A 64,238-nucleotide genomic window follows, 5' to 3' on the forward strand; every position below is an offset into this window, starting at 1 on the left:
GTAAAATTTAAAAGTATTATAAAACAGCTAAACAAACTCTTGTTGCTCATATATTGAGGTTGCCATAAAAATATTCTATCTAGCTGTGATATACTAGTATGAAGCTATCCTCTTTTGGCCTTTAAATGGCAGACAACTATATTTCTAACCTATTGTTACAATTTTTGAAGGGAACCTGCAGTGGTCTGTCAAACACTTTTGGATATTGTAAATCTTCTTCAAAATTACTGTTAATTGGAAACAAATTTGTTTAATCTAACCACCTGACAGCACACTTCAGCTAAATTTTGAGTCACACATGACTTGTATAGTGTAAAGTAAATCCAAGTAATGTTATCCATATTTGAGAATTTCTAAGTGATACTGCAAACTTTCAGAATAAATAGCATTCCATTACTCTAAAGCCTTTAACTATGTAGGTCTCAGAGACTGATCATTCTTTTAATTAGTTTCTAGTCCTAACAAAGGCTATGTGATCTCTGATTATCATTTAAGCTCTTTAAACAATGACATAATTCTCTAATTACCTATGAAATCAGATAGGCTTTTATCCCGTATTGAAGTGACCTATGAGTACTTATCATCTTTGTACATTTTTACATGTAATGTTACAAAAACTGCAAGGAAAGTTCCCTTACTGCTTTTTTAAAATCTATAAAAAGAGAATTTCAGCCATTTTAGTACTGAAAAAACAGCTTTCTCTAAACATTGTAACTAATCAGGAGGAGAAGATATGCATTAACATCATGCTAGTCCATGCCATTTGGAATATCCAGTGCCTCTAACCTTATGAATCATATACTAAAACCCTCAGAGAGCCAAAAACCCCAAGACACGTGTCCCATAATCCTTAAAAAATGGAGAAGAGAAGGCATTCCACAGGCAGACACTAGTAGTTTTCCCCAAGAGTTACATTGCTCTTCTGTAAGTTTGAGCTGGGAAGGCTGCTGGACTCTGCAGCGGCAGAACACGGACTCATCCACCCCTGCTAGCTTGCTTTCTCTCACAGCCAGCCACAGCACTGCTGCTCTTCCTGTGTCCTACCTAGCATGGGAGGCACATTTGAACTGCATGCAAAACATACATGGCTCAAGAGCCACAGGATCTCTACCCCGTAGCGCTTCCCTTCCTCAAGCCCAGGCCCTGTAAGTATGTTAAGGGCAACCTCCCTGGGGACATGACTAGGTTATGCTGCCTTGCCAAGAAAACAGGAAACCAAGAGAAGCTCTGCTTTGGGATTTCTGACACCAGGGAAAACAAGAAGGGGAAAAACATTTATTCACCATGTTGAAGTTGGAAAACAAGAAGTTGGAAATAATCACAGGCAATCAAGACAAATATACTCTTGCCGTTTCTCAGACAGACATTTATATCAGGCACATTTTTCTTAGCATATTCATTAGGCTACATCCTAAGGGATCATCTCATACAATCCCTAGCATCAGACAGATGAAGGAATGACAAACTGTAGGCTCCAGCACAGCAACCAGGGATAATAGAAAGAAGTGAGAACAAGTTCAGGCAATACCTGATATACACTTCAGATATTATTTTAACAAACTGTGTCTCGTTCTTGATCACATTTTAAGACTGGAGAGCCTACAACTTGTAACTGTAACAAATATAAGATGGAAGGATTCCTAATATTTCTCCAAAATATATTTCTCTTCTCTGAGATTTTCTCCAGGTCATGTATATATCTTACCATGCCAGGCTCTCCATAGCTGTGCATGATATTACACGACTTCCCAAAAACAAATAGGTGACTGCTATTCTTCTAAACTTTTTACTTTTTGTTTCATGAATTCCCATTTTTGTAGGGTCCCATACAGCCTGTTTTTATACTAAATAACACTGTACCAGTGGGAACCCATCCATGCAAATATGCTAAACTATGTAAGACCTCAAGAGAGTCATGTCACGTCTGCTCATAAGCTGCCCACAACACCTACTTCATCTCCAGCCACAGCTTAAATGAAGGTACAGGCAATAAAACTGATTGTAAAAATGGAAAAAAAAAAAACAAACCATGGATCTGAAGGAGGGACCACAAAGATTACAGAGGAGAAAGTCTTGATATGCCACCTTAAAATATGAAACCCTTGCAAGGCCATCTGACTTCTCTAGAACAAATCTATTCTAAATGTCTTTATTTTTACCACTAGAATCTTCTATGACCTCCACTAGGCAAAGCCAGCACAAATGAGGCCATACAACTCAATCTCTTCCCTTTGATAGTCCTTCATTTGTTGCAATGTTTTCCTTTAAAGGAAAAACTATTTCAGTCAGGGCATCATCATCAAACCTTGTGGGACAAGCCCATATTACCCAATTTTTAGTACAGCCAAAATTAATTTGACAAACAGAACATCCACAATCTAGTGAAGTGGCAACTGGCACACGATGGCGGTCTATCAGATGCAGCTATACTCCATCACGCATATTAACAGACCTTCTGATGAACCCATTTTGTGGGCAAATAGATTTGCCTCCAAAGAGGAGTTGCTGCCATTTAGCACAGAAGGTGTTCATAAAACACTGTGAATTTCTCCAGGTTAAGCTACTGTGTGGAGCTTAATCACTAACTAGGGGCTTGTACAAAGCCATTCAGTTGAGAGGCACAGCTGTAACAGCTCACAGAGTATTGTTACAGCCCAGCTGCACATAAATTAAACCCATTATGCTTCAATGCACTCAGCTATCACAAGTGCTTCTTATTTTTGAAGAGAGTTATGGTAAAATCAATCCAACTGAATGAGCCTGAAACTCTAGAGCATTCTACATTCTATACTCCTTGGAAATGCAGTTTTCTATTATCTTTCCAAATGTGACAGGGAGAGAAGAGGGGACATTAATATTATAAAGTGCAGTTCTAGTTTGGAAAATGTAAAAATAGCAACCTTCTATTCTACAGATGTGCTCTCTGCTCTCAGTTTCTGTGCTTGACTTTCACCTGATACAAATGAGCATAAAATTGCGCAACACAGGAGATGATAATCCACAGCAGCTATGGTATGAAAGTATTGGTATACTAACAACTGCTTGTTCCTGTTAAGGGCCACAAACTAACCAGCTTATTCCCACCAGAATAAACTGGATTCTGTTTCGATACGTTCAACAACAGATATGCTTACCTTTTTCCAAACCATGCTGTCAGTGCTGTGGCTCACACCCTTCATAGGGCAGCACATGCTATCACAGGGATGATGCATCAGACAAAGAAACACCACTTTCATCCTGAAGTGGTCAAAAGGAAGTACTTCAGAATATGAAGATACATCATGCTAGTTTAAGTCACTTTAATGGAACCAAAAAATGTTTCCACCACCTATAACTTTTTTGGAACTGGAAGGGGTACTAGTTACCTTCCTCGTGAAGCGTGTCATTTGTGCAAAAGGTAAGTCATGATTCCCAAGATCAATAAAAACACCTGAAGCAGTAACATAGTGGTTAGGGCACTAACTTAGGAAAATTCCAGCCTCTGCCTTAATGACTGTTTTTGTTTCACCTCCAGGCTGTATAATAATCTGCACAGACAGTGCAAAGAGCAGAGAACAGTACTGCTCCCTTTCAGATGGCTGCGCACAGCACTGTGGCATGACATTCCCTCCCCCTTGCACAATGCATCTTGAGGTCCCAGCTATACAGTGGCACGTCTTCTACAGGAAACATCCAGCAAAACTTTTTCTCTAGGGTTTAAGGCAGTCCCTAGAATGAAGAGAAGATTGAACCCATGAGCCCCTCTTACGGAATGACTGCTACGCCAATTGCCATTCAGTAACTGCTGGGCCTTCCCTGTTTTTTCAAAAAGAGTGAGTGAGCTTTACTCTTCCCTCCAAAGAGCAGTTGAAAGTGCCTACTCTCAGCACATATATCTAGACTGTGGATCCCAAGTGTTTGGAGATACCTTGCTGCAGCATACAGCAAGGTCCTTGGACAAGGCAGGGTTTCAGGATGCCTTCTGTCCTCCCAGCAATGTCCTAGTACATGCCGGCAGGCAGCGTTCAGCTTAGGTTCTCCCAGGTAGTCTGTATTAGGTCCCATGGCCAAACACCTAATGCATTGCACACAATCCATAGACAACAGTATTTTGTTGTCTTTTGTAATCATCCTAGATAATGCTTATTTATGCAGGCATATTTTTTCTTTTATCAAATATTTTTCCATATACTTGTCTTACAAGAGTTTGATACTTTCTAGCAGACCTATGTATAGCATTCAGCAAATACGTTAATTATGAAAGAAAACCTCCAAAGACCCACAGAAGAAAGGGGAACAGCTATTTTACATATAAGTGGCTCACTGGAGCCATCTGCTCAGTTGACACTACAAGCAGACAGAAATGATATATCTCCTTAAGCGCTCTCTGTCCATTACTTACTATTTTAGGTTTATATACTTATACATGCAAACAGCTCTAAACTCCCTCATTATTCTCTTGGGATGTGTAATTATTAGTTTATCTATGAAATGGAAGAGAAATTTCTCTCTGAACACACAGTAATCAAAGCATCATGAACCATGCTTTCTGTGGTAAAGTGTACAGAAATTGTTTACTCCATTCTCCTGCCTGTGTAGAGGTATCTGTGCCAGCCAGCTAAGAACAAGCATAATGTTTGAAAGGCATCAACAAAGTTCATATATATTGGGTAGTGTGTAACATCTTCTGGGTAACAGAGAATGAAATCTAGATACAAAAATAGATGTGGTTTAGCCTATTCATAGGAAATTCTGGATTCAGGAACAGAGACCTTATTCCAATATATTATGCAAAGCTGCTTTCACCTTTAATTGTAGATGAATATATGAATATATATAAATGTTTGTAAATAACATATTGCTCATTAACTTGCATGAATCTTTACCCCGGTATTTTAAAGAAATGACGCTCACACGATCTTTCTGTCTGTCCATCCATCTGTCAGCTTCTTTTCCCATCCTCCTCTTATTAGCCTTTGAACCTCTTCATTTATTTCTAGGAAATTGAACATGAAGTTAAATTAGGAAAGATAATCAATTCTGTATTATAAAAATTTGTGTCTGAATAGAGGGAAGGGACCCAAATTAGTGCCTTCTCTCAGGAAAAGACCTTTATAAGTCTGGCCATTGACCTGCTGGCTACTAAGCTTGTACATGCTGACTAGCTAGTCAGCACACACATAGCCCAGAAGTAGCTAAGCCACGTGCTCCCATTTGTCCGATAAGACAGGCAAGTAAGACAAGAACAGGGCATGTGGGAGGACAACATGGGAGACAAATGACAGTGCTGAAAATACCAAGTGAAAGGGAGAAGCGTTAAGAGACAAAGGTTGCAAATCCATAAATCAGCCCTTATTCATCCTAATGGTCACAGGACAACTCGTTATACCATGTTTATCTGGTTTATAACTAAAATGAGGAGATACGCAAAGCCTCCCTGTAGAGAAAAGCAAGGCTATTGTGTCAATTTATGTCACTACGACATGGACAGATGCATCTGCATTCCTCTCTTCTCTTGCCTTGGTTGTAAAAGCATAAAGTTAGGTTCAATTTATACTCAGTTGTAATCTATGGTTTGGCTTTTCCTAGAATATCCATAATTTTAGGAGTATCAAATTCAAATTTGAGTACACAGTTCTAATAAGACTAATCTGAAACATTTCTTTCTGCTTTTTAGTCATTCACAATGTTACTTTTATTGCTGATTTTAATCAAGCACTGGCTTAATGTTAAGGTTGCATTTTTTATTTATTTCTGTAACCAGTGAACTCCTTAGAGATTACAAATGTGACTCAGTCACTTCTCTTTTCCATTAGTACCGTTGAGGGTGTGAGTCTGAAACCAGTGTAAGAAGCAGCATGCCCCAAATGAAAGTCACTGACTGGTAGGGCACACAATCACACCAGATGAATCAGTGACTTCGCTATGGCAAATCCTGCTTTAGATACTCTAATGATGGGAGTTGGCATAGTTTTGAGCTCAAATGAGACAAATTAATTTACACTGGCGGAACAATGAGCATCCTGCCTCTACAAAACATGTAAACAGCGATAAAGCCAAAGAATAGTCTTAATTAACAGGTTGGACCCTTATTGTATACCCTGTGAACTTGAGTCAAACTGATGAAAACAATGGAAGGCTTGAAAAAATACTGGGATAGGGTTGTTCAGATAAGTGGAAGGTGACAGGGAAAGGAAATCTGGGTGTTGTTACTGGAAATTTCTTATGTCAAAATATATTAGCTTGACCATTAAACAACATGCTCCCTATCTAGTAATTCCCAAAATCTTTATAGGACTCCAGCCAAGACATGGAGAAAAAGAAAATGGATGTTCAAAATTAATAAGAATCCTTCACAATTTCTTTAATAAGTCAACCTAAAAAGCATATGTAGTAAAAACTTAATTTATAGCTGTGATTAAAAAGCCTTTAATTGCCTATTTCACAATTTCCTTTAAAATGTTCTTTGGGAAGCACAATAATTTGATTCCACTGAGACTTGTGTGCAAATGTTTAATTCTAGAAAAGAACCTGAACTTCATATGACCTCTGGAAAATGGTAATTACTTTTTCTTTGCTTGATTTGTTGAGCTTTGGTTTCTTCATTGTGAAGATCAAAAAAGCTGTCCCAAAAAATAAATTTAGCATATGCTCTGGAGCCTGAGGTAATTATGGAACAGTTCATCCCTCTTCTTCTAGTTAGCTTAGAGTCCAGTCCTGCGCTATTGTAAGACAGGGAAGCTTCAGCCCTGATTTCAGTAAGAACTGGATCAGTTTTACAAAAGGAATGGGGACCTGGCTTTGAAAATCCAACATCGCCATCTATTGGATTCCTATTCCGGGTGAGATTCACAAATACTTTAATCCAGCTGAGTTCCCTGGATTTTACACACGACAAATTCAGCCTTTTTAACACTAATTCGGGAAGATTTTTTCTTAAGGCAGCAAGAGAACTTAGCTATCCTATCTTCAGTTTCAATTAAATCTCTTCCAGAAGTGATGAGTTACCAAAGCTCAGTTTGTTTTGTTGAAACATTTCTTTTTTACAATAAAATCGATGAAGTAAAGCTGATTAGCAAGCTTACAGAAAAAGAAGTCAACTAACTAAATTCTGCAGATGCCTTTAAAAATCCTCTTCTTAAAGTATATAGAATGGCAATTTGGTTTCCATAGAAATTCACATGTCTTGAAGTTTTATTCTGTTTTATTTTACAAAAGAGAGAATGCTGTTCAGGGAACTTGGGACTAGAACCTATAAAAAAAAAAGCAAGCTGTGAAAAGCACCACTTCCTTTGACTGAAAGCTTCCAGATATAACAAGCATTCTTTTAGTAGAAACTCTTTCATTCAGTCTGCATTTCTAAAATAATTCACCTCTTGTGCAAAACACGAGTTTACTATAATAATAATAAAAAAAGAGAAGCTGTTTTCCAGAATGCTGAGTTTTAGCAGCACAAATTGTACTCAGCTGCAGTACACGCCAGTCGGCCCATCTGCACCCTAGCTGTGAGCGCAATATATATAATTCGTATGCATCTTCGCAGTGCTGGTATTGTACCGGTATCGTGCCCAATGTGGCCTGAAATGCCTTAACATCCACATTAACAAACTCTTGTTGTATGCCTGTTCGTTTACATTATTCATGTCTTAAGCAGCACAAGCCTGGCTTTTTCTCAAGGAATGCATACTTTTAAAATACATCAGGAGTTACCAGCAGCAGCTACTTTATAAGCTTGAGTGCAAATTAGCCATTTTCATCCAAAAACAAAGGCTCCTGCTTTCATGACTGGGTAAAAATAGAGTCCAGCCTAGGCATCCTAATGCAACACTGAATCGAGAGGAGCTGCACTCAGGTGGGCAACAGAGCAAGCCCAAAACCGGTTACAGAGAAAAGATCCTTTTAATATGCAGAACTCATAACCCAAATTTGCTCTAGTCCTGCTGTGCCCCTCCTGCAAAGCTTGGACGTTCTGTGAAAAACAAGAAGCATGCACATACATTGCTCAGTTTGTGGGCCTCATGTTGGCTCTACCTTGTGAGTCTTCTGCTGTAAATATTAGTATTTAAGAATGTCTAAAGACTGCACAATTCAAATGCATATCCTCATAGTCTCTGGCTGTTTGAATCCAGGGTTTTGGTTCCGACTACTGGCAAAATTTAAACCTCCCTTCAGGCTCAGATTTGAAACACCATTAATATTGCATGAAACCAGAATGGTATGTGAGACTAAACAAGTTTAGGATCATCTCAAAGTTACATGGGAAAATCCACATATTCCTGAGATATACAAACATGAAATGTTCATCAGGGGAGCTCAGAACTGGAATAATTCACAGTTCATGGAAACATTTAGAAAAACAATGCAACTTTCTGGAGTGAAATACTAGAAAATTGTTATCCACAAAGACAAATTAAATACTCGGGTATCACAAGTCTGCAGGAGGGAGTGCAAGCTCTAACAAGCAAAGAGCTGCTTTTATTTATCACAAGACCCAGAATATTTTAAGGATGATTTTTTTCAAAATGCAGGTACATCTTTTCTCTTATGCTCAGCTTTCTTGCTTTTTCATATAAATCAAGCAAATGAGCAAAGAAATTCAGCAGTAGAGTGTGTGTCCCTGAAATCACTGCAGTTATGTACACAGATTAGATGCCTAATTGTGTGCACAGCCATCTTGAAAATGGGGCCATAAATACTGGAGCTACAAACTCCCAGTGGGAGATTTAGTTGCCAGGTATTGTTCTCAGGAGTTTGTTCAGCATAAAATCAGCTGGCCTGTAATATTTAAACTATTGTATGTCTATTGTTACATTTTATGAACATTTTTCACTTGGAAATATGAGAAATTCTCATTGTCTTTGGTCTTGTTAGAAGATGTTTTAATGAACTCAAGGATATTAGGCTATGAATTTCCGTAACTTTACTGAAAGAGCAGAGTCATTTCATCAACTGCCAATTAGGCATTGCTGCAAAATAGGGAGTAACTATTATGAATTTTAAAAATATGTGTTTTTAACAGTCTGAATAAAATGCTCTACTCCTCCCAGTTGCCCTCTTGTCTTCTATACTAGTATTAAAAGTTATGAAAGGCAGGCAAAATCTAAGTTTATCTTGAAAGCAGTAAGAAAAAAGTATGTGTATACAATCTAGTAGAAAACTTTCATGTCAGAAACAAAAGAATATAAATCGTCTTTCACATTGGTCCTCTCCATATTTCTTTCAGCACTACTGAGAAAGCTAGAGTCAACACAATATTCTTCACTTCCTGCAGCTTTTCTTTTGGCACACTACATTGTACTTGAGTCTGTTGACCATGCCAGATAACATCACCATCATCACGCTGTGGATTCAGAAAGAAACAGGAAAATATTTGGAAAGGTAAAGAAGTTCTTGCTGGAGAAAAGTATTAAGATATAGACTCTTTTTCTGACTTTACCTCTTCAACTTAGGCCTGGCTCAGTAAAAGAGTTGTAGTAGTAAAGTGTTCCATTTGGGGTACCCAGTGACCCTGGATTCTGCTGCGTGCTTACCCGGAGAGGTAAGCCCATTCAAAACAGGCAGTAAATCTCAACAATACAAGCTAAGGCTTCCATTGCTGAACTCTTATCCAAACATATCTACTTATTCAGGATTATATGTTCTTGATTTTTTCAACAGGTGTTCACTTAAACAAACATCAATGTTCTGAAAAATCCCTTAGCACCAAGAAGATTAAACAAATGATAGGGAGTTTTCATTTTTTGTATACATACAATCTTCAGCTAGTCATACACTTCCACTTACAGAAATGAATTAGAGGTTCTGAAAGACTGATTAAAGCAATAACATGTTTTGTGTTTGAACAAGTAAGATGTAGTGGTAAAAACTGGCAACTGCCTTATAATCTCCAGGGTGTTTCTTACTAAAATGCGTATGTTTGAAAATACTACAAGACAACTTGTTCTTGTATTTTCCAAACATAGAGTAACCTATGAACACAACACTCCTGTAAGCAAAGTTAAAGAGGAGAAAGTGAGACATCCAGACAGTAAGTCAGCACTCGGGAGCCTTAAAGACAGAGGTCATACGCGTTGACTACGTTGATACCCATTGAGTCTATGCCTCTTCGTTTGCTAGCTGGAGGATTGGTCCCCTGATAGTGGGCAGAGAGCCTCTGGTTCTCCTGGAGGGTGTCTATTCCCTGAATACCAGTGAAGCCATTGGGATTTTACTTCATAGTGGCACTGAGGAGCAGTTCCACAGGACAGAGATTCAGAGACTTTCACTGAGCTGCAGCTTGCTGAGGGCTAGCTGCAGGGGGAACCAACAATCCTAAACAGCAGCCATGAGGCTCAAAGGTCACTCTGCTAAAAAAGGACTCCTGGGGACATCTCCATCTTTAATAAAGTAGGACCATGGGAAAGCTTGCCCTTCTTGCCAGATGTAGGGTAATGATTCATAAAGGAATAATCACCCCTAAATGAGAGCACGGAACTGGGGTTCTGGGGAGTTGCATGTTTTCCCGTGTTGTGTTGGGAGAAACAAAACACTGAATAGACTCCACTTATAAAGTTCAAGGAGCCCCAAAGTGTCTCCAGATCAGAGGAGATACAGAATTTATATGGTAAAAATGTGCTAATTTTTCTCACACTTCTTCCTACAAAGTCAATAAGATGGTATGTTTCATCAACTCTATTTAAAAATGTGATGATAAGGAAAAATTGTCAGGCATTTTGGAATAGTAACCCCATGGGACAGGAGCCAAAGGCGGCAGATAGATTTTGGATGGTGTACAACAGGGCTGGCCAGGGACTAGAATTGGGAATCATGTCATTCCTGAAAAGCAAACGTTCCTAGTCCTGGCTCTCACTAAGCTCGGAGCTGTGTGGAAGCTAGAAACCCTTGCCTCACAGGGAGGCAAGGTAGTATCTTGCCACTGATCAGCAGCATCTCAAAACTTCCAAGCAGGTCCACTTCCTGTAGAGTTTTTGCTGGCAAATAACCTCTTTTTTTGGAAAAGTTAAAATAAAGGCTAGCACACAACCCTGGATGGGTTGCTGACCCCTGATGTCCAGTATTATTCTTACCAGTTCAATTCCCTCTGGGGACGAAACACCATAACTTATTCAAACCCCTATGCTCTTTGCACAGCCGGAGGAGATTTAAATAGCATTTCGGCAAATTCAAAACTGCATGATTGATTTTGTACCACAGCTGTAATTTCCTTCTCCCTTTTCAAATGACATGATATTTAACAGGACAGTATGAAGGTTCAGAAATATTTTCTGTAAGTCAGAATAAATTACACAGTGCTAGCAGAACAGCAGAAAGGCACATTTTTGTGGGCTAAATCATTGCAGCTGGGATGTTGCAGAATGCTGAATCTACTTTTTTATCCAGAGAGAGAAAAAATCAGCCATAGAGCTCCTGTTTGCTTTCATTGTAACTAGCCATGCTCTTGCCAACTTACTGCCAAGTGTTCCAACCTCTTGTTAATACCCACATCCGTCACTGGCACCAACAGACTCAGTCATCAGAAATGTTCATTTAGAAGCAGTGATCAAACAAATTAACACCAAAATTGAAGCTGGCATCCAAATCTTCAATTTCTACCCCAACTTTGAAATGCCAAACATCCCACAGGCCCTTCAGGCTTGAATCAAATCCTGGTGATGTCAGTTAGAAGTTCAGAAGGCAGGACACACCTTGAAATATTTCTAAAGATGCACCTCATCCTCAGCACCCTCATATGGGATAGATACACTTCAGTCTACTAATGGAGTTCTGCCAGATTTCATACTTTCTTGGTATTGTAACAATGATGGCTGGTAACTCCAAAAGAGCTGATACAGCTTTAACAGTCAGCGTATTTCCCCACAGTATGAGGGGAAAGAAGAAAGAGAATCACCCTCTCAATAAAAGATTCATTACTTTCTGTTTTTAAGAACCCGCGTTGTCCGAGGACAATCCTTGACCATGTCCTACTGATGAGAACAGATTCTACCTAACTCAAATCTGCAACAGCCTATATAGTGCAGGCACTTTTTGGTTGTTGGTGGTTTTTGGTACTGGGTTCTTTTTCTTAAATTAGAGCATTTAAGAACTTATTTAGAGGAACGTTTTGAACTTTATCTTTCATCAGAACTTTCTTACTGAAAAGCTGTTTAGAGCAAGGAAAATCTCATAAGAATATGCCTTAGCTGCCTCATGGCTTGCCAGTGATTTTCAATAAAAAGGCATTCTTTCACGTTTTGTTTCAAAATTTGGGGATTAACATTTGTGGTGCATGCAAGGAATGCATGCAAAACAAGGTGAAAGGGAGTTTTATTCCAGCTCTTGATTACATAGATTACATAGATCTCAGTTTTCACCTGTCACTGGAATAGAAAAACCAAAACTGAAGTCTGTACTGGAAGCAACCAATTCACAGTGCCTTAGAAGTGCACAGCTATCACATGCATGCTAAATAGTCACTCACTAGAAAAAGGAACCACTAGATCTGCTGCTGTAGATATGATCCCTCTTTTTGTCCACCTACGAAGACTTTCCTCTCTATTATCATCTCACTTTTTTTGTTTAGCTGATGATGTTTTCACCCCGATTTATCTTTTCAAGCCAGGTGGTACTTGCCCGAGAGGACACCTCTCCCACTGTCCACCCGCATCGCCCCTAGCTGTGCCCTGTGCTTTAGGAAGGATGGGGAGAATCTTTTTAGCAAGGCCTGTTGTGACAGGACAAGGAATAATGGATTTAAACTAAAGAAGAATAGATTTAGACTAGACACAAGAAAGAAATTTTTTACAATGAGGGTGGTGAAGCACTGGAACAGGTTGCCCAGAGAGGTGGTGGAGGCCCCATCCCTGGCAACATTCAAGGTCAGGTTGGACGGGGCTCTGAGCAACCTGATCCAGTTAAAGCTGTCCCTGCTCACGGCAGGGGGGTTGGGCTAGATGGCCTCTAAAGGTCCCTTCCAACCCAGAGCATTCTGTGATTCTATGATTCTACCACCACACCCCCCCATCCCCTAAGGGCTTCCCGGTGAGCCTGAGCCATGCCCTCACCGCGGGTGGAACTGGGGCAGGGCTCTACCCTCCCAGGGCCTTCCCATGGCTTTCACGGCCTCTCCTCTTCCTCTTCCTCTTCCTCTTCCTCTTCCTCTTCCCTCCCCTCCCCCCCCCCCCCCCCGTCCCAGGCACCCCAGCCTCGCGCGGCCTCTGCGTCACGCGCCCCCGCAAGACTGCAAATCCCATCAGCCCGCGCGCGGCCTCCCCCTATTGGCTGGCGCGGCAGGAAGCGATCTGCGGGGTGAAGGGTGACGAGCGGGCGGCGAGCGGAGGCCGGAAGGGAAGGCAAGGCGCAGGTCTCTGCGGTGGGCCCGGCCCGGCCCGGCCTGGCCTGGCCTGGCCCGGCCTGGCCTGGCCTGGCCTGGGGGGAGGCGGTGACGGCGACGACGGTGGTGTCACGGGGGGCACTGGCTGCAGCCCGCTCCCTTACTCAGGGGGCGGGATAGGTTTGAGATGACAGAGCTGGGAACGGCTGCCTGGGGCCTGGCTCTGGCGGGTCGTGATGGGGCTGGAGGGGAGCGCGGTGCAGGCGGGGCCCGGGGCGGCGGCGGGGGGCTCGCTGCACGCAGTCCGCGGGGGGCCGGGGTGGGCGAGGCGGTGCTGTGGCCTGTGGGTAGGCAAGTGTGTGTGACTTCAGTCCCGCTGCAAAGGAGAAGCCGTAGCATAGTGCTGTGCCGTGCCGGTCCTGGGAATCTGTGAATTGACTTTTCTGTGGGAGCAGTGTGCTGGCGCCATGTCGCTGTATAGTGCATAGAAGAAGCATGTATAAGTTGCTCCCTCCCCTGAGGGATAAGTTTCCCTCAGATGATGTCAAGAGTACTTTTAAGCACTTCAGAGATTCGTTTGCTGACAAGGCATTTGTATTATGCTTATTGAGGGTTATTTCTTTCTCATTTCTAAAAACCCAATCCCTCCAAGGAGTCCAACATGGAAGAGTTTAAAGATGCAAGTCCACCTGAAGAATTACTTGATCACTTAAAGCTTTCTGATCAGAAGTCTTCAGAGACTGGCCCCAAAGATGCACAGAATCCCAAAAACATTGAAAGTGGACATACACCATCTTCAGCCAAAGATCCCACAACAGCAGATGAGTGTTTCCATGACTGTCACGACTCCTTTGAGGCAAAAGAACCTATGCTGGATGATGAAGGGAATTTACAGAATGATGAGAATAGCTCAAGGAAGCAGACAGAACTAGATGAAGAATACTTACTAGAACTAGAAAAAGATATGCCAGAGGAAGAAAAACAGGTAATCCAAAGTACCAATGTTGACTATAAAAAGATATATTTTCAGTGTCATGTTTCTGAATTGTCTGTGACCGGCATGAAAATGGACCTTTAAAACTCTCTTTTGTGTCTAGTTTTACTGCTATTAATTTCTTCTTTTAGGTAATAAATATTTTTGTTAGCTTTCCTTGCTGCTTTTAATCACCACATTCCGTTGCAGATTTTTGTCTACTTTCACCACTGTGTAAGGTTACTGTGACTCAGAGAGATTATAAGAAACAAAAATCTCCATGTTTCATGTTACTTAATTGAGTATATTCATTGTTTTCACCTGATTAGCTGCAAGGTGCTTTTTCAAAACTCAGAGCAGGTTTCAGGATTGTTTCAATATCTGAAAGGCTAGTTTATGTAATACAACTCATTGGGATTACATTTGAAAGTATCCCTATAGATTACTTAAGCTTTAAACAAACAAAAAACATTGAATGTGTGGTTTTGTTTATTTTCAGTGCCTTTACATTGGACAAAATGTTTGGGTAACAAACTGGATAATGTTGTGGGAAGTAACAAAACAGGTCTTGGGGGAAGTCCAGTAGCCTCTGTAATGGTGTTTACTGCCCCATAAGTCTGTGTGAACCAGTTTTTTTGACCCTCAGTCAGTGGTTTCACTTGACAGCAGTTAGTTTTCAGGGTTCATCAAGAGTTAGGAAAAAAGACAGAACTTTTTATTCTACTGATTTATGGATTTCCCCCCACCCCCAACTTTTGTCAACTTCAGTTTGCAGGTGGTGGGGGAGTAAAGATGTTAAAGTAAAATCTGTGTCCCAACATACAACTTTTGTAATTTTTTTTTTTTTTTTGAACACTCTGTTTTTGACAAGTTATATAGCTTGGCCTCTTGAAGAGGTCATGTTTCAAAGAACTGATCCAGGATGTTAAAATCTGACTGAATTATCCAAACGAGCAGTTACTTGTACTGAAAATTGAAACAGGGACTAAATTCTTTAGCAGTTGGGGAAAAGATGGAATTCTGACATATTGTAACTTATGTGAAGGGAAGACTTCAGCAAACTTTATTTTTTATATATATATTTTATATATATCCTGTAGGCATGAATTAGATCTTATTTTAATAAAGGGAATAGAGTCCTTACTGAAAGGCTAGCTGCACAATTTGGATCATAGGTAACATTGAATAACTCATTATGGTGAGGGAAGGAGAGAGTGGAGTAAGGAATGGTAGCTGACAAGAGAAGGTAGGCAGCATCTTAGGAAAGCATTACTTCATAAGGGAAGATAGTGTATTATATAGCTGTATAGTTTTTATTCTGGAAGCTCCCAAATCACCAGGCACAGTAGAATAAATTACTACTGTAATGGACAAGTACTAAAATGAGGCATTTGATGAAAAAGAAGAAATGAAGGGTCATATCAAATTCATTTTTTCAAAAGTGCTTAAAATATTATGAATGTTTCAGTGACTTTATAGGAGCTTATTACTCTTTTGTACAGGCAGACTGATCTTTTCTAATTCAACTGACTTGGTAAAGCTGGACCACGCTTTCTTAAGTGTTGGCTAGCCCTGTCTGTGTTGTATAAGTAAATAAATGCTGGCTATACATTGCCCCAAAAAGTTGGAAAGAGGGCAGGGCTTGGCAGTAACTTGACTACGCTGTGGTCTTACTGCCAGCTACTATAAATAGAGAATGACAGGCAGAAATATGCAGAGCCATGATGCCAGAGGCAACCAAACATCTAAATAGTTTGTTACAAACCAGTATAGAGAAATCTAATCAATTGTGGCTCAAATAGTTCCCTTGCTGGCAGGGTAGGATTTCTGACCAAAATACATCAGTGAAGACAAAAAGGTAGTTTTTCATCATGTTAATGTAGAAGTTCCTTGAGGTGGAATAGCAATCTGGGACTAGTGGGGAAGTGGAACATGGAATATAATCTCCTTGAAGTTGGAATGAGACTAGATGTAACACTTGTCTGCTGCTTCACCTTGTGGAAATCATATCGCGCTCTCTGTCTCTCAGTTTTGACATTTGTAAAATGGGCATAATGATGCTTGCCAGTTGTAATACTTTAGATCAATAAGGAACAGTGGGGGGGGGGGGGGGGGGGGGGGGAATCTCAAGAGGTTGTCTGGTGCATCCTTTGCCCCAAAAGGGCCTCTGGTGAGGTCATCTAGTCCAACCCCCTGCTCAAAGTTACATAAAATAGATCAGCCTTCCCAGAGCCACACAAACATCTCAGAGCCTGGAGATTGCACAGCCCCTCTGGGCCCCTGTTCTAGTGTTTAACTACCCTCATGGTAGCCACTTTATTGCTCATATTTAATTAGAATCTCCTTTGTTGCAAGTTGTGACCACTGGCCCTTCTTTTTCTGCATGCCTCCAGGAAGAGTCCATCTCCATTTTCTCTAGCAATGAGGTCTCCCCTAAGCCACCTTTTCGTAAGGCTGAACAAACTCAGTTCTTCTAGGCTGTCTGTTTAGGTCACAGTCTCCAGTGTCCTGACCATCTTGGGGGCCCTCCACTGGACTCCCTCGGGGAAGTTAATGTCTGTTTTGGGTTTTGGTTTGGTGTTTTGGTTTTTTTTTTTGTATGGCGGGGAGGCCAAGGCTGGGCACTCTCCAAATGCATTCTCTCAGGTACTGAACAGAGGGTAATAATCACTTTCCTTGACCTGCTCGCTACATGGAAAAGCCATTACCACGTTGCCCTCATGTCTTTTCCAGTTTAGACTAACCAGTCCCTTTCTTCTTCTTGTATTTATTGTTTGTACAACAAGGAACATTGTCATAATGAGTCATGATGAGTCTTCTGCAGCAGCCTGTAACTTGAAGGCAGCTTGAAAGTTTCATAGACAAAATGGTAAAAGCTGGGGGGAAATTATGTTGTAGAATTAAACTCTGGAAAGAGCATCAGGCCTGGAAATTGGGTGTCTTAGTTTTCGTGCTGCTCTGTTTTCTGCTGTATTGTTATGTAATCATTTAATTTTGCACATCAATTTTTGCCTTCTGTAAAGTGAGCAAAAGGATTGTGAATGTTGAATACTTGCATTCAGCTTCATGGAACTCCATTGAAAGGTACTATGGGAGTACAAAATAATAACTGTTTAAAGCTGGAAAGATTTCCTTAGAGAAAATGTGGAGACAGCTGCAGTTCCCCTCTTTCTGTAGGTTTATTTCCAGTGGTATTGAGTAATTGTGCCTTTCAGCTTGGTTTATGATTATACCTAATGACATGGAGGGATTGTATCTCTTAGTATTACTGTAACTATTACATTGGCAATACTTACAATGTGAACTTCGTTTATGTTCCATAGAGAGCTTTCTGAGTGGATTATATAAGCAGTCTTTAAAATTTAGCTATTTTTTTCTCTAACAAAATATTGCTGGTATCTCTTATAAGCAGAGCTTGAGAAATCCAGAAACTAGAGATGAATTAGAAGGTTACAGCAGTTGTTACAACTATTGAAGTTGCCCATTTGCATGATGTTACCCTGCATCACCTTACATTCTCTGTGTAGTAAAACCACGGGGATGGGTCATTTCTGAATTGCCACTGCAGCTTTCCGCATAGTATTTGGAATTGATGGCTACAAATTTTATTTTAAAAAGTGAAATGTTCTATATATTTTGATTATGAAAAGAATCTGTTAAATGATGCAGCTTTTAAGAAAAAAAATACTGCAGTTACAGTCTGAAAACAGCTGCTATACATCCGTTTATTCAGAGTATTTCAAACATTTTAAACCTCCTTCCAATTACTCAAAAGGTTGTTTTTGAGAAGGAGACCAACATGATTTTTTTATTATTTTTTTTTTTTAGCTGGGGAAAATGAGGCAGAAATATTCATAACTTGTTTATTTGACTGTTGAGGTTGTGACCAGACACTCAGCAGCAGTGCTGTGTTTGCTACTCAGGCAGGCCTTGATCAGTTATTCTCAGCCCCCTGCTGCCTTCTTCATTGTGCTAGTACACCTCTCTGTGTGAATGTGCAGTGAACCAGTTACGGGGAATGATTCAGATGAAAAATAATGCTGTATTTTTAGATCAAGGGCAGTGCTGGTAAAAGTAGACATCAATGGCAGCCTTGTGATGGCATAGAGGGGTAGATGGATTTTCTTCAATTGGACTACTTGCCTAAATAAGAAAAACTGCTATGAACTGTGATTGCAGGTACTCAAGTCATAAGGAGAGATGGATGTTAGCCCTGTTCAAATTAAATTTATGGAGCTGCACCTTAATAGTTTTGTGGGTTTGGTTTTTTGGGATTTTTTGTTTTTTGGTTTTTTTTTAAACTAAGCCCATTGTTATGTTTTAGGAGCTTTAATAAATCAGTTCTTTTGAGTGATGTTCTCCAGTAACTAGGCTGTAGAAAAGAAAGTCTCTAATTTATTCTGGAAATGCAAAGATAGATTCTAGTCCTTGCTCTCTGTATTTATGCGCATCCTATCTGCAAGCTTTCCTGGTAGCAGGTCTGAGTAGAAATTCTCACCCATGAAGAAGCTGCTGCAGAGATCAAAGTGAAGGAGCAAGTGGTTGTGTATTTTCTCTCAATTATATTTTGAGAGCCCCATACAGTGAGATTTCTAATTTTAAGCAACAGGAATTACTTCAAGTACTGATATTGTAAGAAGTCTTTTCTGCACAGTGAAGCAAAATAAGAACTTTAAGGGATATTAAGACACAAACCTGCAAGAAGTATTCTTAAAAACAGTTGTAGCATAGAGCCTGGTTACTTGCCTGGACTTGCAACTCTGAGCTTTTTAAGAACTAAGCAGCCTGAAACACAATTCACGTTTATAAGATTTTTGTTGTTTCAAAAACATGCTGATTGCTGCTTCAGCAGAGGCACTGAGCAGTAAATTGCTTTTGATGTGTTCCAAACAGATTTTTATGGTTAGTTGTCATTGACAGTGATGGCTTTGACGTTGGTCTAGTCTGCAGAATTAATCGGAAGACACCCAACAGCTGTTACATGGTAATTGTTTGTCTGACCCAGTCCTCTTCTGGAGGGACACCCATTAATTATGAGTTTATCCAGCAGCAAGATTCTGAATCCCTCATGCTCTTCCATCATGACAGATGTTGTCTTGTTCTTTGGGCCTTGCCTGGCAAAGACTTAAGCACCTGGTCTAGTACGCTCTTATTTTGGATATAGAACACTCCTTTCTAGCTGCTGTAAGACCCTGGAATAAATATTTAATATTCCTCAAAAGCAGATCCCTTCTTTGGGCTGTTGCATGTGCATTAGAGCTACAGCTGGCTGTAATCATGCTCAATTTCTATTTTAACACTAGGAAATGTGTCAGCAAGACAAGGAACACAACTCTAGTAGAGGAGGTTCTTGATTAGTATCTTGTTAGTAACTCTGTAAGAATTAAGTGAAACTCATCTTTGAGAAATAGTATTTTTGAGTTGTACCTGAGGTTTTTTCAGTTCTGGGCTAAACAGTAAAATTTCCACGCACATACACACACACACACACACCCATTTTCGCCAGAAGTTCTAGGATGTGTTAGAGAACATTGTCTTAATCAAGAAATCTCATTTGAGCTGCTCCCCTCCTCAGCCTTTCTTCCCTATGCTTGAGGTTGATCCCATTGTTCTTCCATAAATTATAGCTTCTGTATAGAATTTGCTTTTCCAGGGGTTGAAGAACTGATCTGGGATTTTTTCTGAGATGGCTTCTCAGGTGTAGTCATTTATTTCAGCATTTGGTGATTTCCTAGTTCCATCTGTCCAATATAGTACAGTAACCTTGACTCTGTCAAAGTTGCTGCTTTTTCTATAGTATTGACAAAATAAAAGCTAAGGTACAAACTGGAAGATAGGATACAACAAAGCGAGTCATACTTTGGAGCAGTCCTCAGGTGTTGATCACTTGGAGATGGTCTTGGAACTCTTTCCAGAAAGAATTATGTGGTTGGACCAAAAAAACCCAGATTACTAATACATGAGACAATCCAACTGACTGCACAGCAGTAAAACTTGTTACATAAATAAGGAATATATCTTTCGTTAACAATTCTCATCAGCATTCAAAATTATTTTGTATAGCAACAAAACTTGCAAGACAGGTTTTGAAGGTGTTACAATGCAATCTCATGAAATGTAATAAAAGGTGATCCCCTTATTCAAGTGACCTACTTCAATAACCTGAATCCTGTATACAGTACAGCACCAATACTAACTGTGCTGCTGTTTTGATCAAATTGGAGGAAAAGATGGATTGCTAGACTAAAACTGCCCTGTCTATGGCTTGCAAAATAGGACAAAACAGCCTGCTACATTTTTGCATTAATCAAAGGTTGGAGAAGTATGTTTGAGAAGTATATCTGTATCTGCTAGAGTAATTCCAAGTGCTGGTGAGAAGAACCTGGATGAAGTTTGGAGTTATAATCTCCTTGTGTGATTTATAGTTCTTCAAGTTACATTTTTAAACTAAAGTCTTTTGCTGGCTGGCAATTTAATACAAGAGTGAAAAAGTATACCTTCAGCTTTCTTTCAGTGCTGCTATCTGATTTTAGTCTTATACCCATTTTTGCATTTCTCTGGAAGATGCTGATGCTGTCAAATTGAGACCTTTTCGAATTGTGGTGGTGATGGATTAGGTGGTCAGCTCCATTTTTCTGCCTCAGGCTGTTGCCTCTGGAACAAGAATGACTGAATGGCGTGTGTTGTCACTCAAGAATAGTCACAGTTAGTCTGGCATGTTAACTTAAACTGACTGTCAAGGGTGGGTGTGACCTATTGTCTCTGGAAGTGCTGCTTACAATTTCAGGAAAAGAAAGTGATTTGGTGGTAGAAAGACTAATGCATCTTTACCATGGAGTCACAATGAGCCAAAATTGGCCAGAGTCTAGAAATGCTTATTACTCTACCTCTTTAAGTGGAGAGGGCAGCTTTGGCACAGTTTTCAAGTGGCAACTCTAGCAAGATTTGAAAAAGGATTTTTTGAGTGACTACAACCTTAAATTGAAATTGAAGTCATTGAATGCATGATACAGCAATAGCTTCACAAAACTGCAGGGGGAAGCAGATGACTACGAATCGATGACTTAAAAATAGAATTGGTATTTGAAGCTGAAAAATATATTCCATATCTGTTGAAATTCCTTGCTTCTCTGCACCCTTTGAACCCCAGTAATTTTACATTGACTGCTATTTGGTGACCTTACAAAAGGGTACACGAGATGCAGATGTGCATTGTCACACTGTATAAACAGCCTTACAGAGAAGAGAGTACACATTTGCTACTCTTGACAAAACTGGAGCCAAGAACAGTTCCCTAGCAAAGTTAAATCAATTGATCAAATAAAATGCATAGGAACAGCCAGAAGCAGCATAGCTGGAAGCATTACAAACTGAGGGGGTTCGTCCTTCAGCTCTCACCCGCTATATTTAGGGATTTCACTTCCAGCACTCTTTATTATATTGGTTACTTTCAAAACAAACGGTGAAAATGTGTAGGTTGCTTTCTTCTCTAGTATTAGAATAATGCTTTAATGCTTTTATTTTTAACTCTGAGGTTTTGGCAGAGTAGCTGAGGTCCAAGGACTGTATTTGATGACCTTTCTTTTGAATTGTTGTACTTTATTGTCAGAAGGCCAAGCTGTCTTTTCTTGTTACTTCACATCAGGCCTCTATTTTCAGCACCTCTTGCTTGCCAGGCAGATTTAGGTTAAGAACCTAATTTCTTCAGAATATGGGTGATTGTGATTCAGTATCCAAACCCGTAAACATTTCTAATCAGATCCTTTAAGAATTGTATTACTAGTTAAAAATAGTTATTTCTTCTGGATGTTAAAAATTTTTTCTTTACTTTATACAGCAGAAACTAATACCTGCCAGTTGGAATTTGCCATCTTTGTGTTAATAAAATTTGCAAAAACCAAACCTTAAGACTTGGCTGACTTTGAATAGCAGAAAAACATAATGGAGTGTAAGTTGGGGAAGTTGTGTCTGACCCCAATGTCATATGTGAGCAGCCTCAGGGAACGTAGTGGGTCAAGATACCTTTTCCTTAGGCAGAGCATTCTAGGAGTTCAGTCTGACCTACTTCCCTCGCTGAGGAAAGGGTAGCCTGCCCTGCAGCTACTTAAATCTTTTGCTGAAAAATTAGTGGGTGGGGACACTGAAATGACATTGTGCAAAATTTGTCCCAAGGACAAGTCACTTGCAATTTTTTCACTCTGGGCTGATATGATCACAGTAAACTGATGACCAGTCAATTTGCAATTGTCCATCGAAGCTGGAAATGCAGCATACTGAGTGAAGAGGTTACGTCTTCTAAAAGCACTTCAGTTTTTGGTTGGGTTTTTTGGTTTGGTGGTTTGGTTTTGTTTTTACCCTGAATTTGAATAGAAGACGTATTCTAACAGCATCCATTGGAGCAGTCCTTTCAGGTTAAATGTAAATTCATCCAAAATAGTTGATTTTCCACTGCTTTTGTGTTAGGATTTTCTGTTAAAGAAATGTATATGTGGAGGAATAAATGATGTATTTATTTCATAAATAATGTGCTTTAGAGGGCAGTGTGTTTAGGATGTGACATGCTAATACGTATCCTTTTACATCTTGTGGAAATTTGCCAATTTGCTTTTAGGGATAGTGTGCTACTATGTATTGCTTATGGGTCATACTTGAAATGCAAATCCAGAATGATGCATGAGGTACCCTATAGACTTTACCTTTTTGAAAAATACTGCGAAACCTTGTACAGTTTGGAACTTGAGGGACACAGCCTGAAAGCCGTAGTTCAGGAAAATCTTGAAAATATTGGTCAAGCTATGACAGAAATACTGGTTGTGAACCAGGACTGCATCGCTTGCATTGCTGCTTTCCAGGGAGCTGAGTAAGCTGCAAAACCATATATGGTTTTCTAAACAATGCTGCTGGCTTATGAAACATGCTTAGACAACACCTTTTCTGGTCAAATAATCAGAAGTGACTGCAAGACTGTCACTGACGTTTGTAACAGTTATGTGACTAATAGTTCTCTATCCTTCAAGTTTGTGTAGTTTGATTCGCAGGCAAGAGGACATACCAAGGAACAGGCTTTTGGAGGAGGAGAGTTGTATGAATCATCAGTTTCCCAGTGTGACCGTCCTTAAACTCTTCAGTTGCTCAGAACTTTCATCTGCACGTTTCCCCAGTGATCATGTCCATACAGCCACCTCGGTCTTTCTTCTGTGCTGTTGAGACTCTAGGTCACAATCCTCTTGGCTACGTGAGAAGGAATCCCACAACTGAAGAATTTTTTTTGTTCCTTTTACTCTTTTTTTTTTTTTCTTTAAATATAAAGCTTATTGTCCTGAAGCCTTCTTGCTGCAAATCACTTTTTATATTAGTATTTAATACTTAAATGGGGTAAACATGTAATATATTATAATAATTTTAATAAAATGAAACAAAATAATGATAATACAGGTAGAGCTTTTCATCCAGTAATCCTTGATTTTAGGGTTTCTGCATCAGGAGTACTGTGACCATGCTGTAGTTCTCATTTTATACAAAAAAATTTCTTCTGTTATTGTAGAGTTGTAACTCTACCTTATGCAACAGTGAATCAGTTAATGGCACTTAAAGGCCAGCTCTAAATAGGTCATGAGCAATGAAATCAGTAGGGCTAGCATTTCAAGCATTTCTTACCTTGAATGAGGGTTGTCTACGTAGATCTTTCGTGTTTTCGAGTAGGATCATCATCTCCAAACCTGTTCTGTGCTGAAATTTGGCTGCTTTGTTCACTGGTATGAAACTTACTTCTGTTGTACTTTTACTCTATATGCATTCAAGGTGTTTTAAAAACGTCTTTGTGTGGAGGGCCAACTGTGCCTGTGGCAGTGACCTTGCTGGAGCTGTTCTGTGTGGCACTTCAAAAGTTTGGGTGCAGCTTTCAGGTGCAGTTATGTACTCCCTGTGCTGAACAACAGAATCCTGCATATATACAAAGAATTTGTGCTTTTAATGCAGCTTGTGCCTTAAGTGCTCAAATTTGTTTGTATGCTCGTATTTAGAAAGCACCAACTGGCTTGTGTACATTGGTGCAAGTGACATTATGGAAGGACTTATGTAGGTTTGTCAGTCCATGCTGGAGGAAAGCCAATTTCTAAATAGTGGTGCATGTTTTGTCTGACCTATGTTTTGGGGTTTTTTTTAAATGTGAGGAGCAATGAGTATTAGAAAACCTATTTAATAGGTGATAGGAAAAAGTTCAGTGATCTAGGGATGTATCGAAAGGGTCAGATGATACTTTACTGTGTAATTTTGTGTGTCACAACTAAATGCCATTCCCCTGAGCCTAGTTTTCAGAGCATTGTGATCTGTTATTACTAAGATGGTGACAATGGTCGGGTGAATTACTTTCCAAAACCAATAAAAGCAAGAAGAGACAACCTCTGATTTTGTATTGTTTGTCAGCTACTTGGCATAGCTGTGAGATGGTGCAGCGCTCCACAAAGAGTACTATATTTAGCTGTTTCCAAGGAGATGTTCTGTGCGATATTGATAATTGCATTAATCCTTGATTTACACAATCTGCAGGAAAGGAAACTGCTCCTTTTCCTAGTGTTGGCTTTTTGATTGCTCAATGATCTGTAATTTATAGACACCTTGATTTAAGTCCTTTGTGTATGCATGTGTGCTGGGTGCAAAATCAGTGGTCAAATGATCATTTTTCTACTGTAGAAATGATTCATGAAAGTGAGCATTGCTTCTTGCTATTATTGTCTTACTTGTACTGCTTTGTTTTTACTTGTGTGAGGTATGTCTGCATGTGAAAGACTTCCACTGTAAATAGGTTGAAGAGATGGCTTGATGACGTCTGTGTTTTCTGTGTCAAAGGCTGAGCATTCATGTCAACTTCACTTGTGCCAAGAGTAATGTTAAGATATTCATGGTTGCAAACACAACTCCGCTCAGCATATGCAATGTTCACTGTATAACTGAACAATCTTCCTGTCTCCGGATCTGATGGTTCAGTCACTCTCTGCGTAAGAAATCTTTCAGGGCAGTATTATCCATGGACCTGTTTCTAATGCAGTCAGCTCAACATGCTTTGTATGTCTCTGAAAGTAACTATGGATTTCTGAGGTGGAATTATTTCAAGCAAAACTTTTGAGACTTTACATCTAAAATATATTCATATAATTGACCTGCACTGATTGAATTAAACTGAGTTGGAAAGGAGAAGCAAACAGCCAGCTCAAAAGCTAACATATTAGTTTAAACCATGTAATTCACTATGAATGCTCTTTCTATATACTGTTGTCCATGAACTGGAGCTTTTTAACTGCCTTGTTGTTATACTCCATATATATGGATATATAAAGTATATCATGTCACAGTGACTACAAGCAAGTGATTTGGTACTAGTTAAAATTCTTCAGGTTATATTTTATTCTGCTTTCCAGTCATACTTTATTTGGAACTGCAGCTGACCTACTTGTTCATTTCAATTAAATACTTTGAGACATTGTCTTTTCTTTTGTAGAAAAGAAGAAAGGAGAGCACAATGCTGAAGGAGAAAGGAAATGAGCAGTTCAAGAAAGGAGGTGGGTTGATAATTTTTTAACACCATATGGATGTTAGATTTTAGATAAATTAGATAAATTAATACTTAGCCATCATGGTGATGTTGCAGAAAATCCATAGGAAGATCTTACACCTATCACTGTTCAAATTTATCATCTGTATCATTTTGCATCCAGCTCTAGAGAACAGAAGGAGATAGCAGACCTCCTTAAGAGTTAAGTTTAAATCACAAAGACTTGGATTACTAAAGCAGGGTTCCCATGAAAGCTAAGTGTTTAAATCCAAGAACATGATATAGAATTGACTGCCTTCCAACTGCCTTCCAGTTTCTTTTACTAATCCAAAAAGGCTTCCACTAGGCTCTGAGTTTTGCTAACGTGTGTGGATGCAGGGCTTAGAATGGATGCAGGGCTCAGTGGCTCGGTAGCTCTCTCATACCTTCGTACATTTGCATGTTTCTTTTTATCCACTGACTCTATCTGTTACACATTTTATTTCTCTGTGTGTGTACGCATATGTATACAGACATCTATATATGCATATACACACACATATGTACGTCTATATACACACATGTATATACATATGTGTATATATAGATATGTACATATACACACACACGTATATTAAAAAAAAAAAATTTAGAGGTATGAAAATTTCTAGCTTATGCCAGAACTGGACATGTTCTGAGCATAGTTAGTACCTAACAACAGGGTTGAGGTCAGTAATAAATAACTGTACCAATGCTTTTAATGAAAAACATAAAGTGGGAAGTGATTTTGACACCTACCTTTCATTTAATGTTCTGGTGGCTAGAGGATTCACAAAGAAACCAGGAAATGCAGATTCATACTTTCCTCAGTCAGCAGGGACACAAACAAGTAACTTCCCCTTCCCAGAAGTGTACCCTGATAACCAGACAGTGGCCTTCCTGTTGGAGGTCTCTTATTGTGTGCTAAGAGAGCCAGATTCCTGGGGAATGACTTACCAATTCAGGAAACTGCCTGGACCATGAAAGCAGCAAGTCTGTAATGTTGGCTGAATCATCTTACGAAGTCTCATCCATAGCCTGTTCTTGACAAATTCTTTGGCACATCTTTCAGTGTGCCTGTGCCTGCCACAGTGGTTACTAATCACACAACCTTTTGAGCACCTGGATGGTCACCAGCTAATGTGCACACAAAGAATTGTTCTGTTTTGAGGACAATGCACTTGTCAGCTGGCAGGGCATTGTTCAGAGTCAGTATAGGGCCTTTTCACTCTTGACTCTACCTTTATTAGAAAGTTAATAACTTGATAATCCCATGTGGTTTACCACTGGTCCTTGCTTTAGACCAGATTTGATGACGGATGACCTTTGGGTGATAATGGCTTTGTGGTGACTGACCTTTAAGTCAGTCATTGAAGACGATCTGGCAAATAAAATAACTCCGTAGCTGCTGTGAACAGGTATCAGTGCACTGACGTGTTTCAGCACATGCTTCCTTTCAGATTAAGGATACACTTAATCTAAAGATTCTGCCTCTAAGGCTGGTTCTCAAATAGAATGAAACAATTTCAGGGATGAGAATTATAGGCACATCATGCATTAAGCTCAGGACTATACTTCTGCTTTTACAAGGGTGTTGATTTTAAAATAATTAATTATCATTGATATGTACTACTTAGTAATGTACTTTGTCTGAGAGCAGCTACTGATTCTGGTTTAATACTGCATCATACATTGAGAAATGTTTCCAAAGAAATCTTGGCTATGTGGTTCACTGACTGTACTGGCATTTGAAATGAATGGTCCGTTTTGGCTTTTTTTTTCTCTTGCATCTGCAGACTATGGAGAGGCAGAAGACTCTTATACAAAGGCTCTGCAGATTTGTCCAGCCTGCTTCCAAAAAGATAGGGCTGTTTTATTTTCAAACAGAGCTGCTGCAAAAATGAAACAGGTGAATATTCTTTTTATTTTATGAAACACCGTGTATTGATTATATGACAAATGCGATAATGAAGTCATTAGGGGTGCATAAAGGAGGGCAAAGGAATAAAGCTGTTTGCAGGTTTTGCTGCTTGCTCAGTCTGTCACGCTTGCAGTAGAAATGCTGGTACACTTGGTTTTACTGAGGATGAATACAGACCTGAAAGTTGCAGTCGGAACAGCTGTTCAAAGTTGCTCTGCTGCATTATGTTTAAAACACTGATTTTTCTTTCATTCTCTCTATTTTAATGAAATTCAAAGCTCACATGGAACAGAGCATGTTTACTGTATGCAGACCATGTATTAGATAGTTCAGAATTGTAGCTAGTTATCTTTCTTCTAAAAGCCTGGGTTGTCATATACTTGCCTTCATTTAATTGGCTCAAACGCTTTAAGGCATAAGCAGGACTTCCTAACTACGGCTTTATTAATTCAGTTAGTCTGCTTCCTTCACAGTTGCTATATAGTAGGATAGACCTATATAGTAGGGCACAGTCTGGATAGAATGGCTACAGGTTTCTTCATATGTTTTCTATTCCTTGACCAAGGACAGGTGCCCAGATGTTACCAGAACCAGCAATACACTTAGGTAGCATGGAAGGCATAGAACAGTCTGTCTGAACAGAAACTTTCACCTCTTTAGAAAGAGGAGATACTAAGAATTCAGGGGAAATCACTCCCTATTTTGCCTTTGTTTTTAAGATGAAATTATTATACAAAAATAGCACAGTAACTCCTGTCCTCAGTTCACCTTCATGCAAAGGGGACTTTCTTGCAGTTTTCCTCCAGTATTGAGACAGATGCAGCTCTGTTTAGAAATGTACCTTGCAGCCATATTTAGTCATAAAGAAATACTTATTCAGCATAGAATATTCTTGTTCGGCTAGAATTATCTAACTCTCTGTTGGGATACTGAATTGTTTGAGCAGACAAGGAAAAAATGGAATAAAATCTGTAATAACAGATGCTGGAACCTTTCAGATATGAAAGCTGTAAACTGAAAAACCTCCTCATAATACAAATGTTAACTATTCGTATCACTGGGAAACTAATCCAGTAGTCCCCAAAGGAGCCCAAGATGATAGAACAACTGTGCACAAACTCGTGTATCTCACCAGTATAGATCAGTGGAACCTGACAGACCAATAAGTTACTCTGAAAATACATTCATATTATTAATAACTTCCTCATTAAGTTTGTTCTCCATAGCTGCTGCGCCCATTTGCTTTGCACTACAATAAAGGGTTGTAAGGCATTCTTCTGTGAGACAGCTTCTGTTTTATGGAGGAGAAAATAGTTCCTTGGGTGTAGAAAGATTACTGCTACTTAAATCAACAACACAAGCACAGAACAGCACCTGATTTTTTTTTTTTAAGCCCTTTTACTTCGAATGAAAATAGGATCCTCTGTCTCAGCTCTTTTGTTTTTTTTCTCTTGTTTAATTATAAGCAGATTGCCTGGCTCTCATCTTCTAACTATGGTTGTCTGGGTGCACTAAAATCTTGTCCCTACCACTTCTGGAACTCTCATGCATTGTCCTTTGTAGAGAAAACTGTATTAGTGCTAAAGGCAGTATCTGCTCTCCAAATGTCTTAGCTCGTACAGACAAGAATTTATCTGGGAGTCTTGGGAGCCATCTATTTCAACCCCTTAATTATTTGACAAAGGTAGAAAAGCTCTAGCTCTGTTCAGCCAAGGCCTGCGGATGTGACTCAGCCTTTTGACTGTAGCTTGCTGCCGGCTGTTCAGTGCAGACCGATTAGTGGGGCAGCCGTGCAATTTGAACACTGGCAGCCTTCACAGAGAGGAAGCTAATCACTGGTAAAGAGCTTTACATCAGAAGCAATGGTATGAAAAGCCTTGATTACATGAACATCCAAGTTCCTTGGAATGCCAGACAAACCTTTTTGCTTGCAATTGTAAATAATCTGTTTCCCAAGAAATACGGTTTAAATATAACGAAACTATTTTGTGTTCTAGGACAAGACGGAAGCTGCTCTAAGTGACAGCAGCAAAGGTATGAGATTTTTTTCCTGTGTGCTGCTCTTGTGCCAAATCTTTCGTACATAAATTATGTCAGTTAGTGCCTTACTGCAGAGCTGTAATTTTGGGCGTAAGGGTCTTTAAAGAATTTGTAGAAGAGCTGTGGTGGAAGACACCTGAATCTAGAATAATTTATATTATTTGCATTATTGATTTTGTAAAATGTCTATCAAACTTTTCCTGTCTGTAATAATTTACTTTCTGTTCTCTTGTGCCCATAAGGCTGCTGTTGGTACATTTTTTAATAGGAGTGTCTTTTTATTATGGAAGCTGTTTCCTTACACCTACTATTTTAAACCCACTTCCACCTGCCATTCCCCCCCCGCCAAATCTTCGTTTAATCCCAGATTCCAAAGAACCATGAGGCCTGATAGAATTAAAAGCATTATCAAGGCCCTTTTGTGAAAGGTTTTTGCTTTGTCACAAGGGCTTATGCTCTCCCGTTCTTGTCCTGCATAGTTTTCTCTCTGCAACTTCTGGTGAAATCATTTCAGCTGTGCATTGCTTTACTGCTTCCACCCACTCACCCATGCTCGAATATTTGTTGAACTCCCCATGACAGCTGGGGAAAAAAATCCAAATTACCAATCAGAAAACTAATCCAATGGCTGCGTGCCAGTACTGCTTGTACAGTAAATATGAGTTTGTACATGCTAAAAGTATTCTTGAAGGTAATAAATTCTAGCTGGCCTCTGTCACTTTGGGGGTTTGCCTTGTTTTGGTGGTGGTGCAATCTGAAAAACACTTCTGCTAATTTTGTAGTGGCTGAAAGGGAATTGGTCTGCTTTGCAGCAGTGAGACTTAAACCTACCATCGCTTGACACTCCCTAGGGACTTGGCTTATAAACTGCAATGCAACACTTGGAGCACAGCAAAGCAATTCACACTAACCTGCAACTTGCTGACTGTAGCATTGTCTTTGTCCTTCCAGAAGAAATAAGCTAGAATATTTAGCTAGATAATCCTAGATTTAATTGTCCCGAGAACCATTTTAATGGGTTAGTAATTATAAAATGGGCAGTCTTTCATACTCCCTCTTTCTGTGATGAAAAATGGATGAAGAAATTCTTGAGAAGTTACCATCTGCAGGTTACTGTTAAGTTTAGCATTCAGTCTTAAGTGCATCTGTAAACAGAGTCTTGGCTACCAAGGGAATAAGGAGAGGAAAAGCTTAAATTCAGTCAGTATGCCACTCTGCTAACTTGTAGATCTAATATAAGTGTTTGTGGATTCCCAACCCAATTTTGACTGTTTGATACTAAATTCAGAACACCACCAGTAGTTCTCCTGTAGTTGTCTCAACTTGAACTAAGATAAGCAGGGAAATGCTTATTTTCCCTGCTATGTGTATCTTTAGGTATATTTAACTTTAGCTGTAATCTAATAATATACACTTATTAATATACAAAAGCTCAAAAATATGTTACAGGTCCTTAAAATTTCTGAGGCGTCACTTAGAATCTCTGCATATATAGTATTGCAAAATTAAATGTGCATTATAAATTGCTTCTGTCTGTGGTAGATTGTAGACATTAAATGAAGTATGACCATTTGCATTAGACTTTCACAGGCAGATGTATGCCTTTCTGAATTATGACTTAGCTTTTAAACTGTGACTCTGCTTGATTCTAAGCTACATTATAAAGATAACTATTAAGAATTTACTACACAATTCATTTGAGGGGTGTAGAAATGTTTCAAGTAAAATACTGTCCTTTGTTTTTGTCTTCTAGCAGTGGAATTAGATCCTAACTATATTAGAGCTTTGCTGAGGAGAGCAGAGCTATATGAAAAAACAGAAAAACTAGATGAAGCTTTGGAAGATTATAAGGCAGTCCTAGAAAAAGACCCATCAGTTCATCAAGCCAGAGAAGCTTGCATGGTAAGCCTTTTTAGTATAGTTTGGGTTAACTTTAAACCAAGGTTGTCTTTTTTTTTCCTATTCTAAATATTCAATGCTGTTTATGCAAGCAGCTTCATATGCAGTGGTGATAACTTTTTTTTTTTTTGAGTTGAAAGCATAGTGGTTTTCTCATCTGGTTTTACATAAGGAAGATCATGTGAACTGCCACAACTTCCATGACAGGTCTCAGGTCCATAAAGCAAAGTCCTCTTTTTACCTTATTACAACGAGTGAAAGTAAACGTGTGTTTGGAGCTGCAAGCATGTAATTACATGTTTAGCTGTTGAACAGCATGCACACGCACACATACTTCATTCTAGTTTGCTGATTGAGGCTGTTAATTGTATTTATGCATGTGCTAGAAAATGTTGCCTGAACCACTGCTGCATTTTAGTAGCCATCATTTCAGTAAGGATCTTAAATTTGGAGATCAGAATACAAGCACCCTATAATACAGTTCTTGCTAGCTGTTTAATTAGTTGGAGTCTGGTTTTATTTCAGTAGAATTATTTTTCCAATTGGTAAATTTGCAGCCGAATGTCTTTATAGCATAATTATAAAATAATTACTTTTTTGATGACTGAATTATATAACTTTGAGAATGGCAAAGAGGCAGGATTCTATCAGTCTGTATCTATGTTTGTAGCTCCTTTAAAATGTTGATATTTTTGTTTCTTGATTTAGCTGTTTTCTGTTCTTGTTCTTTGCTACGCCTTGTGTGTGTATTGGCCACTTTGAGTTATTTTACTAATAGTGACTGAAGTCTGCTATTAATCTTCAAAAACTTAGCCTTTCACTTAAAGAAAAAGGCACCTTGGGGTTGCAAACAGCACTCTCCTGATTCAGTTACTTTCTTCTTTCTAAAAAAAAAAAAAACCAAAACCCAATTCTGCAGCTTAGTGCTGTGGTCCAATGTCCACTTTCAATCAAATTACAAATATTTCAGGATTAAACATTTCTTGCAGAATCTTTGCCATATCTCTGTAAATGTAAGGAAATGCTTTAAAAGTTTCCTGCCACAGCCTGCTGATTTGAGGTTTTAAGTAACTCTCTGTGTAAAATACCAGCAGAAAGTGATTCTTCTAGTAATATTTAGTATGTTAATGCCTAGTGTGGAAAATAGCTGTGGATTTGACAACTTCAGGTGGTCTTTTCACACGGGTAGCAAGAAGGAAAATTTATTTTGTGCAGAAAGCTCCTCTTACAGGCTGCCTGCTTTTCTTATTTTTGAAAAGAGGTTATGAAGGCTGTGTTAGAAAGGACAAATGAGGTAGAGATGTAGCCAGACAGCCTGTGGTTTTGAAGGAACATGTGCTAATGAAAGGTAGTCACTATAAAAAGTACAGTGGTGGTCACTTTTTATCAAAGTGGGAGCTTCAGGTCATGGTAGGTGAATGGTTTGCAAGCACCAGAGAGCCTGAAAAGAGCTAACCCATCTTCTGCAGGGAAAAAACCAGCCAAACTATTATTTAATTCCATTTTAAGGTAGATGGATGCAATTTTAAAAAGTAAGTCTTAGTTGGGCACCCAAATCCATATGCCAATACTTGACTTTATTTATATCTGGTTAGATTTTCAAAGGGCGTCATTATTTTAGTTCAGTATCACATCACTGAACCTGCAACATATACTGCCCCATAAAAAAAAAAATTATTTGCTTCACCCGCAAAGTTATCTCTAAAACCACTTTGAATATGTCAATGGAGAAATATTTTTGAAAGGCTTAGTTTTAACTGTTTTAACCCTCCATTTGGGAAAATAAATCATTAGTGGTGATTCCCACCCTGGCCCCCCACCCCACCTTTCTGCATACTATGGTGTTGTAAGTGACAGATTAGAAACTGCTTTTATAGTGTATTAGACAAGAAGCCTTACCTGAAATTACTTCCTTTGCGACTGGATCAGTTGCACTGATGGCAGAAAAATACCCTGCTTAACTGTGTAACTCCTGTAAGGGTATGGTTTCACAAAACAGCTACACTGATGTACTAACTGCCTGCTGCTTACAAAGCTGTCCAGTTGCTTTCCTTGTGCTAGTGCTGGTATTAGCTCACATCTGACCCTAGGGGATGGCTGGTTCTATATATGAGTCTGGCAGACAACTAACTCTGCTAAAGGGAGAAACGGCAACAAGCGAACAAAAAAAGCCAGCAACCAAAAAGCCCCAAAGTACTTTCATATTGCCTTGGCTTTTTGCAGTTAGACAAGTCCTGCTGCAAATGCTAGTGAGAAAGAAGGAAGGCGTGGTCAAGGCAGTGCAGGAATTGGGGCCACCCCTTTTGGCAGCACCCACTGACAAGGTCAGTTTACTGTACTGTGAAACAACCCCCTGATGCTTGTTGCATGCATCTGGTTGAAAGCAGGAGAGCACTTTGTCACCTAGCTCTTGGCAATGGCTTAAAAAATGACAAGCCTGTCAAATATCATTACTGCATGGGTAGTGAATGTGATGGGTCCATCACAGTCTAGAAAAGAGTACTTGTGTTGGCTTTGTTTATAGTCTCCTAGCTGAGATTATGGCTTGTTGGATCCAGGAATTCAGCCAAGGAGTTTGCTGACATTTCTGAAGGAAACGATGGGGTTTAGTTTCTGTAGCTTGTAGTCTTCAGCATTAGACTAGCTCCAGAGTGAGGCCCAGTGTAATCTAGCCAGTTACTTCATAAAATAGTATTCGTGTATAGAGTGCATTTTAGCAGCTCATCATACAAAGAACAACTGTGAAGATCAGACATTGTTATGAACCACCAGTCAGGACTCCACAGATTGAGACTTGGGAACATTGTCAGTAGTTCTTATAAAATGTAAGGAGTTTAAAATACATACATTAGCTGATTGGAACCCCCTGGAAGTATAGATACTGTCGTTTATACCTCTTGCAAAACCACAGTTTTCTTTCAGTGAGTATGCCTCTAATAGTCTCACAGTAGAGCCCTTGCTCAGTAACCAGTGGAGATTTGCACTAGAAGAGAATTACGAACAGTGCTGCTGTTCTTCCTGGCCATCTTTCAGGAGTGTTTTAGAATGATAAGTAATTTATTCTTAATTTTTGTAGCTGGGAAGTACAGAGGTGGTTTCATACACCTTCTGCTCCTTGACCTCGTTTTACTAGGCAGAGGCTTTAGGCTCACATGTGGTGCAGAACACTTTGTACAAAATGCTCTCAATTTACACTGCAGTGGGATTTAGGACGTTATGCCCTGAGTTGGTTCTGTTCTTTGTAAAGTTTCAGGGTAGAAGCAATCTTTTGAGACTGAAGCTTAAAACTCCCCTCTTGAAAAATTGTGAAGGAAATACTGACAGCTAGTTTTACTTTTTTTTTTTAATATTCATAAATAAAATTAATTCATTTAGAGATTCATAAAATCTCTAAATGTCATAATAAAAAATTCCAGCTGTAATGTTGACTCCACGTCTGCGGTTAACACATCTAATATGTAGGAGACTAAGGTGCTTTGCTTTATTGTAAGGTAAAGTGCATTGCTCTTTGCAGAAATATTGCAGCATTTTTTTCCCCTCACTGGTAATGAAAGTGATGCATCAAGAGAATCTGCAAATTAGCCTCATTCACTGTTAGAGCAAATCTTTCTCCTTCCTGTACATAGAAAACATTCCACATACTCCTTTAGGGAATGTCATGATTTTGTTAAATGACAGTTTAAAAATATTAAATATACAGTAGTTCTTTGCTTTGATCCTTGATTTGGTAGCTGCTCTAAAATTTCAGTACTGTTTATATTTCAGGATTACAGTGCTGGTGTTTTGATTTAAATCCTAGTGTCGTATACTTTAGTTATTTTTGACATCTTCAATGCCAAATTAAACAGTTTGAAATTATAATGTTTTGTGGTCAAATAATCCCTATTGATGCTTTTCCGGAAAGTGTTTCATTATATGGTATCTATCTTTAGGTTTTGTTTTTAGCAGGTGCATAACAGTGTTGTGTGAATTTTAGCTTCAAGACAGTTTTTGAGGGATTGGCAGGCCAGATAAACTTAAATTTACCAAAAGAAGCTGTACTTTGAGATCAGTAGCATAGACACCAGATAAATAGCTGTCCTCACAGACACCTTTCTATAGATAACTAACCCTGCAAGTACATTTCTGGAGTGAGAAATGCTGAGTCTTTGGAATAGTAGTATTTAGACAAACAAAACATGGAGTATGTATTTCAGATCAAGGATTTGTGTTTCCATTTCCTCCTAAAGCCTAACATCCAAATGTGAGAGAGACATGCTATAATATGCCCAATTGGTCCAAGATTCAGCAAATCTCACAGCCACAATGCAAACTGGATTTAGAGCCTGGGGATATCCACACATGTTTTCATGCAGGCAGCTTAGGTCCAGATCTGCACCCAACTTAATCAGCCCCTCTGGGTCAGCAGGAGTCAGATGAGGTCTGACTGGGCTAATTAGATCTGGCTCACTGATGGTGGTGCTGGGCCTGGGCTGGATTCAGGCTTAGCCATCCATATATATCTGCACTATATTCCTCAGTACTTGTATTTCTGTTTGTTTTTTCTGGGGCATACCACCTCTCTTCCCCATCACTACAGAAAATGAACTATCTTTGCCTGTGTTCGCCAGCGTATTCTGCATTGAAGAGGAGAGGAATAGTCAGGCAGCCTTGTCAATGGGCTTTTTCTTGAGGTGAACATCTGATTTCACTGTAGCAATGATATCAGGATGACAAACCTATCCATGATGACTGGAGCTGTAAATGACAGGAAGGAACAAGATTAGGAAATGAATTCTTTTAACTATGTTGAGAAGCCAATTACCACAAAGGAAGCATATCAGGAGTGAATTTCACACCTGTTACCATAGTCTGCAACTGTAATTAATTTACTGATAGCACCATTGCAGTAGATCTGTCTTATTTGCTATGACCTCCACAAGAAGAGACAGCATAGTTATGCATATAATTGTATGCAAAACTGCCAGAATTATACAGTAATAAGTTTAGTAAAAAGCTTGAAATAGTACTTCTGAAAAATATGTAAAAGATGTATAAAAAGTGACTGTCATTTGTAATATATTTTGGATTTATATTGTATTTAATTGATGTATAGAGAATGCAAAATTTCAATGATACTGTGGTAAATTTAGTTGTAGTGAATATAAAATTCTAATTAATAATGATCATTACAATCATATAGCAAAACACCCATACTGTGTAAGGATGTTTAATTAGTTGTATCTTTTATAGATATAAGATTTTTATATATTTAATTATTTAATACTTTTAAAATCCTATTTTCTTAACTACCTTAGCTCTTCTTTGTTGGTTGATATACTCATCCGTTTCCTTGTACTTATTTTCGAAGAGAGATATTAATAGCTAACTTTATTAACAATTTGTCAAAGCAACTGAAAAATTTAATACTTTTGAGGTAGTGTGTAACTTTGGTTTATCTTTCTAAACAAAGTGGAACTTACAAAAAGAACACAGCTGTTCTAGGCATAAATGGGAATCCCAAATCATTAGGAATGCATAGATCATTCAGTTAAATAATGCTTATAAGAAACATGTGGTAAGTTTCTCTGTGAAGGTGCAACAGATTTTAACACTGGTGCCAGTTCTGAGGAGGGAAAAAGCATGTTAATGAACTGTTATTGGACTAGGACCTTGGCTCAGGATGAACTGTTGGGAGTTCCCTCCCCATGATCAATTGCCAAATCAAGGCCCTCATTTGTCATACCCTGTCCTCCTTAGAACTGTGTCATACATTGCGTAATAAGATGCTGCTCATTAAACTATGTCCTGAAGTTCATAGACAGTTAATTCAGTGATCTTCTGATTAAATGTTTGTATTTAGAAGATGGTAGTGTTTTTACAGTGTGGGTTACCCTGAAGTGTGATGCCATTGAGAACTGACTTTATGGATGTTTTCCTCATTACACCTGTGTTTATGTTCAGAAGTCAAGTGCTGTCCTTGCTTAGTTCCTCTAGCCTCTCTTACCGAATTTCATGCATGCAGCAGAGGAGATAAGGCTAAAATATACTTTAACTGTAAGTCTCTTAAATTCCATAAGGTTTTCAATTAAAATCCCAAGCAAACAGATCGGATGTGTTTTTCAGCAGTAAAAATGTATGCCTGTATGAAACCTGCACTTACAAGTTACAACTTACTGTTTATATGAACTGATGTCATAGGATGAATTACAGGTTTCCAAAATAAGATGAAAGTGCAGTTTGACATAAGGATTCCTTTTAAGCCATAAACAGCGTATCCTGCGTATGTGTCTGAAAATTCCATAAGCTTAACCTACAGTATTATTGAAAGCATGGGTCTGGTTCCAATTTTTATCTCTCTCCACAGCGATTACCTAGACAAATTGAAGAGCGGAATGAAAAATTAAAGAAAGAAATGTTAGGTAAGTAGCATGTACATATAACTTGCATAATAATCTTCACAGTCTACTTGAAAAATAAAAATGCATGAGTAGAATCTCTTGCATAAAATTTAAAGAAGGCAAATCTTAAAAGAAATACTTGTTCTGTGTTAAACAAAACTCGATTTCTTTGTAGTTCTCTATTGCTTGGTTTCACCTACAGTAAGTTCTAGCCAAATAATTCTCCCGTACAGAAAAGGCTATTAGTTAAAATTAAAGAAAGAGATGCTCAAGACCTTCTAAAACAATTTAATATTGATGCATGTAAAAGCAGGGGAACATGGTTTGAAACAGACCAACTGCTCTGCCCTTTCTCTCTGCAAGTAAACCTTCAAAGGAAGCATTCCCATGAAAGGGATGAAACAGGGTTTTCACTAAACCTTTACATAAAAGAAGTCAACCAGCTGTAATAACTGAGCATGTTTGATCTTGTGTCTGAAGAAATAAATTTGGTTCTTTTTGTAGCACTTCCAACCCATAGACCTCCAAGTCTTCATGTTTACCTTGATTATTATATAGTGTTTCAGTTCTGTTTGTGTGGAGGCTGAATTAGACCTACCTAGTGTTACAAACAGGCATCTGGCCTTGCTAGGAGTGGAATTGGATTTCCTAACTGCGTAGCTCATTGTCTCTTGACTTTTTACAATTCTATACCAAAAGATACTATTGACTCTTCTTGCTTGTAGAAAAGAGAATTTAATTAATATAACTCATTTGAATGTATGTGCCCCCATCATTGTGTTGTATGGTATTGATTGGATAATACCTTAACTGGATTGATGTATTTCAGAAGGGTAACTACTTAAATAATACTGCCCAAGCAAGACTGGTTTTCATGGGTAATCTTAAGTATAAAGCACTTCCTTGCACCACTCACAGTGTTATGGTTAAACTAACAGTTTTGGGGGGAACCTCCTGCCCAAAAAAAAAGACTGCTGTCAACATTGTCTACTGCCTCCGACTGAACAGGGTTTGTTAATTCTTACAGGTTCAGACAGTACATAAACCAGTCTGACATTCTGGTGCTTTATAAAATGAGTTTTTATTTTTATATAATGTTTTAATTTGTACTGTTTAGAAAACCCACACAAAAGAGCAAGGATAAATGACAGTATAAGATAAAGAGAAACTAACTGTACCTAACCTGTTTCAAATAGCTTTCAGTAGTTACCTGTTTACTCATTCTAGGTGTGACAAGTCACAGATGAAATGCTATTTTAAAGATGAGTAGGCTTTGAGGGTTTGGGATGAGAAAGGGGAAGACAGTGTTTTGCTATTCTGCAGAGAATCAGGTTAAATAAACTCAGTCTGTCTTGCATACTGTAACGCTAATTCTTAAAATATTTGGGAAGAAGAGGCTGTTTCAAGGGCTTATGCTGAAGCAAACTTTTTTTTTCCCTGGCTGTGCAGGGCATCTGATTAGCTTTTGCTTTGTACCTGTTTTGACCTAGTAAAGTTGCAGTGAGGCTTTCTAGAGCTTTACATCATCAGATTCTGTTTCCACCATTGTACTTAGAACAAGCCATAAATAAAGATGGTTCAGTGTGATAGTGCTATAAATAAATGACAAATGCAGAAAGGAATCCAGAAGGATCATGCCTATGTGTAGGACATGGGATGGGTTTCAACACGAAGTAATATAAAAACAATTCCTGATCTTTTTTGAACTCTCCCTTTGTACCATTATTACCAATGTCTAAAGGGCTTCTAATCACAAGGGACTATACTGAAACAAGAAATCCAGCTTTATAAACTGCCATTACAAACCTAGTTCTGTACTGCTAATTTTTGCCTAGATTTCAGAGTAGATGTGATCTTTTTAAAATGTGTTAATCCAGTGGCAGTAAGGATTTCAGAACTGAACTGGTATTTTGGGAACCAGTTCAGGCTGTTTATATTGGGATTCTTGAGAAAGGAATCCCTTGTCAATTACGTTACATACATGCAAGGAGATACACTGATGTTTACTGTTGTAAACAGCCAGGAAAACCAGACTAAGAGTGGGGTAGTACAGCATATAACCCTGTGTTCATCTGCAACCTTTGCGCATAACAGGATTCATATAAATTGTCACATGTATTGTTAAAATTACATGGTGTCAATTGGGTAGGTGGTATTTTATTTGTAGCACTGCTCGTGATCACTAGTGTGACACAAATAGAGGATTTTTTCTTAATACATTGTCTTAATAGAACACTTGAAATTAAATTAAGAATATGGGCAGCAACCAGACTAATTTTTTGAAGTGTTACAAAATCCCTGTGTCTTGTCAGTAAGAGAGATAGCAGAGATGCCATGGATCTAATGATGAAGGCCTGGGAAGGAAGTACTTTCCAAGGTTTACAAAATGCTGCTGTTCTCTCTGAGGTCAAGGAAAAACCCTTACAATTGAAGAAGGGGGATTAGATGAGAGTTCTGGAAGGAGTGAAAGAAGACAAACTTGATATAGTGTGGTGGTTAAAAGATTACTTTGGATTGTTTTTGTTGTACAATGTATTTGTTTTCAGCTGTTTCAACTTTTCTTTTTCAAGAACTTTGTCAATGCTATTTACCAACTGTGTACTGTGTCAGAATAGACAGTTGCTTGTGGTAATCTGTTAGGAGATTATCTGACTACTGGTTAAACAGTGCCAGGTGTGCAAGGATTCATTCCCCCGCCTTCTCACAGGGGAGTCAGCTCAAGTGTCTGGGTTGTACCCCAGGTTTTTTGGTTCCAGGAGAGCAAGTCAGATGCATCTTAATAGTTCCAGGCTAGGCCTGGTCCAGGAGCACTGATGCTACACTGAAATTAATCACCAACAAAACTTTTAGAAAGAATGCCACACTTCATGCATTGGCTCCTTTGAAGTTTGGATATTGAATTGAATTCTTATTGTGGTTGATGAATCAGCCAGTAACGTTTTTCTAGGCTTTTATTCTTTCAACTAACACTAAGTCCTGGTATACCCAACTAACACACACTGTCATGAAAACTGAAGCTATGTACAAACAAACCGAAATAAATGGAGTGCATCTTCTTCCTTCCCCACGTGTGTTTCCTGTTTTCCAGTGCTACAGCTCATTACCACATAGTTTGTCTGAAGCTGAAACTGCTTCTTAAGTGATTGTGTGTAAATAAATCAGAGTACACATTCTTGGCTGGATTTTTCTTCCAGACTACCTAACTATGAATTCTTGCGTGCAAGTGGTAGTGCATGTGATCGATGAAGTTGATGTCACTAGGAAAAACATGTTTTGTTGCCAAACAAAGTCCAGTTCTGCTACGTGTTCTACAAGGGTCTAACTTTTCCAAAGCTGACATTTGTATTTAAATTATTTTCATATTTTCCATTCAGCCTTTGCAGGTTAGTGCTGCCACTTTTTTGCTCAGTTTGCTCAGTATGAACTAACCTCGGAGTTTCATGTTAATGAAAGCTTAACTTGTAGCACACTTTGAAAGTAGCTTTTAAATCCATGTGGCTCTTTCCCTTTATGCTTTCATATGAGCGTCTTCTGCCTTAGTAATTGTCCAGGACGCGAACATATACTGACCATTTTCTGTGTTCTTTTTTATTTCTCTTCTGACTTGAAAGCCAAAGATTTCCAGCTATTGTGCAACAAGCTAGTCTTGTTCAGAGAAACTGTAATTACTGTGATAACTAGGACCAGCTCCTTTGGGGAGAGGGTGTGAAAAGAGGGGAAGTTTGGAATAGGTTTAGCAAGGTTTAGCAGCAAGGGGGCTGTGACCAACAATACAGTGTTTTGCATGGCTACAGGGGAGCCAAGTATATTGGATATAAAAAAATGGGATGGAACATATGCCAATCTGTGTAACCCATTTTATACACACAGAGTTCATCAAATCTAATTATAAACTATTGGGACTTTCAGCTTAAGTTATAAATGAGTGCATTTCAGAAAACAGTGAAATGTACTTGATTATCAATGTGATTAATGGGAAGGCCTATTGGAGCATATCACCTGGGCTTTCTGCCAGTAAGATTTTTTCCAGCAATGTGAGATCAGCAAAGATATTTATTAGGCTTAGTGCCTAAAGAATTAGTTTCTTCTTTTTTCATACTGAAAGCTATGTTGTATTCACAACTGAGCTGCTAAACCCCAATACTGTATATAGGGAGGACACTTTAAATAGTTCAAACCAGAGCCAATATACAGTTACTTTTAGTTCAGTCCTCAGTTACCATTTAGGGAAGGGAAAAGGTTTTGCCCTCGCTCTTTTAATTGCTTAAGAAATGTTGTTGGAATACAGGAAGTTATACAAAGATGAGACCCCATCAGGAAATTTGTCTTTTATCCAAAAAAAATTCTTAACACAAACAATATACAGTTTTTCAACTTCCAAACACCACATTAACACTAGCAACTGTACTAGAATTATTGCCAGAAAGACTGAATAGCAATTAATTTTGGCTGTTCCATCTTAATGTAAATCGTGAGAAATCTTTTTGTGCATCTGCCTTTTGCAACAGGATGTTACATTGCAGTTTAGGTGAGTAATGAATCACAGGCTTCTGAGCCCTAAATTGATTTTTACCAGTTAGTTTTCTTGTTAACCTCTGAATTTGCTTTGCTGAAGAAATTTAACATGCTGGAGTTCCAGGCGAAAAGTAGACAGAGGCTCTCTAAAATAAAAAGAACACGATCTATGAAAATACAGCCTCAGAGAGGAGAATGTGACCCTGCTCAGGGACAAATGAGTGTTTGACTGCTGAGAACTCTTTGCAGCTGAGTCACAGCTCCACATGCCTTTTTCCTTCCTTCAAGCACAGTCTCTGTTTTAAGAGGGCTTTTCTTTGGGGGGAGGGGGAGGTGGACTTAACTACAGATCTTAATTTAGGGATGAAAGGAGAGTGGGGGAGGAGGAAATAGTGCTTTCCTACAATGATGGGTTTATGTGTGCCAAGACAGCAGGAGCAGTGCTTTGGGCTTGAGTTCCCGGAAAAGGCAAGGCTTTCTTCGGCTTCATGAACAATTTATTAAATGTGGCTGCACCGAAAGGCATCGCTGTATGTGGATTTAAGTGATAGAACAGGAAGGTGACCTATGACTGTATTTTTTAATTATTCAATCCCAGTGAGATGAAGAATAAAGTATTGAATATATCATCTAGTCTGTAGCTTCTCCCGAAGAGCTGGCCTGGCTACATGCAAGAATACCAAGGCAGTTGTTCTCTGTTTATTGGCTCTAGTAAGACCGGAAACCAGCCATCGTACTAACTCCAATTAGAAAAGACCTTTCACAGTTTCCTGAAACAGGCAAACTGGTCTGCCTGCTCCTGAGCCAGCTGCAGTGCCTGGATAACTTGTGAACTGCTTACAACTAGCTTTAGCAATGCCAGACTATGCCAGGATTCTTCCACCAGTAGACAAAGACACTTCTCACCCCAAACCTGAAGCTAAGCAATGACCAAATGTTTGTCTAGAAGTACAATAGCAACTATTCATCCCACTCATAGAGATGCTATGAACAACTTCATAGTTTTTTAACCAAAATGCTTTTAGTATAAAATTATGAACTTAATAGTTAACTTGGCTTAAACAGGGTATAGCTTAAAAACAACCAACCAACCAAAAAAAAAAACCCACAAAAAACCACCACCAGTACAAAGAAGGTAATCCTAGCTGAGCCACTCCCTGGAATGACTTTGGCCAGATCACTCAACCACCTCATCTGTTAATCCACACAGGGGAAAAAAAAAATCAAATTGAAGAAAAATTCTTTCTTGCCAACTAGCTGTTTTTGTAGGCTAAGGTTGCCTTTTTTTCCCTGTGTAAGGCCATGGAATTTCCATGTTGACTCTCAAAGACCGATCTTGCTTTAAAATAATTACACAAATCTCTGAAAGATACCCAGTTGTGAACCAGCACTTTGATGCAAGTTCTTAATTACTTTGGCATATTTAGGAGTACTGTAGTAATGCTAACCATTAGTTTCTTTACGTGGGACTTAGTTGTTCCTTAGAAGAAATTGTTTATATTTTTCCCCAGCTATTTTTTCTTTTTTATTGTCTGTGAATGTGTTCAAAAAAGCTCCCCCTGCCCCCAATTCAGTTTTGGAAATGTGACTGAAAAAATAGCATGTTTTGGTTTATGGTGATGGTGTCCAAGCTGACTTGGCCAGATGGTAAGAGATAAGGGGCATACTTCCATGGGTTAAGTTCAGACTTGGATACAATTTCTGTTTTGAGCGCAGTCGCAGGCCTGCAGTGCCATGCAATGCAAATCTCTTCATCTGTTTGTACTCCAGTTGTGCAACATAAATACTGCTTGTCTCTTTCTGTAAAGAATGTACAGACGGCTTTGCTCCTTATGTTTCTATACTTCTATCTATACTTTCTATCACTGCTGTGAAGTTACTGCTTCAGTTTGGCTTAGCGACAAAGCCTGAACTAAATTCCGGCTGGTGCATTGTAGTGAGGAAACTTAATAGCAGTAGTGATGATTGCACTGCTGGGCGGAAGCAGGGTTTTCGAACAAACAAAAGAACTTAGGAAAAGCAAAGAAACTAAATGATAAATGTTCATATGACTTTGCAGTTAGAGTCTAAGATGTTAGTTTAGAAATAAAGGTGAAGACTAGAATAAGAGATGTTTCTCATGACTTAAGATAGCTTGCAGAAAGCACACACATGCATGTAGGAACAGGTGTGGCATTTGCACATTTTAGTCACGATTGTGACTACTTCAGTTGCTTAACTGGCTTTCCTGTGTGCCGGCTATAGTTGTTGTCACTTTTTCGCCCACCGTGTGCACGCACAAAACTCCCAGCAAAACAAAATCCATTACCTTGAAGATCTAGTAAAGGTAGAAGACTTTTTGAAAGGTGGTGTGTAGCCTGTGCATGCAAACGTAGGGTAGGCTTCAACTTGTCAAAACTTCTCCTATCTGTTCTTTGGGAAACTAGTCTACAATGCTGCATTGAAGCCCAGAGGAAAATAATGTTTTTCTTGGAAAACTGACCGTCTTCCTCCTTTGTCTTGTCATGCCAGGGGCTCAGCTTGTGTTTAGCCAACATTGAAGTTGTTACCTCTGCTTCTTGGTTTAATTTTATGCATTTTTATCTATTCTGTCATTTCTGTATAGATACTGTTTTTTAAAATAGGATATCGTTTTGTTGTCCTTCCCCTTTTATAGATGGTAGCAAGATTCATTTTATACAGGCAGAAAGCATGTATGATACATATATATCGATAGAAGCCTTTAGATTTTATTAACTGTCATAGCCTATGTATATTTAATAGTGCTTGTTAACCAATGGTTGGTTAGAGCTCTTAGCAGTGGTAAGTTAGTCCTGGAGACCTGTAGTTTTGAAAGCGAGTTAATGATGTCATGTCACATGACATCGTGCTGAGGTTTTTTGCAAGCAGAATGGCTGTAAAGTCGTATGCTTCAGATGGAACTGCTTAGTTTGCAGGTGCAGACACAGTTGCAAGGATGGATTTGTTTTATTTTTCTTTATATCAATATACACATTTAGAACGGGATTTTTAATCATTACAAAGGAGCAGTTTGAACCCTGGCTGTCATTGTTTCTCTCGGTAGTCTAGGAAACTGGCTAGTTTGTTGATTGTTTATAGAGCTGTAGCTGCATCAAAAATGACCAGAGCTGAAAACTTCTTGTTAAAACATTGAATGTTGGCATCTATCAGAGTTATGTCCAAGCATAAGTATAGGGGAGACAGCACTTTGTTGTGAGCTGTTAAACTCTCGTGCCTCAAGAGCTTGTAACTGAGGAAATAAGGTGCTTCTGGATAGCTTTAACCATGTAGACATGACTGCAGCCAGTGGCTCTTCATCAGGGCTGCCCGACAAACCGCTCAGAACCAGCATGATGATGTGTTTTCAACCCCGAAGCTGACAGTCACTACCTCACAATTGCAATTTTTTTTAATTCATGTAAGAGCCTAAATATTCAACAAACTGCAGAGATTTCCACAGCATTTACCTTAAATTAGTAGATAAATTAGTAGAGCTGGACTGTGTAGTTGGGCATAATTCAATGGGAGTTTTCCCTCTGCTTTAATACTTAACGTGTTATCTCTCCTTTTCAATGTAGGCAAACTGAAGGATCTTGGGAATTTGGTTCTCCGCCCCTTTGGCCTGTCAACAGAAAATTTCCAGATAAAACAGGATTCATCAACTGGTTCATACTCTATCAATTTTGTTCAAAATCCAAACAACAATAGATAACATTAATTCAATCTAGTTCTGCTGGATTTCAGGCTTCGTGACCGTGTGCTTACACATACCAATAAAAGGATTCAGCAAACATTCTTCACACTCCCCAAGTGAAGATAAGAGTCAAGCATATTCATTTCCCTGCTTGTGAAATTATTTACAATGTGGATGCAAAGCAAGTCATTTGACTTATGTTAGTGATAACAGTGTCTAGTGTGTGGGGTTTTTTTTTGTTTTTTTTTTTTTTTCGCCTTCCCTTGTGGTGTTTGGATGTCCAACAGTCATGTTCATTATTTTGGCCCATTCAATACTGGCAAAAAAATTCTAGCAAGCAGTTCAGCTGAATCAAAATGCCCACGCACCTGTAGCCAAGAACAAAGCCTAATGGTGTCTTGGGGAATTAATGAATCTAGCAGAAGCACTTCTCCACACTCAGCAGGTGGATATGACTGACAGCATGCATGGAAGCAAGCCAACCTCTTCTGTGGAATAATTTTTCTTTGTAATAAAGGCTTGGTATTTCTGTCAGTTTGGTTTGTGAAGTTCTTGCCTTATTTGAGTCATTCCCATGGTAGTATTGTTTTTAAAAGTGCTTATAGCCACCCACAAATAACATACTTGCAAGACATTAGTTTGAAGCATTCGATTTTTTTTTTTTTGTCTTGCTTATAGCAATATCAGTAAATTAACCTCAGGCCATTCTTACACCACATTTTGTTTACTTTTTATTAATTTTTCTGAGGGTAACAAGGAAATTTTGTGCCTCTGTGTGTATATATATATACACACACACTTCGTAATGGTATGATAAAATTAATTAAACTTGCTTGTCTGAGATTCATTCATATTTCGGATATCCATAATGGTAAACAACTAAGTGATGTTCAAGTTGATTGCAAAAGATCTTCATAATGTACTAGACCTTGAAGACTTTGAAGTATCTATCTATATGTATAGGTACTGTTGAAGTAATTCATTCAGATTTTGGAGAAGGGGTATCTTTTGTAATTACTGCTTACTGTTTTGATGCTGAAATGTTTACATTAGAGGCAGATTTTTCAGTTGTCTCCATGCAGATTTCATTACATGATTAATTAAGTAATTAGTGGTGGCTGTCTGTTGGCTATTAGTTGTCATCGTAAATTCATTTCAGGAAGTCTCTTTTTGTGTGCTTAAGGACTGAAATTACAGAGCTCCAGTCTTTACACTGATATGCCTGAAAGGAATAGTCTCTCAGGCTAGGGTGTTCTTGGTGCTTTATTTTCATTTTTGTCTCTGCAGCTGTGGAGGGTTTTTTTGATTGTTGTTCAACTCTGTCCTGCTGCATTTTTAGTTTTGACTTTGTGGTTACCTGTTTGTTTGTAAACTATCTCAAGTCTGCAGGTGAGTGTGTATTAAGTCTATGGGAATTAAAATGTCATTGTCAAAAGAAGAGAGAAGCCCTAATTCACAGTAAAGCCTGTGCAGCCTTTAACATCTTCTGCATAATTAAAATGTCACTTGAATAAATAACAGCAAACAGCCTCTAGGATTTCCATGTGCTGAAACTGTAACTGTGTCGTGCTTTACTGGAGTAAAGTTTCTAATGTGCAAGGCTGAATTTCCTTTACTAATAAAGTTTGGGCAAATGAGTAAGTGTGTGGATGGCAGGTTTTAAAGAAAAATTTTGCCCCTCAGAGCAGCCACAGCGCCGCTGGAGCAGGGTTTGCCAGCTGGAGGCTGGGTGTGTCAGATGCCAGTATCCAGGCAGAGGGCCGAGCTTACCCAGGTAATGTGGGTACGAGGGAGACTGCTGGGAGAGCGGTGTGCTCACACCCAAGAGGCTGTGCAGGTCCAGATAGGCTAATTAGCTGTAAACCCACTCTGCTTTCTAAACCGAGCTCTTCAGATTCAGGGAAGGCTTATTGGGTTGGGCAGAGTGTTGGGACTAGTATAAATGTTAATAATCTTTGCTGAAACCGGGAATGCTACAGAGCAAAAGGTGTCCAAGTTGCTTCAAAGGAGCCCTGGGCAGAGGCAGTGCTGGGCTGAAGCTCATAGCTTGGCTTGTGCCCAAACTGAGGCACTCGGGTGTGCCTGAATCACGCATCCCTAGAGCTCCTAGTTCAGCATGGGCCGGGTAGGGATGTCAGTTCTTGCTGTTGCAGGCTCTGTGCTGCCTGAAAGTGGAAAAAGTGGCTGGCCCTGGAAGCAGTGTCTCTTGAGTTACAGTAGCTAACTTTCCAAAGGGGCTGAAGGGTGGGGAAAGGAGTTCATCTAGGCTTTTGTCTTATTTACCAACATTAGCACTAGTCCTGCATCACTGACTGTGAAGCAGCTTAGGTCTGTGCCCTCTTTCACTCAACTGCAACGTATATACATGCCCTTAAAACATACATACACATTCAAAGTGGAACCACCTTGAAACTACTATGGATACTTAAATTTTCTACAGATCTTTGTTATCACCAATTAATTGCTATCTTTACACACACTGTGTGTCTGTATCTGTTATTTACCAGTGTATGGCTGTTGTGCAAAGTTACAAGCAGTGGGTTTTAGCAACCTGCTACCTGTCTTACAAACGTGTTCAGTGACAAATTTTCTTCCTTCCATTCTGTTCCTGCTTCACATCTTTACACAGCTGGAGGGCTGCAAATGTGCCTTCTTAGGTGGAGGCTGGTTAACTTATTCTGGAAAATAAAAGCACAACAAAACTTTTGAAATTACTATCTGCTGTGCAAACACAACATCAAAGAAGTGTGCAACTTCCCTGCTGGATGCCTGATGTGTACCTATAGTTTTAAAATTAAATGAAGCTGAAGGATTGCAGCCGATTTGCTTTCCACACTTGTGTTTGTAATTGAATTGCATTGTGTGAAAGAGGCAGGTTAGAGTCACTGGAAATTGGGCACACCATTACTGAGGACTTAAATCTATAGGTCATACCTACTCAAAGTGCCACTCTTCAGCTAAAACAGAAACCTCTGAAATGTGTTATCAGCCATTACAGCAAGTTCTCCTCTAGGTAAAATTCCAGTTCATTGCCTGAAAGAAGTCGTTTTGCATTGTCCAAATCCTGAACAATCACATTTATTTTGCTTTTTATTTTTCAGTTGGTTTTTTTTAATGTCTAAACTAGTCATCACAGCTGCCACCAGAAAGGTAATTGGTACTTCCTTCTGTTGTAATTGGCCACAGTTCCTCCGCAGTGCCAGGGTGTTTTGAGTCACACATTTTGGACTTACAACCTCTAATAAGAAAAAAACGTTTTATGAAACATAATCTTTTAAATAGAAGTGCTGTTAAACCGACAAGTTCCTTGCTAATTTGTTCCAGTAGTTACTCACCCTTATTCTAACAAGCATGTGCCTTTTTTCCACTTTGAGTTGTGTGTCCTCAGCTCCCGGCCTTTGTTCCTTCCTACTCTGCCTGCCAAATAAAAAACCTTTTAGTACCTGGTCTTTTCTCCCTGAACACGTTTGCAGAGTAATGAAGGGGCCTGCTGGTCTTCTCCATAAGCTGAAAAGACATGGCTGCTTCAAGTCTCTCCCTACAAAGAATTTTCTCCAGGATTTCCATAATGTTTGTGTCTCAGATCTTCCATTTTTTGACATTTAGGAAGGGACATCATCAGAACTGACACTGGGATAGCTGAGATACAGACTCCCCTTTCTGCAGCTGCGGACAGTGTTTTCTTCCTTGTGTTAATGCAGCTAAATGAAAAATTAAGTCATGCTTTGTTTGGCAGGCCTGTCTTACTGAGCAATATGTTTTTCTGTGTGTTTTCCCACCATGCTGTTGCTTACCAGCATTTTCAGGAGCGACTTTAGATTTGCTTCTCAATCACTGATGAAAGTGTCAAATAGTATGAGGTCTAGCAGTGATTTGAGCAGAATCTGGCAGGAAACATCTCTGTTTGAAGGACAGTGGCAAACTCAGATCCGTCAGGGAGGCAATCTTAATCCACGTGTGCATCATTTATTTTATATTGTAGATAGTTATCTGTAAATATTGTGTATACTGTAGAGTGCCATGCCAGGTGATGAGTCTTTATAATTAGACTTACTAAGTCTGGTTGAATGACAAGGTCTATTTTTGATGGATTTTAATTGCATGTTTGCCTTCAGTTCTTTATTAATGGATTTCTGATCATGTTTTCAGATTCCTATCCCTGATGTGAGATTAACGAGCCTATATTTACCTGGGTTGTCCTCTTTGCCCTCTGTTGCTCCAGTGATCTGTCTCTGTATCCAGCATACCTTAAAGGCAAAGTGGGTGAGCCAGTTGGCCATTTCAGGTGAAATATCTGGGCTTATTTTCTGTCCTGTTACTGTTCTGCCTGGGTGCTAACAGAATGGCAAATACATATCCCACTTGCTTTAAATTGAGAAATACCCAACACCAGCATTTTTATGGTTGGCAACAGGCCACCACCACATTTTGAGCACTGCTTTTGTTCCTAAGAGATTAAAATTTCTCTTGTATCATCCTTATCTTTGTTAGTCGTGCCTTTTTTAAGCTTTCCTTATAAAGATTATATTCTCTTACATCACGTTTATAGCAACTACCTGTTTTGTCTTCCCATATGCATTGTTTTTATTTTTTAATTGCTGCCTTCATATCACTGTTGAACCTCCTGCCTGTATAACAAAAGATTACCTCATTTTGTAGTTTTTAAAAAATTTGGTATTTCGTTTATCTAACTTATTAGAAATTTACATTTTGTTTTTCATTTTCTTATTTTTAGTCAAGTTTACCCAATTTTTCCTTCGAGTTTTAGTTTTTTTAAAGCAGGGGTAGAAATGGAAAAAATACATACATTTATACGTGGGTAGATGTGCATAGATCTGTGGGTAAATCCAGATTCTGTTGGTCTTTAACCAACAGTCCAGGACGCTGATTTTTGTCTCTAGACATTATAATATGGCTCAGAATAACACATCCAGGATGTCATATTCGAAAGCCCTTCTAGAAATAATTTTAGGAAACGCAGAGTGCCCAGTATGGCTCCAGCAGTTTATCTTTTCATACAAGGGCACTTGAAAAGTAGCTCCTCTGTTTTCTAGCGCGCCCATTAGTCCAGTTTCCTGAGCTTTATCATCACATTTATTGATATGTGCTCAGTAGCCTTTTTAGTCTACGGTATTTAAAATTGCTGCTGCTTCTTCCTCTACTTAACTCTACCCTTCCTGAATAGGCAATATCCAGTAATTGCCAGTCCAGTCATTTAAGTCATTCCACTGCACTACCATATTCTAAAGTGTAGATCATTATTTTTTCTCAGTTGTGAGGCTACGCCAATGTTCTTATTGTACAGGAATATTAGGAGTAAGGGTAAGGAACTAGAAACCTCTATGTGCTCTGTGATAATTCAGTATGGGTTATTCACAACACTAAATTTCAGATTATACCACTTCTGTTACCTCTACCTGTTCCTCTTCACGTGTGATGGGAGCGAGATACTCAAGAGAGCCATCTTCACCCTCCTCGGTCGCCACTTAAGCCAGCTCCAGCTCATGAATCAAACCTGGACACAGAGAAAGTTCAGAGTGGGTGTCTGGGTTAGCTAAATTACTAACCTAAATTACTAAAAATCCAGCAGGTGAGCTGCCCCAGCAGGGCTTGCACGTAGGACTTGGCCCACTCAAGACAGCCCTCCCGATGGTGGAGCTCTCCAAGATGTGCAGTGAAGTACAGCCATCTCCAGCGTCTGTCATCATTTATTCAAGGGACTGGAAGAATCGCTGAGGTTTTATAAGTAGCTTTACAGGGTCCCTGTAGTGTCCCATATTCAGTAATTCAATCTGTTTTCCTTCCTGTGGTTATCCCTGGCAGCAAACCCTTGCTGGGTCTCTGTAACCCACGCAGCCTTGTAGCTGCAGCTTGCATTTCTGCCCTTGCAGCGCTGTGCTTGGCGGTGGCCAACTGGCAGGGTTTCGAAAATGGATGTTTCACAAAGCTCTCAGGTGTATACAGCAGGTTCCTGAGAAAGCAAACACTTGCTTATCCCCAGAAAAAGCCTTGTCTTACCGTCTCCTCAGCAAAGTACAGCCATTCACCCAGCTACAGAGAAGGGCTCCACAAACCTTGTCAAAATCTTGTTTGTTTTATTTGACATCACTTTGCTGCAGCGGGAGGTAGGATGCCCCGAGAAGGTCTCTCCCCCAAACACTCACCCTGCCACATCTTGCCACGTAACCTTGCGATCAAACCTGACAGAGCATCACGACCAAGCTGGCAGAGGAACAAATCCAGGGTCATTTCTGTTACCGTGCAGGGGACGCCCTTTTGCTTTTGGCCCTGTGGGCCCTTGGCAACGTGCAAGGCCCCGTCCCCTCTTCCTCCCACCACCTTGCTCCCTCCCGCCTGCCTCTTGGCTCCTCGATGAGGAGATGCGCCAGATCGGTCCCTTTCCCCCATGTACTTGGCACAGCTGTGCTGCCGCCCGCCTCTGCGCGCTCTCACCTCTCCTCGACCCCTGGCATTAAACCGCAAACGGGTGGGCTCCCTCAGCTGTGGCGGCCAGCCCGCACAGGCCGTGCCAGCTGCACACCCTGCTGCTCCCCTGCCACCACCCAGTGTCCCGGGCAGCGCCTCCCGTCTCGCCTGTCGCTGCTTCTCCTCCCCCTTCTCCCAGGTCTCCTCTAGGACCAGTGCCTCTGCTAGCCAACTAACCCGGCTCCATCAAGCGAGGAACTGTCATTTTAGACCGCTTGTACCCTCAGTGGCAGACTGGCGGGCAGCTCGGCGGCACCGTGTCCAGCACAGCTGCCTGCCCTTCACTGGCATTACCGGAGCGCCCAGCTCTGAGGTGGGTGCTGTAAAATGCAGGACCGCCCAACCCATTCCAAATCAGCGAGTAACCAGCAAAGCAAAGTCCATCTGCTTTCCCTAGGAAAACAATAAAATCAGGTCCACAAAATGAGCTCAGCTTGCAGGGCACCCTCGAGGGGCATAGAACGTCGGTGCCCTCACCTGCACGGGCTGTGCCAAACCCCCGGCAGCACGGTACTTCTGGAAAAGCCTGCTTGGGTGAAAGCAGTTTTTTCCAGCTAATTCTGGATTCTGACTGCAAGAGTCCCAAGGCCTGGCCTTCAGAGGAGCTGAACACCTGTAGTTCCCTCAACCGCACCAAAGATTTGGGGGATTTAGCATGGCTTAAAAGAAAAAAAAAAAGAAAAAAATGCTCTCCTTTCATATCGTAAGATCTGTCTCCCAAAACACCAGGCCCAAGTGAGGCAGCAGGAGGCAATACGTGGAAAAGAGGCCTTGGGCCTGACATAAGCTATGCCGATGACTTAACTGTAAGCACAGCGCTGCTGATCCTCTCCCACCCAGCTGTTAAGCAGGAATCCGAAATCTCTCTCAGCTCCTGGTGCTGGGATATTTAGGATTTGATAAAAGCACCAAGCTTTGATGCTGAATCCTTCCTTCCTTGATTAGCACATTTCAGGACAAAACTTCCTTGAGATCTACCTACCTCTGATTAGCACAGACATAGCTGGAGAGAAAGGAGAAGCTGCTGGTCACCAGTTCCTGGGCTTTAATTAGCTGTGTTATTCCCAAGGGATTATTGCAACAGCCAAGCTCTGTTGCCTGCTGCTGCAGCCAAGAACCAATTATATCAAAGTGCTACCTCTTTTTAACAGTAGGTAAAGATGTGTAGGGGCACATTTAACGTGCAGCATTAATACATTGCTCATTCACAAGCTTTCCCTGTTTGGAAGAATCCCAGCATTTTCTTGTTCAGCAGCTTAATTTTTTTTTTTTAAACCTGTGCAGCCTCCTGCTTGAAAGGATGTAATTGCTGGGGAGTATCTTCTATCAGCAGAGGCTCTGGCTAGCCTGTTTGTCTGCCGAGGCACGGTAGATTGTCAGGCTCTTGGCTGCTGTGGCATTAAGCCAGAGTCATTACAGCCTACCCTGACAAAGCAAAGTCCTTTATAGAATAAAGGTCCTAGAACAACTGAAAACTAAAATAAACCACATTTTTCTGATTCTGCATGTTCAGTGGTAATCCCCCCGCCCCAGTTGGAAATGTCACCATCTGCAGCTATGACTCCAGCCCGGAGTCCCTGGATCTGCCTGTTTCTCATCTACCAGTTTCTGAGAAGATTTACAAAGCCGGTATTCCTTAAGCGGACGCAGCAGAAATAGGTTTGCCTTTCCTAGCCTGACTGAGACTTATTCTGGTCCTGCACTGCATCTGTCAGCTCCCTGCAGTGACCGAGTGGGTGCTGGTCTCTGGGTGCACGAGTGTGGGTCCCCTGTGGCTGCTGACCAAGAACGTGACCCTCCACCAGCCACATTAAACGAGACTTAAAGTGCTCAGGCATTAGTCGTGCCCGTTCATCTGGGATAAACATGCATTGTCGGGCAGATTTTTATCTGTTCCGTTTCTAACGATGGCATGTGAAATGCAGCCCGTCCCCAGTCCAGCCCCAAGCACAGTGGTGCAGGAGGTGTTCCTGAGCAACACCCCCGCTGCAGACTGACACATCAGTGAAGTGAGATGTCAGGAAGAGGGGGGAAATGGTACTGTCTAGTCTAGGTGGTAGCTTTGTGCCTGGCTGCTGGAATAGCTTCCTAAATGTATTCCTGGAGTGGTGCTGGTGAGTGCCAAGCAGTGAAATGGGCCCCTGGAGAGGCAGTGGGGCTGTGGGCTCTGCTTGCCTAATTGCATCTGAGCGCAGCTTCTGACAAGTGCATCTTTCTTTATCTCGGTAAAGACTGACACATTTCCATTAGCTCATTTGGCTGTGGCGTCCTTCGTGGGGCACCTTTCTACCTGAGGAAGGAGGAATTGCAGTATTTGGAAACGTTGGGAAAGGAGGAGGCTGGAAGCTGACAGATTTACTACCTACAGCTACAGCCCCTGACCTGCCCTTGAAGCGACAGTTCTCTGTGTGCCCCTGCTCCAAGTTCAGATACAGCTGAGGCCATGGTACTTGCAGCCAGCAGCAAGTTTACTAAGCCAAGATGTGACCGATGGCTTCTGACATGATTTTGCAGTATCAGCGAAAAGGTGTACAACATACAGCTACCCCAGCCCCTGTTCTCACAGCTCATTCACAGCGTTGTCTTTCTAAAGGCAAACAGAGCAAAGTGAGTTTATCACAAGAGGATTATCTGTATCTATCTGTGCAGCATTAGTATTTCTGGGATCTTAATATTTAGCATGGTCCAGTATTCATCCTTTTACACTCTGGAGGCCCCAGCCCCATCCTCTGATGGCTCAGAGTGCTTCAATGTTTGAATGAGCCCTCCAGCAGGCACTGCCTTGGTTTAATATTTAATGACCAAGACAATGACATTTGGAAATTCCAGTCCCTAAGCTCTTAAGTTGCAGATCTCTTAGCTGAAAATCTGGATTTCAAAATTAGAAGTACCCCTCCTGGGCTCTCACTATTTACCCCAAATTCAGAGCACCCCAAAAACTTCTGCAGGGGTGTCCAGCCTGCCCAGCGCGGAGCACCCATGGCTTGTGCTCCAAACCCAGCAAGGCAGTAAAAACAAAGACCACAGAAACACTCAAGGGAAAAGCAGGAGCAGAATCATAAAAACAGGCTACAGAACGCGAATAAAAACCAGCTGCCAGCACTGTATGAACCAGCAAACAACGTGATCCTTTTCCTCCTGCCACCAAGCACATGCTGAAGCTCGCTGCGCACTGCCTTCGGAAAGCCCTGACTCCACTCGCTTTCCCTGCATGAAGAGGGAGAATGACAAACCCACCTACAAAGACTTGAGCAACGACAAGTGAGCAAGAGAAAAAAAATGACAACAGTGAGCAGCAGTTGGTACCAAGGCTATATGCACATTGGCTTGTTTTTGCCCCAGCAGTTGCTTAGAGGCCTGCTGGTACTGCTGCATCCTGCTGCTGACTGTCTCTTTGCACACTCGTTAGCATTTGGCACTTTGAGCATTGCTTTACCTTTGATTGAGCAGAGGCACGAGCTGCTTTTCCAAATGGCTCAGGTTCTCTGCTGCACTATGGGTCCTCCTCGCAACACACAACTACACCTCACAGGTCAGAGAATTGTTGCAGCCTGGTGGCATTCCCAAGTTCCCAGAAAGTGCAAAAACATGAGAAGGATGTCACCACGCAAATCTCAGCAGCCCCTTACACTCTTAGCAGCCTTGGAGGATACTGTCAGTCCGGGAGATTAGCCTGGGGAGCACAAAGGTAATGGGAGAGTATCCCTTGTGCAATTTCCTCAACTGCAGATGAGGCTTCAGGCAGGTGACTGCTTGCATCCCCCCACTGCACTCCTCACTACGTAATGCTTAAAAAATAACGAGTATGTGACAGTGTCTGAATTTACTACATCATCTTTCTGTTACTGATCTGCCCGATTTCCCTAAGAAATCCGCCCATTGGTCTAACCCTAAAAGAAATCTTATTTCTCTGTACCGATCCCTCACATTTTAGCTGGCAAGCTATCACAAAACCCTCCTGTGCCAGGAGCTGCACTGAGCAGCTGCTCCGTGCACTTTTGCCCTCATTAAGTATCACCCTTTTGATGCTTCAGGGCAGCAGTAAACACTATTACTGAGCGGCATTGTGTAGGACTGGCTTCATCGCTGAGGGTTGGGTTACTTTTATACTTTTGTCACCGAACTACTGGAGTGAAGATTAATCAATGGAGTAATTGCAGAACTCTGAAATCTGTCTGGCTAACCTCTCTTGTGGGCTTCACAGTCACGCAGCAAATCCAGCAGACTCCCACAGTGAGACGCTACCAACACAATGTCACAAAGGAAAAACCATTAGTGAGCAATTACATTTCAGCAGGATTTCCCCTCTCCACCACAGCCTAATGAGGATAACCAATTCAAATGGAACTGCTGCAAGGATGAATGAATAACGAGAGAAAGAGGATGGGAGCTCCTGTAATCCAGACAGAATAAGACACAAACCCGTGAAGGAAAAGAAAAACACACATGCTGCAGCCCTGCTCCAAGCAACAGACAGATGTGGACGTTCGCTCGCAGTTACAGTAGGCACCAGCTACTTTCAGAGCATCATAGAGGCCCAGGGCCAAGACAACAGTCACTACAGACAGTGTACATGCACACAATCCCTTCACTCCAGAAGATAATTCGATTTTTGGGAAAGACTTCTGACTATTGACAACAGGTCACTGCAACAAAACACTTTACTTAAAAAAGGGTTAGTACCTCTGTAATCACCCACTAGTTCCTGGCACACTGTGCACCGTAAAAAAAAATAATGCTTCCATGAAATAAGAACTTCTTAGAAATCAAGTTTACCTGAGCAGCTTATTTTTTGTTTAACCTAGGAGCTGAACTAAAATTAGGATATCTTTTCCTTACAGAAATAAAAATGCAAGTGGGAAAAAAAAAAATCTATATAAATGCTACCTTCTATTTAATGGGAGAGTGCAACCCTACAGATTCTGCCATTTGAAGAAATACTTGCTGCTGCAGCCCTCCTTCGACCGCAGTGCCGGTGATGGAGAGCTCCGGTACAGGAGTTAGCTGTTACAGCACAACTTGCTTCCCCTCCTGTGGGGCACCACGGCAAGATAATGCAACTCAGTGCAAGGCATTTCTTCCCTAAATGGAGAAATACCCAATTACACTTACCTGCAATGGACAGACTTATGTGAAACTGTTAGCATTGCAGTAAAAACCAGCCAAAGAAAAGATCAGCAGGCAGCACGCAGGTATTCAAAGGCCCAGCCCTTTTTCTGTGTTTCGGCTGCTTTGTGCCTTGTTTGCTGCTGCAACAGCACGGACCTCATCTGCTCGCAGTGAGATTCGCTCTGCCCAGCCCTGCCGAGCCCTGAGCTCGCCCCCAGCCCTGCAGCTCACTCGGCACTCACCGACTGCGCTGGAATCACGTCTGCAAGGGGGCAGCAACCTCTTCCCATGACATCCACCTTCCTCCTTTAACCAGGACTTAGCGTGTCTCAGTCGCAGCCATGGAACAGAGCCATCAGGCCTTCTTTGTATATGTCTCTACAACATACACATCATCTTTTCTTGCTAATTACACAAGAAAAAGAAAAACTTTTTCCTATTGCTTGTGGGAAGCGTCCGGCTGGTTGAGCATGACTTGGTATCTTTTAGCCACTGTGGTGAAAGGTAAGGTTGGATAGAGACTTGTCCAGGTGATAGACTTCCAGCAGTGGACTAGTAACCTCAGTTTAATCTTTTGTTTAATTCAGGAAAAAAAAAAAGTTAACATAAATCAAAGGCTTTGGGGTCAAGGACTGATAGAACAAGGAAGTTATGACATCAAAACATTATTCAACATTATTTCCCTTTAAAAGAGCACTGAAAAAAATCAAGGCTTTATTTGAATAAATGTTACACAACATTCTTTATCATTTACTTCTCAGCAAACCTTAAAGGGCGAATCATATTTTCCTCATTCAAGTCTACAAAATGAAAGAGGCATAGTGACCATTCAATATACAGACAAGAAGGTAGCACGGAGCAAAGCTTAAATATTAAGCAACTAAAGCAAAAAAGTGAAAAGCAATACATTACTGTAATTCTCTATCATTAGAATATCCCTGACAATTTCATTTCAGAATGAAAATCTGGTTTCAAACAAAATGGCTGCAATACTTTCTGTGAAAACAAATGCAAATACAGTTAGCTACCTTGTTTATTTTTATGCTATTTGCTTATATACCCATATTATCCAATGCAGAGACCTGCATCTCTCTCAAGCATATTTTTTATATTTCAGCTGCTGTGTACAAGTGCTCATGAAGGTGAGGAAATAAGAGCACTGGTTAAGAGTCAGATGTCACACAGGCAGGCACTACTGGCTTCTACTTACATCATCAATCAGTTTTCAATCCAATGTGCAATAACCCTGCTATTACAGTCCTGGGCCTTTTTCCTGAGCAGAAACTGTTTTGTGCCATGTTGTTTGGTGGCTTCTTTTTTGTTTGGGGTTTTTTTTTTGTGTGTGTGGATAAAAATGCAATTTATTAGGCCAAGACCCTCATTCATTGTTAATACAATCGGGGTTTGGTCTCTGAAGGTGAAAGGCTAGCACATACATGACATCAAATCGCTTCCCCTTTCCTGAAATTGGATGTCTTAATTTTTCTAATTTGTAGTCAAATCTCAGGCCATGAACAGGACCAGACTGCTGATCCTCTTCAACTGGTGAAAAGGAAAAGCACTGTAGAAGAAACATTAATCTCAAATTTAAAAACAAAAGAATTTGTAGTTTATTATGAAAAATGGTACAGTTTGAACCTAGTGTACTGCATTATACAGCTATTTTTTAAGAAGTAGGCAGGAAGTATTCAATTTCTGGCTTTATACTCGGAATTTACCTCTGAAAAATAGAAACTGAACCAACATGAAGCATAAACTGCCTCAGCATGTGTGTATAGCTGATAAGCCTATCCTGGATTTGGATGCCTGTCCCAGCCTCTCACTCCTCTCCCCACCCCCCGCCCCGATTGTTTAACAAGTATAAACTTGGTGCTAATATCAAAGCCAAATGACAGAGTTGTCCTAATTTCAAATTCTATGTGATTAATTCAGGCTTCATACACGAAGGCTGTGAAACTGCCTTTGTGCTGATACAGATGCCTCTCAGAAAGGTATCTCTGTTTTTAAATGATCTAGACAAAGACACTCTATTTTCTCCAATTGAATCAGGATTATTAGTAAGGAAGAAAAGAGTTTACTACAAGTCTTTTCACTTCTATAGAAACAAAAATTTGACTTTTAGTAGATTATGTGCACATCTGCATTTCTTCAAAACAAATATTTATTTTCCCAGGTTATATAATAAATCCCCTGCTAAGAACTTTGTAAGAAATGATACTGCTGAGAAAGTGTGCACACAATGTCAAATAATTAGTGACAAATAAATTAATATTTAATAACTCAATATTTCAGCAGCGTGTCCAGCATTCACAAGCTCCACTGAAGTAAGTCTTACCAAACACCTTTGGGGGAGGGGAATAAAATGGATAAAACCCACTGGGTTTCTTTTTTTGATTTACAGCTATTCAAAGAAGTCAATGCAACTCAGATCAACAGCCATCAGCAACACTAATAAAACCTTTGCTCTACTAGTTACCTATCTGAAAAATATTTATGTCAAAAGGAAAAATTAACCCATGATTTGAAATAGAAATGCCATTCCATTTAATCACTCTCCATTCATGATTCCCATCTTGCTATAGTAGTATAAGCAAAATGCTGCTCTCTGTGTTGTAGCCCTTCTTAACGTTATTCCACAATCCTCAATTCCCTAAGTGTTACAATAGCATAAATAAAATGCAACCATATTCACACAGAAGGAGCTTTCCCATAATACAGAGATACATGGAGTTTGTGGTCACTGTCCTTTCCATCACCTCTATGGGAAATATTGGTCTCATATAGCAGGACTGTTCATATTTTACAATACAATTGGTTTTGGACATGCTTTTGATCACAGATCACAGCTCTGCTAACACCTGCACTAAATACTAACTAAGCCTCATAGAATGGAAAATTGCAATGCTAAAGTTAAGAATTAAAATAAAAGTTCAAAAGTTACAGTCAACTTCCCAGGCAATTGGCTCCATCACTGGCACCTATCAAAACATACAAACATGACTGTCACATTACAAAAAAACCCAGTTATTTGCAGTGATTCTTCATACTAATAATTCAAGTGGTTCCTTGCATGTAAGTGTCATATAGTCTTTAATAATTTCATGCGTCATTTATTGCAAAAAAGTTTTATAAAATATTTCCTAACATCTTTTTAAATTTTAAAGAAAATGTACATTAGGTGCAGATGCCCTAACAGGGTGTGAGGGGGAGCTTTAACATATTTACCCCCTTTCCCCTTCAAAAAATTTTTACTACTTGGTGAAGATAACAGAGGAAAAATAGGACAATTCAGTCTCAGATTTCTTTCAGTCCTGATGAGCTGGTGCTCTTCGTGGCAGTGTAGTGAGGTTCCATAAAAACAGCAGTTGACTAGTGTCTCTGAGCTGAAAAGGGGAGAGAAAGGGAAAATGGTTAAATGTCTTCCAGTATATGTTGCAAAAGTAGGTAAGCAAAATCTGAGGTGGCCAGAAAAGTTACCAGTTCACCTGCTTTGTGCATTGTGTGCAGAAGACAAAAAAAAATATTTACATTATCACAAGACATACACAAGTGAACAAACTCCTCAGTTGACTGGAGTTTTAAGAGAAGCTACTGTACCAATCTATGTTATCTCTCACCCCATTTCAGCATCCAGAGAGAATTTCAATTTTTAAAGATGTTTAAAGATAGCTAACAAAGGAGGGAGATTAATATGCAAAATCTATATGATGACGTGTAGTTCAAAGTACAAAACTAGATCTGACACTGTAATGCCATTCCAAATGCAAGACCTAAGTGAGCATGGGTGCACTGAAGTATAAAGCTGCTAATCATGTTTCTTTTCCATTATTGCTTATGTTTTCCCATTTGCTCCACAGAACTGGAATAAAATTATGATAAAGCAGATAGAAACAGTCCAGGTAACAACTACTGCATGACACCACCACCAGTCAGTAACCATTTAGGGCAGTGCAGAATCAGTGCAGTCTGCGCTGACCTGCCTCTTGCGTAGTGTGGAGAAAACATTGTTCTAGAATAACCTAAGTTGGAGGAGACCTCTGGAGATCATCTGCTCCAACCCCTTTGCTCAAAAAACACACAGGTAAACAAAAAAGGTTCCAACAGGACCAGGCCAGTCTTGTTGACTCCTTTTACCATTCTGTTGAGCTTTTGACTGCTAGGATTATTTGAGAGGTACATATACATTTTCCAGTGCTGACAACAGCATTGTAACACAACTGAATTTAAAAAAAGAGATCCATAGCACGGGCAGGAAAATCCTGAAGTTCTTTCTAAACAGATAACGCTTCTGAATAATATCTAAAAGAAACATAAAAAAAGAGAAGTAGGAGAGAGGAATTTGTGAAAACAGTCCTACCACAAGAGGAGGCAGGGAAGAGAAAGGGAATAACTATGGAGTTTCTCAGTTGCTCATTTGCTCACTGTGCCACAAAAGGACAACATAAAACACAGAAAAATAATTAATTTTATATCTTACACAATGCAGTAGAATTAAAACAGGAATGACATTTTGGGAAAGTTGAAACAGAAGCAATGAGGACTAATTACGAAATTTAACAGATCCAGGCAAAGATGCACTGAGCTGCTATACGCTAACAGAAGACTAGCAGGCATTCATTCCAATACCCAAGAGGTCCTCATTTGGGTAAGATACTCAGAACTGATATGTAATTAAACCTATTTTAGCTATGGTCCACTCCAAGATGCATGAGATAAACCTGCAGAGCCTCTACAAAGAGAAGGATGCTAGACAAAGTTCCACTGTATTCAGTAGTACTTACTGTTGGTGCAGGTAACTGAACACCACAGTATTCCAGGCTGCAAAACAACCAATATTGGGTATTAAAGCATACGACCAATAAGAAATTCTCCAAAATACGATTAATATTAAATTAGCATCATGTATCCATGAAGTCTTGCAAAGAGAAGCTTTTATAATATGTCAGAGAACCAAGCTCTACTCAGAAATGTCAAAAATCCCATAAAAGGTTGGATGACACTTCAGCCAGTATGTCCAAACACCCCCACTTCCAAATTCAAGCCTCACTACTACTAGCCAGCAAACTTCTGTGATCTGCAAAGGAATAAACAAGACAAGAATTCGGTTCAGTTATCTGAGCATGCATACAACCACTACTAGGTCTAAGGAAATGACCAGTTCACTTTGGGTGTTCCCTCATTCTGATGGCAGGCAGTTTTACTTTTCACACCCCATCTACCAATTTAGCAATCCATGCAGTTGCAGTGATTTTCAGAATCAATACTTGGCAAAGTCTGTTCGTTACAAACTTGGCACTCATGTTCCTGTCCAAGTCAGTGCCTACATCTCTTTTTGATTCTTACCGTTGAGAGACTCCAGAACGCCCCCAGCAAGCACCAGGAGCTTCGCTTCGCCCACTGACATTTACACACCATCCCTACTGACTCCAGAAACATTACTAGTTTTATCCTCTATTATAGTCCAGCCTTCTGTTTTACCAGCAGCAAACCTCAGTTTATAAAAACTGAAACCAATGCATATTGAATATCTAATGTCTAATCCCAGACCTAATGCAACGATATCAAACTGGATATGCAACTGGATCAAAGTTTTTGATGTTAATAAGAATCATGACTTCTTCATGTAAATCAAGCTCCCTTTACAGCAACTGTATGTTCCCCTCACTGTCCTATTTCCTCTCCATGTCAAAAAAAGATATGAGACATGCATACATCCATGACAGATCAAAGTAGTAAATACATATTTGGGCTAGAATTCCCAATAATGTGCAGTATCTGCTTGGCTTTAAACATGCGCTTAAAATTTCCTTATGGGCTTAGGCACGCACTGAAAGTTAAGCATGCTTGTTAAGTGTTACTTCCCCAGATCAGGGCTTTGGAAAGGAGGGGGGGAAAAAAAAGAACAAAGAAAACAAACTTCATTTTCCTGGAAGAGTGGCTCCCTAACTCTGGTCCCTATGTCATCAGTGAGTTTCTCACTGAGATCTTCCTGCTCATGTTGTCAATTCTTTTCCTTGTTTTAGGTACTGAACTTCTTTAAAAAGACTGAAATGTTACTGAATTCTTTCCTGATTTTACTTTTGCACATCACCAAAGGCAGGAAGCTGTGCCTACAATCACAAGCAGCAGATGAACTGCCCACAAGGTAGATCCTACTAAGGTGCGATCCACATAGCAAAAATGTTTGAGGATTGCTGGTTTAGGAGACAAAAATCTTTATTTTTATTTATTTATTTTTTACCTTTACATTATTCCTGTCAAGTTACTTAATCGGATCATGTAACACAAACTTCAAGAAGCAAGCCTAAAGAGAAACTTAGTGTGGATCTTTTCAATAAAATAGGTATCAAGCCTGACATCGGGT

General features: G+C 39.9%; 1 protein-coding gene across 3 annotated transcripts; it reads left to right on the forward strand.

Annotated features, from left to right (window-relative positions):
- Positions 1–13,284: 13,284 nt before the first annotated feature.
- Positions 13,285–46,497, forward strand: TTC1 (tetratricopeptide repeat domain 1). Of its 3 annotated transcripts, none has more exons than XM_075715409.1 (8): positions 13,285–13,318; positions 13,941–14,273; positions 25,759–25,819; positions 27,627–27,739; positions 29,749–29,785; positions 31,545–31,693; positions 38,037–38,091; positions 46,164–46,497. In XM_075715409.1, the coding sequence occupies exons 2-8, from the start codon at positions 13,950–13,952 to the stop codon at positions 46,295–46,297; spliced, it is 873 nt and encodes a 290-aa protein (XP_075571524.1). In that variant the 5' UTR covers positions 13,285–13,318; positions 13,941–13,949; the 3' UTR covers positions 46,298–46,497. The 3 variants fall into 3 exon arrangements, with proteins under 3 accessions (XP_075571524.1, XP_075571525.1, XP_009477094.2); XM_075715410.1 differs by lacking the exon at positions 13,285–13,318 and adding an exon at positions 13,441–13,468; XM_009478819.2 differs by lacking the exon at positions 13,285–13,318 and having other exon boundaries at positions 13,629–14,273.
- The last annotated feature ends 17,741 nt before the right edge of the window (positions 46,498–64,238 follow it).

The sequence above is a fragment of the Pelecanus crispus genome, chromosome 8 (assembly GCF_030463565.1).
Source record: "Pelecanus crispus isolate bPelCri1 chromosome 8, bPelCri1.pri, whole genome shotgun sequence".
Taxonomy (NCBI): domain Eukaryota; kingdom Metazoa; phylum Chordata; class Aves; order Pelecaniformes; family Pelecanidae; genus Pelecanus; species Pelecanus crispus.

Excerpts from the sequence above, each read along its gene's own strand:
- TTC1 (XM_075715409.1), top strand. The coding sequence starts at position 13,950 with ATGGAAGAGTTTAAAGATGCAAGTCCACCTGAAGAATTACTTGATCAC. Across the intron at positions 14,274-25,758 it reads TGCCAGAGGAAGAAAAACAG|AAAAGAAGAAAGGAGAGCAC; the intron begins GTAATCCAAAGT and ends TTTCTTTTGTAG. Across the intron at positions 31,694-38,036 it reads AAGCCAGAGAAGCTTGCATG|CGATTACCTAGACAAATTGA; the intron begins GTAAGCCTTTTT and ends CTCTCTCCACAG.